The following is a 72,089-nucleotide window of genomic DNA, read 5'->3' on the forward strand; positions in this document are numbered from 1 at the left end:
GAGACATATAGTATGTAAGATTTTATTGAAGCATAACATAGTACCAAGTATAACCAATTAAAAAGTTCAGTTATTATCTAACGTCCATGTATGAGTGACTGACGCATGTATTTTTGTTTAGGTCCACACAGGTGTGCAGCACCACCAAGTGGCAGACCTACTGCTGACCCTGTACAGTGTGGTTAATGTTTAGTCACGCTCAAGCTCAAATCCTATTAGCTTTCTGGATCAGACTAGATGGCACCTGTTGTTTTGTGACTTTATTTGTGTACATGTACATGTACATGTACATGCACATGCATAGACAGTCATATTGTATTGATGTTTCTGTTTGTACAGGAGGTAAATGTGCTCATCTGACAGTGCGCAAATTATGCACCACTCACAACCACACCTGTCATTGCCTTTCAGGCTGAGTTTTGCCCTCCAAGTCTGTTACTGAGCTCAAAAATGAAGCTCCTGCTCAGTTTGGCTGTGTTGGTGGTGACTTTGGGTGTCCTCAATTCTACCCCTGACGCCGAACCCATCTCAGAGGACACCTTAACACGTAAGTTTACAGAGCTTAACTTTTTCCAAAGCAATCTATATCAGTGCTAGGGAAGAATCTGACTCAGTTCTTCTCCCTTATATCTCTCTCTTTACAATGAGTTTTATAAAATAGTTTACAGATACATTATTAGTGTTGATCTTTGTAATCCACTACTTTTTGTTGAAAGTGTGTTAAATGTTTGAGTTCCCTGCTTTGACTGTTGTTCTTAAGTTGTAATACAAGTGTATATAAATATCTCACCCAAGTGTCTGTCTCTCTCTCACAGAGTTGTCTCTGGATGGCGAGAAACTGGTGGACGAGGAGGTGAGGAGAGCTCTGTATGGGGTGAAACAGATGAAGGAGGTGATGTGGAGGAATGAGCAAAAGCATGAGCACCTCATGAAGTCCCTCCAGCATAGCAATGAAAAGAGAAAGGTGAATTTAACATCAACTTTTCTTTAAAAATAAATAAAGGTAGGATGAAAATATATTAAATGTGTGCCTCACTGCCACCAGGGGGCAGCCCAACTAGCTAAAGATGTGACAGAGAAGCTGGAGGAGGCAGAGGAGCAGTGTAAAGACTCCCTGCAGTCTGAGTGGGAGGAGTGCAGACCCTGTCTGGAGGATGCTTGTAAAACCTTCTACACCTCCACCTGCCGCAGGGGCTTTGCCACTTTCCGTGCCAAGGTATGAAAACTTCAAACTTTTCTAACAACATTGCCAAAAATAACAGAGCAGTGTGTTTGCCAGCTGAAACTTTACTTTTCTTGGAATTAAATCTCTTGCCTTGGCTGCTGCTTTAAGTTTTCATTAAAGCCAAAAACCAAATCAATGTTTCATGTTTTTGAATAAGAAATGTGTTAATCTTTAAAATCACCTGTACACATATGAATAAACATAATTGCACTACTCCCGATAAAAAACTCCAGAAAGTTCCACATTATTTCTGTTTGTTTTCTGCAGTGATGTATTGTCAAACAACAGACAATTACTTATATTATTTTAAACACTGTAGGTGGAGAACTTCTTCCACAGGGTGTCCACACGCTTTGGCCCCCGTGAACCTCGCACTGATGCAGGGGACATCTTGGTGAACCAGGGCTCCGACAACCCTGACACCGAGGTTGTCCGCATTGAGGACTCCTTCAACCGCCTGATCAGCAGGGTGGGCACACTCGTGAACCGCAGCATTGCCCTAGTGTCCAGGATGAGTGACAGGCTTGACAAGGTGCTCCAAAAGGCCTTCCTGAACGACACTGATGTCCTGATGGAAGAAATCAGCTCTGATCCTTTTTACCCAGCCCGCGACTCAGGTTTCCTGCAGGGTGTGGGCGTGGAAGAGGTGATGGACTCCTTCTTTGACTTTGGCAAGAGCGTGGTGGAGGAGTTTGGAGCTGTGGTGACCCAGGTGTTCGATGACCTCAATGAGGCAGTGGAGGAGGAGAAGAAGAAAGGTCAGTAGGGGGACTCATCACCAACTTAGACTTTTAAAAAAAAGTCATAAAAAAACACAGCTATTGATTTCTTTCGCTAGTCAGCAGAGAGTCAGCAGTTGCCAGGATTGGTAGGAAAATATGCAGATTCTTTGGCCTCAGTCGTACTTAGTGGAGAACAGCTGGGTTAGAGCAACTGCAATCTTTAAAACAGTTAAAAGCTAAAAGATACTGCACCAAAACATAGTTGAAAGTTGTAACTTTCCTATTTGACCAGTATTACAGATATATTTGTTTGCCATCTTTCTGTTTGGCGCAGAGAGAAGTTTCCCCCGTTTTCTGCAGAACAGGAAGCTGTGCAGAGACCTTCGCAAACAGACCTCAGAGTGCTGGCAGCTACAGAACCGGTGTGAGGCCTGTCAGGGAGCCCTGCTCACAGGTGAAGCCCCACCACCCTCATAGCATGTATTTCACTGATATTTGTACATATCTAACGTGACCACTCTTCTCCCCAACTCCAGAGTGCCCCAGTGTGCGTGAGCTGCATATGGAGCTGGATGAGGTTTCCCAGCTGCTGGATGTGTCCAAAGAGCAGTATGATGAGATCTTGTCTATTGTCCAACGCCACACTGATGAAACCATCAACTGGCTCAGCAATATGGCTACTGAGTTCAGCTGGGTGACTCAGACTGGGAGCAACAGCAGCACACCTGAAAACATCTTCCGTATCACCATGGTGAGCAGGAGCCGGGGTGAAGTCTGTATGCGACATCAGGAAGAAATTATTTACATGAGATATCTATTGATTAATCAACAAATTCAGCTTGAGTACTGTTACATTCTAGGATCAATATTAATCCTACAGTAGGGTTTGAATCCAGCCTTCTCAAAAAACAGTATCAGCTGCGAGTGGCCACAATCAGCCTTCCCATTTCATTAAAGAACTGCAGTAGAAGAGCTTCTTGAGCGGCAAATAAATCAATTTATCAAATATAGAGAAAGAAGACACAGTGGGGAAAAAACTAGTAGCAATGACCAATCAGAAGAAGAGGGGTAAAAGGCAAAAGGTTTTTCATATGAGCAAATTAGCCACTCGGGTGTATACACAGCCTGTATATATACCTGAATTTACACATACATGATGAATGTGTGTGTGTGTGCAAAGCGTCATGCTTTGCACACACACACACACACACACAACAATTCTTTGTACTGGTGGGGAAAAAAGAAGCAGCCACAGTGTGGTTAGTAAAAAAATAATTTCTACTCTCCACCAGGTGGCGCCAAAGAGCCATGAAGAGAATCTATCTGCCACTGAGACTAAGGTGCAGGTAAACATCCTCAACTCTCCTGCACTTATCCTCTCTGTTCCTGGGGAACTGGAGCTCCAGGACCCAGCCTTCATCCAGTATGTGGCCCAGGAAGCTCTGGACAAATACAAAGAGATGACCAGGTGAAAAGCTTTTATTTGTTTTATCAGTGACAAGTGTCATCCATCATCTCTTCCCTATTTCTTGTCCTTTTTGATTTTCTAGTAAGGAAAAAAGGATTTACATTTACCTGAATCTTATTTGATGATTTGTTCTAATATTTACTGTTCTATAACTTAACATTCTGTCATGCTTTCTCTGTTTCTTGACAGATATGAGGAGGATGAGTAAAACCATACCTTTTCCTTTTCGGAGCTTCAAACAGTTTTATTTGGGATCAGAACTAGATTGTGTTCCTGTGTAGCAGCAGAAATGTATACTGCTGATTCATGTTGAAATGTAAATACCCTATGATTGAACAATGTCAATTAGTGCCATTTATTAAATGTATAAATCACTTAAAATTCTTACCTGTTATCAAATTGTGTAAATAAATAAAAACACATAAAATACTAGTGTGACTCAGGTAAAATATGTGGGGGGGGGGGGTTCTTTATATTTCACCTTGCTTTTTTTTGCCAGTTGTCCAATGTTTGTACCACATCTTCAGTCTGAATCAGACCAAGAATGATTGTCGACAGTTGAATTAAACTTTTAAGTAAAACTTTTATTTTTTCTGTACAAAATCATATTAGTTCTCAGTAATTTCATTATCATCTCCCCACTAGTTCCAAGTCCCATCTTTAGGAACGATCACATATTAGGTTCTCGTGAGTGAAGCACAGAAAGAAACACAAAACAATTTTCACATCTTTGTCCATCCATACGTTTACTTACTTAATGACAACAAGAAGAAGGCTTTCCATCTTCTCAAATCTCCCATCATTCACTGCTGGACAGACAGCTGAAGTACCTCTAAGTAGTTGTTATTGGACTTTTAGATTCTGTCTATTTAAGTACAAAAGCCCTGATCTGACCACAGTGTGTGCAAGGTGTTTGTTCTGTCTGGTTCTAGTTACCTCGCTGCAGAAGTGAACCATCATCTCTACCACTGGGATGTGAAATAAATCTGCAAGGGGATGATTTCAGATTCTGTGTTCTGATCTATAAAACATCACAGAATGGCTTTTCATTGTTACATTTACAGTTTGAGTAAAATGACAGCATACGAAGGACATCGAAGGTTTATTTATCATATGTTGGTGGAATTTTACTGAGAAGAAGAGAAAGACACTACAGCCGCATGTATGATTTACATGATGATGTGAATTTAATAGATCTAACAGCACACTGTACCATATACAGTATGTCAGGTAACTCATCCGTTGCAAAGTTATGCTGTGTGTAAATGTGTGCAATATGAGAACAGTCTGATAACTGGAAATGTCCTTTTCAAAACATTTATAAAATGTTAAAACAGGAAAGATGTTTTAGCACTTCTGAATTATCAAAATACCTTTGTTTGATTTCAAGTCCCCATTTAAATGAAAAATGTAAAAGCGTTAGAAATCGACCTGATTTGCCATTCAGGTGACGGCTTTAAAAAGAATCATTCGAATCACTTCTCATAGTCCCATTTGTCCACCTGATCGCACCTGCTAAAAATACACTTTTTTTTCGCACATACTGTACATCTGCTTTGATCTCTCAGTACATTCTTACAGCCATTTTCATTTACATCACTTCACTCTTCTCCATCAAAGCTTTACAGTCACAGCACATACTCCACAATTCAACCAGTTATTGGTCATTTAAAAAAGATACTTATCAACCTACATATTCAAACCAAACTCATGTACATATAAAAGATTTTGAATCCAATATCAAAGAATTGTGTTGTAAAAGAAAATAAAAAGGGGAAGACTGGAGGGGAAGAGAGAGGGATATAATATAAAAGTAAAAAAAAAAACTGCATCTGCAAATAACCATTGATTTGAAATTAGGAGGAAATCCCTCTCCGTTTGATCACAGTGTTGTGGCCTGTCCACATGAATTATTCTGATTACCAGGGTTCCCAGAGCTTAATGTACCAGCACCAATCTGCACACTTGGACACTTCACCAAATTATTGGTCCCCAAGTACACAAGGGACAAATCTCTACTTCAGAAAAGATTTACTTCTTGCACTTGCAGATATGCCAGTGTGGTTGTGGACTCATTTGTAGCACTAAAACCTCTTTTTTTCTCCAGCAGTTCTCTGTTTTCCCAAGTTTTGCTCTCCTCTGGTGTATCTCTGTGTGATGCCACAGTTCCCCCAAAACTCCCACAAACTAGAGGTTGTCCCCCGGCTGGTACTGTGGCTCTGTGGCTGTGAAGTAGTCTTCCAAAAAGGACTGGATGTACTCGAATGTTGGCCTCTCGTCTGGCTCCTTTTTCCAGCAGTGCCTCATCATCTCATGGAGAGACTCAGGGCAGCCCTGCGGGCAAGGCATGCGGTATCCTCGTTCTACCTGCTCAAGTACCTCCCGGTTCACCATACCTGGAAAAACACACAAGAATACATGTAAATGATCTCCATGGTTGGTTTCATAGCTCATGGATGAAACTAACTTATTTCGAGTCCGCAGTTGTATGTGACACACAGTAATGAGCAGTCGCAATACATCAATGTAATAAAAGATGATAGGAAAAGGAACCAGTAAGGTCAGTCAGGCTGTATGGGGATCAGTGGATTTTAGGTTTACCTCCAGTCGAAAGTGGCAACACGATTGTTGTTTCTTTATGTCTTTCATATTTGCGTTTTCTTATTTTTCATTTTTATTTGTCAAGTTCGCTAAAGTTGTTTTTTTATAATGACATAATATGATGAAGGTCCAGTGGAAAAACAGGCCATCAGTTAAGGCTCCCCTTTATTTGACCTGAGCTACTTTTTGAGTGTAAAGTTTAATAAAAAGAACAGAGAGAGAAATGGTCTTGAATTTCACCACATGCCAGTGAAATGAAAAACTAGCCCAGAAAAAGGCCTTTGTGTTATGAAATAATCATGTCCGTATGACTACTCTCTTCTCAAGGTCAGTGTCATTTTTAAAATTTCCAACTAAAATCCTATTAAGATTTAGTAGCACCTAGCAGAATGGACTTGGCAAGAAATAGAGTATAATACTCATAAGAATGTTTAAATTAAATTAATAAAAATAAGATATTAATTTTTTTTTTTGTTGCACAAAAATGAGTCCTTTATACCTCCACTGGCAGGGAGTCCCCCTCCATGGAGCCCACCATGTTGCACTGCCATGTTTCTACAGTAGCCCAGAATGGACAAACCAAACCGTCTAGAGAGGGCCTTTCATGTTTTTTGCGAGTTTCACGGCTACCAAAGATGCTCCCAAACGCTTTGAAGGGAGGGGTATTACTTGGTTGCAATCTGCACCTTCACCACTAGATGCCACTAAATCTTACACACTGGTGCTGTGATGGGAACCTGTGAAAAGTGGACTGGTCAAGAAAAATGGTATTTACTTTTTTATGAGGAAACAACTCAGTATGCAGCCCGAAGCAGTAGAAAATGTTGGCATCATCTGCCAGTAGGAGATAATGTCCAACTCAATTGCTTAGGTGGAAGGTGACCACTTTCTGTAAGACTTGTGGTCAGTGACAGGGTTAAAAATGCAGAGCAATAACTTAGTTGGTCATTTGAAATAAAGTATGATTTAAGAAAAATCTAAACAGTGGCATTACAATTTTGGCCCCTTCCTTCCCTACTAGAGCACTAGACTCATGTTCTCCTTCCCAAGACAGGAAGACAGTGATCCTGAACCCTTTGACACAGCACAGAAAAAGCTCCATGGGGAGCCCACTGCAGCTAAAAGAGGTTATGACACAGAGTCAGTGGTATGGTCATAGCCGCATCCTGCCCTCCCGCCTCCATTCCTTCAACCCCCCACCATCTCCCTGTGGGAGAGTGGGGATCAGATTATCTCACACTCGGAGAGGAAAGGCCCAGAGCAACTGCTTTGACCATGATATGGCAGTGGCGGTATGTCGGATGCTGAGGTGTTAGTGTGATTTATGTCTTGCATCTGAAAACCTTAGCTCTAATGACATGCCTCTCATATATTAGAGTGCGTATAAGATATCTATAAATACACATGGACTAAAATAGAAGAAAAAATGATGTGTTCCCATATAAACGCTGCAGTCTTATTTACATCCTACTGCTTCTACACTTACCAAGCATGGGAATAGAAACAGAGCTCCCGAAAAGGACAGCGTGGCACAACAAGAGCCACAAATGCCCGTTGAGTCATTTCACAATTTTGAGAAGGGGGATGAGGGTTTCAGCCCCCAAAATTTGTAGCTCTGGGGTGAATTAATTAGAATGAAGGGTGTGCACTGAAACCAAGAAGGCCACAGGAGCCAGATGGCCCTCTACAAGAGATGGTGGTTTAGTCTGCCATATGGCACTCTCTGTAATCAGGGCCAGTTGCATGCTGTCAACACCAGACAGACTGCAGTACTGCTCTTGGACAGCAGGGGTCGGGAAGTGGTGGCAGACCATGAGGGGATCATGTATGGGAGGGTGAGGGGTACTTTCCCATGGACTGATAAGTGATTAGACATCTGCGTTGACTCATATATACTATATTACAGTTCTATTCTGATCTGCATGTGTGAGAAAATACTATTAAAAGCCTCAGATGACTGAGGATCAGAGGGGCATATGGGAATTATCCTGAAGCAAAAACGACTGAATTATTCCTGTTTTCCACATGGAAAACTTAAACGCTATAGTTTAAAAAAACATCGAATCAAGTATCTTGTATCTGTGTAACTCTTATCCTTACCTGGATATGGTACTCTGCCCTTGGTCACTAGTTCAGTCAGTAGTATACCAAACGACCAGACATCTGATTTGATAGTGAAGCGGCCGTAAAGAGCAGCTTCAGGGGCTGTCCACTTGATGGGGAATTTAGCACCTGGACAAAGATGATGATCAAAATTATCAAAAAAGTGAGACTGTAGCCTAAATAGACAGGACACTTAGACTATAATGATAAATATCTGTGTCTGCTTTTTCCATTTCTGTTCAAATGAGGATTAAATGTTAAATAATGAATGGATTGAAGGCTCAAGATAGACAACATGTGTTCAGAATAAATTAGTCTATTTATAGGTCCTCCCAAATGCAGACCTATAAGCATGTACACCTCTGTGGGCTAATCACATCCAACTCTTAACACACACGCACCTTGTCTGGCAGTGTACTCGTTGTCCTCGATGAGCCGAGCCAGGCCGAAGTCGGCTATTTTACACACCAGGTTATCAGCCACCAGAATGTTGGCAGCTCTCAGATCCCTGTGGATGTAGTTCATCCTCTCAATGAAGGCCATGCCGTCTGCAATCTGGGACAGGATGGGATAAAAAAGATGAGGACAGAAGAAGGGTCACCAAACAGTCACAAATTGTGAATAATACCAATCAAAAGCAGTCACAATGAATTGTCATTTCAAGAAAAATACATGTCATTGATATAGTATTTAATCCAGATTTTAATTCAGGCTGACAGATTATCTGCACTTGTGTCAGTGATAACAATTGGACAAATCTTCAAAACAACTATCTGACTGGCACTGGCAGCCAACTCCCTCAGAGGCATCTCGAGGTGTCAGCCTGCCTTGGTCTAATTCTCAAACACTTTTCCACTCTGCTGAGTGAGGAGAAGAGGGAGCCCGGGAGCATGGAGAGGCGAATTAAGAGCAGATCACAGTAGGCGACTGAACCAGCGAGTTTAAGTGGCCTCTGATGAGCAGTGTTTAAGTGCTACAAGCAGCTAAGTGGTGGAGGATGAGGGGAGGCACATACAGCAGGCAGGCGGAGGAGGAAGGGAGGGGAATGTAGAGATGTCAAGTTGGATATTCAATAAATATGACGGCCAGATGGAGAACAAACTAAAACCCTTCTGCACAGGGAATGATTATTTTATTCATACACACCTACACAGACAGCTTGTCCACATGGAGCTCTTTGTTTTACTGCTTTTACTCCTTCCTTCACACAGTGTTAAAAAAGCAGCTGGGCAGGTAAGAGACAAAGGATCTCCTGGGATTTTATTTTTATCCTACCTGTGCAGCCATATCCACCAGCTGAGGGAGCTTCAGATATTTCCCGTCTCCCTCCTTAAGGAAGTCCAGCAAACTCCCTGTCAAGAGTTTAGAAGATACAGTCAGCCACCATCAATGTGTCTCTATGCAAATGAGTTGAAAGTGGAGTTTTTATGCTAAAATAAACAAACTCTGAGGCATTATGAATTATGTTTAAAAAGTTCAGAGGATTTGCCCTTCTGCCTCACTAGACACTTATGAGTTAGAATCCAGTTCAACGCAGCTAATTTGTATTGATTAAGTTAATTTGTCATGAATTGTTTTTTCTGCATATTCGTCAATTCCCAAAGACTAGGTTGAAATGTCAAGAAATTACAAATAAATCCATTGCCTGAACAGCTAGTACATACTATATATTGTGTTATAACCATTCTTCATGTATGGAGGCTAAGAGAAGATTAAGGTTGGTAATATCCTCCAAATTAAATTTGAAATTTCTCATAAAGGCAGCCATTTAATACAGTGGTACTTGTTTGTTCAACATATTGGTATGGAAGATGGCAAAGCTTACACGCTGCAGTGGAAGAAAATGAACTGCAAAGTTCAGTTGCAGGTTTGCACTTTAATATGTCCCACTTCTCACAGCATTACACTGCACAGCCTTACTAGAATACTAGATTGACAAGACAATATCACAGCATTTTTGGGTCAGTGGACAGCCTGATCTACAGAGCTCTGCTAAGGGTTTAAATTTAGAGTCTCTGTCATTGTGCGCTGCTCTTACCTTTGCCCATGAACTCCGTGACGATGTAGATGGGCTCCTCAGACACCACAGCGTAGAGAGGTACCAGTTTGTCATGTCGGAGTTTCTTCATGATCTGAGCCTCCTGCAGGAAAGCCTCTGGGGACATGGTGCCTGGCTTCAGGGTCTTAATCGCCACCTTAGTAGTGCCATTCCATGTGCCTGAATAAAAACAAAATGTATAATGGTCTGTATAATGGTCACTGATGTCTGACATAAACCATAAACCTACAATGTTTGTGTAACCTACTGCAAGGTTTAACTGGGGAAGAAAACAAGTTATAATTCATTCATGAGCATACCTACGCACAAAATGAAACACTGAGGGCACGTTAAAGACTTTTTGATCCCTTTTAGGTGATTGGCACATCAATCCTAAAAATCAACCTTCAAGCCAGTGATCACTGGCTGTGTTCCCATGTGTCAAGAGCAGCCAGAGAGAGAAAGAACACGACAGCTTAAATAATCAGCCACTTCCTGGTTGAGAGCCACTTACTCACGCCCTGCTTACATACAATGAGCTGAGGCAGGAGAACTAGTGCTTCCGTCATAAGGCTGACCTTCATGAATGAATCATACTGAACAAACTCTACACACATACACACTCACAGAAACTCACACACATGCTGAAGGGCAAAGTAGGGCAATAATAATATTTGATAACATGAGGTGGTGAGAACATGAAAACACATGAAAAGCACATGAAAACATTTACATTTCAAAATGTTGGAGAAACGTATGAACGGGGAGAGACTTTTCAGTGAGTTGTAGCTGTCTGAGCAGAAAAACCATCAAGAGCTAAAACAGTACAGAGAGAGGCAGAAAGGGATTCCTGGGATTGCACAGTGGAGGCTGGCAGGTCGAGGCTTGCTGCAGGCCAGGCTTAATGAAAGAGTGAGTGATGAAAGAAAAGAGTCGTGTTTGCTGAAAGGCCCCCTTCTCACATGCAGGCCAGAGAACTGAAGCGTAGGAGGTGACCTGTGATTACTGAGCTGTGTATGTATGTGTGTGTGTGCGTGAGTGTGTATGTGTCAGTGTGAGAACAAACAGCAATCAGTAATCAGCATTTACATCAGAATGTGGGTCAGTGATGCAACAAGACGAGATCTTTACTTTATGGAAATAAGTAATGTAATGTAATATAAAACAGTGTTTCTCAAACTTCAAAAGGTCCCCCATCTGATAAGATTTTTGCTTTTAGATGTTTTATTAAAGAACGTGTTTAAAACCTATGACCAAATTAGTCATACATTATGTCATTGTGTTACTTATGGATGTGAATTTAGTGAAAATAAATGACTTTCCTTTTGAATGGGGACCGCGCTGGAACCTTCTCAAGGACCCCTAGATGTCCCCAGACCCCACCTTTAGATCTGTTTCTACAAAGTAACTCTGTTTATAGTGTTAACTGCTTCTGGATTCTTTTACATTAATTTTACATGAGATATAAATAATGTTAAGTGGATGCTTTGTTTCTCTGTGTGAGCCCTAATGGCTGTGTGAGTATACGTCCATGCAGTTGTTTGTATTCTTTACTTATTCATGATCAGTGTTAGCGTCAAACATCAATACTACAGTGTGCAGTGTATTTATGTAAGTGTGTTGTTGACATAGGAAGTGTGTATGCAGAGTGGATGTTGGAGGTCAATCTCCATGTTGTGTGGTAGGACATATCCTGGAGCCAGTCAGTGCCACTGAGCAAGGCACCTTTATGTAGCATAAATAGCCTGTTTTAATGGCAGCTTCAGTGTTTCCATATATTAGATTTGCTGGCAGGTTTCACAGAAATATGATTCAACCTGCTCATATTGGCTTGTTGGAGGGAATTTCACAGAAAAAAACCCTCTTTTTGTTTCTGTTTGTGTGGAATAAATAGAGGGACTCACTGACAGAAACCCAAACCTCTTTAAGGGCGCGGCTACACAAGTGTTTATATGAGCACGATTTCAGACTAACATCAAGCCGTTTCAATGAAATTGCCATGATCAGTGGATTCAGATGTTTTTTTCATTTGGCGTTCAACTTTATGACTAGCTGCAAACCATCTCAACAGTCCTGACCATAGAGATGGTGGAAACTGGTGAGAAATCTTATTAGCTGCGTTTCTCAATGCAATTTTATCTGATCTAACAAGGTTTACAATAAGTCATGACAGAGGAGTGAACGGTACAAATACGGTAGTTCCCCTTGGGTGTGCAAATATTGTCTAATTAAGATCCTTTCAGACACAACACAACAATATTATATGATTTACAAGCTGTCCCCTAACTGTTCTACAGTCCTGCTAGAACTTATGAAAGCTCTGCTTATTTTGCTCCTAGTCAGATGAGTGCCAAACTCAGTAGCAAGAGCAACTCATATCGCATTATGTCTGAAAGGGTCATTAGCGCCCAAGTGCATAAGTACTCCCTATGCCACCAAGCCTTCAACACCACTTATTTCTAATTTTGCAGCTCGAATTATGGTGAAACTACTGAAACAACATAGTTAAGATGTTCATTCAAAAAGCACAAGAGCATATTAATCAGTGCAAAACTCAGTTGACTCTTTGGAAACCTAATCAAAAGTATATAAATGTACATGTGCAGCATATGCATTAGTGCAGCAATAATGGTGACTTACCCATCCAGACTTCACCAAAGCAGCCCTGGCCCAGTTTGACCTCCAGTCGAAGGGACTCTCTGGGAATTTCCCAGGCATCCTTAGCTAGTCCCTGAGTCTGAGGCTTCACCGTGGGGCACACGGTCGTCAGCCTGTAGCACAGACCATCGGCATGTTCTGGACGGGAACAGACATGTAAAGACACACACAGGAAGAAAAATGACCGGTGAGTTGGGACTTGTTTGAATCAGTAATCAGTCTGCTCAATCACAGCACCAGCCTGTTAAACACAAACACTGTTTACACACATGCATAATCCTGGCAGTGATCACAGCCAGACTACAGTAAGTGGACTGTTTACATGTAATGAATAAATTATCACCATTTCTACATGACAGCTGCAACATACTACAAACCACAACAAAAAGCAAACACACACAAACACAAGAGTTTTCCCCTCAGAATTACATTTTTAATGCCCCCTCTAGAAATAATATTGTTCCTGGTATTTTCACTATTGTCATGTGACATTATCATGCAACACAACTTATTTTTGGTTTCCGTGAAAAGCAAAAAGAATCAGATGCAGTTTCTGTATAGAAGTCTCTATACAGAAACACATAGAGCAAATTCTACCCCCCGCCCCACTATATAAACACTAAGGCGCACATATTGATAGCATTTTTAGCATACTATTCTTAGCATTGCATAGTTTTACAAACTTTCATTGGCGGAAACTGGGATTCACTTCAGATTATCTGCTGTTACTGGTAAATGAGGCCATTTTCAGTCAATGTTGGTGCCTTCAGAGTCAGGGAGGCAAGTTCCATTTTTACTGTAACAAGTGCACATTTACGAGCAAAATATGTGCCGAATTAAACAGTGGCTCCTAATGTTACATTATTTATAAAATATGATCTACGTTGCTTTGCATTAAACCTACAAAACAAGGCTTATTTTCAAAATGTGTATTTTTATACAGGAGTTTGGTATGAGCGTCATTAACTCAGAGGCTGTTCAGTTGGACTGTATTTTCAGTACCTACAGCAGACTCACCCGCAGCTTTTCAGAGCAGAGAATACTGCTAATTTTTCCACAATTTTGAAACCTGATTTTTTATATTTAGCGACTTCTTTAAATCAGTCATATTTGGCTGGGTGGTTGATTACACATTTCCCTGTGGTGTTACAAACTCAAAAAAACATTTATTATTGCTTTACACAGACTTTAAAGAGACTTTAAACAGGCTTTTGTATTCTTCAATGAACAGTTTGCGTTTGCATCATCCAGACATCCTGCTCTCTTGCGACAGTCCACAGGGGATTTTTAGCAACAGCTGCCTGCTGATCAATACTGTGCAGATTACAGCAGGCTTAAGACTGTTTTTTATGAAACATTTTTTATATTCACGCCTATTTTGGCTTAAGTCTCACATGGTTTTGGTCGTGATTACTGAGCTGCGACTGTGTCAGTGAAAGCACTGCTTGAAACAGTTTTACAGTCACCACAGGAGAAAAAAAAGGGTATTCAATACGTATCCCAGCAGCAGATCTGCAGTTGAATAATACATTTTCCTTTGCAAGCATTGCATTCATTGGCTGAAATGTTAAATAAAACAACAGTGGGGACCACTTGTTCTTCAAAAAACCTTTAAAAAAAAAAGGATGGAGCGCCCTTGTAGCCCAGTGGTTACAGCGCATACCATATACCCGCAATGTCCTTGGTTCAAGTCCAGCAAGGAACCTTTGTTGCAGGTGGTACCCCTTTCTCTCTCCCCTTGTTTCATGTTTATTCAATAAAGGCAAAATAATATATATGTATATAAAAAAGACAACTAACCTCAACATGTTAATAAACCAGATCACACAATCAAAACATGAGTCTGAAGGGAAAAGTAACCAACTTGCTCTGAGCTCTCCAGCTATAAACAACAATTTGTCTAAATGCTACCTACGTGAGGATAAGATGCGGGTCATTTGGACAAACTGCATACCTGTGTAGTGTTTCACCAGCTTCTGTAGTGTCTCAAACTGGGCCCGAGTGGTGATGTAATAACCACCGTTATCCAGCTTACGGATTTTGTAGTGTTTGACGTTGTCTCCCTTTACCTCATCCCAGTCCCGGATAGACAGAGAGTAGGCCCCTTTAAATTCACAGAAATGAAGTTAGATTTTGCTTCACAGTAATTGAAAATCACAGGCTTTCATTTCACATACACAAATCCATTCACATATGACTATCATTAATCACGGCCCAGTCTTAAAAAGCACCAAAAAAACAAAAAACAAACCCACGTTCATCTAATGGTTGTATGTTAAACTGCAGTATTAACATTCCAGTCTTTTCATGTCAAAACCTAAATTTGCGTACCTTTGGTCGTCTCACTTTCTCGTGCCAAGAAAGTGCCCCGCTGGTTTCCTGGAAGCAATAAGAGACGCTCAGCATCTTTGCGGCCCATTTTACCAAAGTACCATCTGCCAAAAAGATAGAGAGTCAAATTCTTAGTCACATAAGAAGCTCAAGCAGGATTTTCTAAATTCATTTGAGGAAAACATGTTGATGGTGATGTGATATTTAGAGTTTGCAAACGTACAGTACCAATCAAAAGTATGGATATTTTTTCCCCTTGAAGGAAATGAGAAGGTGTGGCCAACCTTTTAATTTGGTACTGTATATGAATCATCTAGTCCTGTCTTTAATATGTGGCAAATTAAACATCAAAAGTTTAGGCAGTGGAACAGAAAAATTAAATATATTCAAAGTTAGTCAGCTGACATTAAACATAAGGAAATTTGAAGCGGTTCCTTTGTGGTTACCTTCAAAGTTAGACAGCTTGAAACCTCATTTAAGTCAAAATTATTTAGACCACATTCCTGTCATTATAGCTCATTATTAGCTTTGCTGCAGGCTGTAGGTCTTTAGCTTGTTCCATTACGTACAGAATGAGCTACATAAAAAAAAGTTTGCCCCTGTTTCTATGAATAATAAGTAAATTATTAGGTCATGACTGTATACAATCATAGAGTGTAGCTTTTCTTGTCTGTTTCAAAATGACAGTACAAGTCCAGTCATGTTAGAAACCAGATGAAATGTCTCACGTGTTTAGTTACACTTACTTCTCTCAAAAAGTCATTGAATTATTTTACCAAGTACTGTATATAGAAAATAGTTATAGTTACTAGGGAGAATAACTTTTGTGTTACTTTAAATACAAAAGTTTAACTTGTCCCAAAATCCCAGGGTTCAATCCACTCAGTAAAGAGTCCGTTTTGTCTCCATATCAACTCAAAAGTCTGCTACTGGTTTACTACAGATCAACTCAAACCAGTTCAGTCATGAGTTTTATTTACAATATGTATAATGTTATAAATCCAGAGACAAGGCTCATATTTTACCACAAGTTGGCTACAACACAGAATCCTGTCAATCATGTCTGTCCCCTTCATTGAGACACAGCACAGACTATTTGGCACCCTATGGGCAACGTTAACTGGCTGGTTTAGCAGGTGTTTTTTCCTCTGTAGCTCAAACTGAACCCTGGCCAAAACTGCATGGCAGCGACACAGTATGTGACATTTCTGTCACACCGGATGAACAGCCACAGGTTCTCAATTGTTCAAACTCTGCCATGTATAAATGATGGGTTAGTCACAAAGTCAGAGTTGAAATAAAGTGAAAGTAAAGACAGAAAGGTTAGAAAGGATGACTAGTTCTCACTCTTCAGCCTGTATGGAGTCAGCTGGGGCCACGTAGTTACTGGGGATGTAACCTTTCTGTCCGGTGTTAATGGAGCGAGCCTCCCACCAGTCGCCTTCCCTGAAGAGAAGAAAAGGAAAGAAGAAGTAAGACATAGAAAATACTGATAAAAACCATGTTGAGAAAATACTCCTTTTATGAAACCAAAGACTTCTGGTAGAAAACTATTCTAGAAATTAAAAACAAACAAACAAAAAATGATTTGAAGGTTTATAATCCATGTCAAGTTATTGTGGATTTATTGAAAACACCACATTTGTAGGTAGTCTCAGTTCCCATTTGAATTCAAAGACAAGGAGTTGAGGTGTAGGGAGAATCTGTCTACTGACATTTGGAGCAAGTCTATCCTCCTCCCATCTCTTCACTGAAAGCAGATGGCATGTTCATCTCTGTGAACGCAATGTGAACACAGACAGTTGTTGAGGACGTATTTGATAAATGAGGAAGGCAGAATTTTTGGAGTTTTGCCCATTTTCACACCTCCGCACATCTGGGCAGAAGATAATGGTGAGGTAATAGGGAGTAAGGAATGTGTAGTATGTCATTTTCTTATTTCTTATCATGTGTTGTTATTTCCTTTAATATTATTAAAACGGAGCATCACTCAAGTGCTAAAAAATGTATTTTAACACCAGTGTCACTAAGCAACAACTAAAATTCACTGTTAAAAGGCAAAAAAATGATGATTCGCAAATCAAACATGAACTTCTTTTGGGGGGTGGTCAAGTGGTTAGAGCGCATGCTACATACATAGCCAACCCCGGTTTGACTCCCGAACGGAGGTCCTTTGCTGCATGTCACCACCCCCTCTCTCTCTCCCATGTTTCCTGTCAGTCTACTGCTGAATAAAGGCGTCTATGCCGGAAAAAATCTTTAATAAAAAAAAACATGCCCTTATTTTATAATGAGCACAGCTTGTATTTTTCTGACTGATGTAAAAGTTATATGTTATACAAATGATCAGTGGCGGGAGAAAAGCGATGAGGACTAAACAGATGGCCCATTAGAGGAACCCATTAACCCAGACAGATTTCAGCCTTAATATCAGACCTCAATACAATGAGGGATTAAATACACACACACACACACACACACACACACACACACACACACACACACACACACACACACACACACACACACACACACACACACACACACACACACACACACACACACACACACACACACACACACACACACACACAGAGTGGATGTCACTTGCACAAATACAACCATCTATATACATGCATCCACAGAGTAGGAGTTGGTCAGTGTAAAAAGCAAGTGTACTCACGTGTTGTTGATAATCTGAAAGCGATCCCCTTTTTTAAACGACAGATCGTCTGACGTCCTCGCTTCGTAGTCATACAGCGCTACAAAAAATGTTACACCACCTAAAAGTGAGAAAAGCAGAGCGTTAAAAGGTGTGCATGACCTCAACTGCAAATTAGTCTCACACAGCTTAAATAAAACAGTTTGACTCATCAACAGCATATTTATACACAATAAAGCTGTCTCAGCAGGTATTACATCATCATCTATTATAGCTGCAATGAGATTTTTTAGTTGCGTGTGAGCGTCTTTAAAAGTAACCACATCATATTTCATGATCTTTGATGACGATCGACTGGCAACGCGATGAAAGAGCGGCTAATAGAAGCAGTCTTCAGCCTTCATATGAAAACAGGATGCTCATTTTGATATTTACTCTCCTTTGTTCCTTTTATTACACAGTTATCTAGAATATTTAGAAATACAAACAGCTCTCCTGACTCTCTTGATTCCTTTTTACGATCACATGAAGGAAACAGATTATACGTCCCGCCGTTCTAAAGTGTCACCTCGAGTCACTGAATCAAATTGATGTCACTTGATCTCTGGCTGTAATGAAAAGAGTTGATTCTTCCGACATAGCATGAAGTGACAGAGTGCTGAGAGACAACAGGGCTCTGATATGTTTATCTTGAGGAGGAAATTGAACGGGCAGGATTAGATCTGCAGCAACCCCTCAGGTCAGATTATCCTCCTTGAGAGAGCGAGATGGAATGAGACAGAGCTGCAGGATGGTGTGTGTGTGTTTGTGTGTGTGTGTGTGTGTATTTGCACTGTGGGAGAGGGTGTGTTACGCTTTGTGCATTTGTTGTGCACATTCATTGCATCATTTCTCTATTAAATTGATGTCGTATTAATCATTCGGAGTAACATGAGACTCCATTTCATCAAGAGTCATTTTCATCACAGACAAATTCACATTCAGAACAAGTAATCAAACCGTAGTTGGGGAATGAAACTTTAAATGTGCACAACTAAAGCTGATGAATTCGGTATAAGTCATTGTTTTCTTTGGCTCGTGACTTCCCATGTTGGCCTACTGCATTGCTCTCCATATTATAAAGCTATTTTGGGTTTCTGGTCGGCCTTGATGTTTTGGCTGAGTCGTTTCAAATGTCTAATTTGCATAACATCTGCTGCCCATAACGTCCTACGCATAATAAATGTTCAGCCGAGTTTATTCTGAAGTTGTATTATGTTTTGCACATAATGACAACAAAATGAAGAGGCAGCAAATGGCAAACTGTATAAGTATTAGGTTATATTTATGTTTGCAAATTAGAAAATGTAATTTTGGATTATAATAAAAAAAAGTTTCTCTTCTCTGAAGGAGACTTTGGGAGCTGATGAATATATTTGAATTTAAAACAGGACTTTTCATTCATGCTGAAAAACTTTCAAAGGCTTTTTCTTAAACATGCTCCTATGTGTGTGTGTGTGTCCCCCCCCCCCCCCCCCCCCGCCCCATCTGTAACCTTCAATCCTGTCTGATAACTGACCTGTGATGACGCCCGGGAAAGGACTGCTCACAGCCACTGAAGTGAAGGAGGTGGACGCCCCACCGAAGGGCGTCATGATTGAAGACGCCCCACCAAAAGGCGTGAGTGAGGCGGCATGGCTGTTGTAGCTGTTGTTGTGTGTCTTCATTGCTGGAGAATGACCCATCAGGGTGGGGTCAGGCCCGTAGTGGCCCAGGTGGGAGTTTACCGGTGTTGCATTCGGGTTATCGGGTCGGTACTTCAGCGCCGGGCTCTTGTCCTCTTTGCTCCTGACGCAACCCATTGTCCAGCCTGCAGGGAACACAGAGGAAGAGACACTGAACTGGCTGATACATACAGAAAATACAACTGCTAATGGTGCAAATCGGATACATTTTTTACCACATTAACTAGGGCTGGGCTGATATGCTCTTGTGCCGATTCGATTCTCTAACGATTTTTGGGTCCTGATTCGGTTTAAATTGCGATTCGATTTTACCAAGTATTGCGATTTTATATTTCAATTATTGTGATTTTCTTTCCTTAAACAAGAACAGGTTGAACCAAACACTTGATAATACATCATAAGTCATATCTACAAAAAACAATAATACACACATCACATCAGTTTGTGAGATTTATTTTTAAAACTGTGCACCTGTCCTCACAAAAAACATTCTTATCCACCAACTTACAATCTTACAATAAACTAAAATGCTACATTTAGCTGGTCTTTAGAAAAAAAAAAAAAAAACGTGATTAATGTAAAAATTGATTTTTTTGGCCCAGCCCTAACATTAACAACAAAGCATGAATGCAGTGTGGCTCCATGTTACATACAGGAGCAACAAACTCTGCTGGATTAATCAAATCAGAACAAACATGCCAATATAATGGGAAGCATACAGTTCAATGTGTGAATGTGTGAGATTTGTGAATTGGGAACAATCCAAACGATGTCCTCATTATGAGTATTGTTACAGCAACTGATGTCTCCTCTAATAATCAAGAGGGGAATTAGATTTTAGTTTTCTTCTAGGGATGAATTTTAATATAAAGATGTAATAATAAACCAGCTACATGAGATTTAGGAACAATGCGAGAGTATAATGCAGAAGATCCCAAAAGAGTTCCCTCTCTGAAAAGTTTATAAATGAGTCCTTTATTACCAGATGTGATCCAAACACTTGAAAATGAATAGAAATCAGAAACTTGTATAAATCAGTGGGCTGAGCTCTTACTTTGTCATGGAGGCTGAACCTGTGTCATAAATGGAGAGGAATAATTGTGATACTGCGCATACAACGCCTGGAGCTTTTGGAGAAGAGGAGGAGAGGGGGGTTGGGGGTGGGTCTTAACACAACCTTGCCATCCAGAAAACAAAGGCTGCAACCCGACCGATGACCTCACATGACTTCACAATTCCCAACAAAAGCATTTCAAGCCAGCAGAGTTACAAACTAGATCCTTTTGCAGCCTGTGGCCATATCAGCTCTCCCCTGTGATCACACTAGCACAGATTTAAGAGAAGAGCCCTTTGGTGTCAAGGGTTGGTACTCTCCCTTTCTTATTGATACATGAAAGTTCTGTTTGTGTGTGTGTGTGTGTGTGTGTGTGTGTGCGTGCGCTGTATTTGGAGCACTATAATTAATTACTTCACATAAACATCAAAGATAAAGAAATCCGTCTCAGAACTATTTTTGTCTCATATTGTTTGTCTTAGATTGTTTAATATTTTGATAAGACATTCGGATGTCCTCACAAGAAGAGAATCCAGTGGTAGATGAATGCATATCACTTTATATGTGTGTGTTATATAGGTTTGTTATAGTCCTGTTTTGTAGTCTTCTGCTAGCTTTAACCTCTTTGCCAAAGTATTGTTGGAGTGTTTTTTTGCGCCTGTGAGGGTGTGTGTGTGTGTGTGTGTGTGTGTGCGTGTGCGTGTGACAAGCTGCCACTCAACCGCTCAACTCCATGACAAGTCCATTGTCAGTGACACATATCCTGGCATTTGTAAAATGTTGCAACATGGTTACAAATACCGAGCAGTGACAGCTCTGGCATTTAGAGTTAATATAACACACAAGATCAAGTTTTATACTAGAGGACAGACAAACTTTGAAAAACACAAACTTCACCTCATTTTAAAAATTTTTTGGGTGTTTGATCACGACAAACATCATCAGGCAGCATCATATAATTTGAATGATCATCTGTGTGATATATTACAGGTATATGTAGTTTCGTTTGTAGAGACTAGAGACACACCTTCCCACTCCCTCTAAGTAGAAAGTGTTTCCAAACCTTTGGCTGATTCTCTATAAACTATATGAACATAACTCTTTATATTCACTTGAGTGTTCGTGTGTATTTAGTGTTTTCTGAACAAACAACTAAATCAGTTAATGGAGAAAAATAATCAACAGATTAAAAAAGGTTCAGCGTGTGAGAATTGGCCACCTGATCCAAACAAATAGTGGGCAGCACATTACCTCTCCCTTCCCTCCCTAAAGGCATCAATGACTCACAATGAATCTGTGCTATGGCATTGTCTAGATATAAAAATGCTACAGAGACATTAGAGGCAGTGGTAAATTACAAAAGAGCTGCACAGATCAGAAAGCGATTGCACCACAGAAATAAATTACAACATAGGTCTAAATCACAACTAGTTACACATACATCTCTAGGGTAGGTGTAAATCATACAATACCATAGAATTCTACTCACTAATGGTGAAACAGCAGCTTTCCAGTCACACTCACACTGCATCATTTTTTCATTAACTTGCCATTTTGCTACACAATAATCCAGTAGAGACCTCGTTTATTGATAATGCTACTTCAATAATGATCCGTCTTATTATGCTATGCTATGATGCTAAATAGGCCAGCTTTCATATGTTGAAATATTTCATCTGTGACCCACCCACCTAAGAATGAAACCAAAAAGCGAGATTACCACAAAAAAAAGACCCTTACGCTGCTCGAGGAATTGTAATGAATTTATTGATCTGAAAAAACTTTAGTTCCAATCAAACTGGAACTCCAAACAATTCATTTAATCTCTCCTCCTGGCCATGGCCGGTGAAGGGCAGCACAACAACTAAACCTAATCAGCATCAACAGCCAATGATTGGATCTACTTATTTCAGATGGATGGTGTATTGACTTTATTCCCCTCAAACAAACAGTATTGACAGGAAGCCAATGCTGACACTGCAGAAAAAAGACATCAGGATGAATGATGAGTGTGAGATGGATGGATAGAGATGAATTCTTACATAATGAAAATGGTGAAGAGGAAGAAGGACAATTTTAGATACTGCGCCCGCCGCCATCGTTTAAAAGTACGGACGCACTTCGCTGACTGTCTTCATTCTTTGAGAAGTTTTGATGAAGCTGAAGTGGATGAAGCTGAGATTACATTCAAAACTAATTCAACTACAATCACACCAAGACATTAAAAATTGAAAAAGTCCAACTCATGCACACTGTTGAGCAAACTAACTGGCCCCGACCGAACAAATTAGGGTGTTTTCAGAAGGCAGACATCCTTCACGGGTTTGCACAGAAAAGAAAACTAATAACAGCCGGTGGCGACAGCATGCAATCTGTGTGTGAGCACTGCAGCACCGCTTGTTCTGGCAATTTGTTACAACTGGTTAATATGCACAGCAACAAAAAAAACATGTCTGCAATTTGGAGGGAGAGACAATTACTTTGGTTTGCTGGTGAAAGTGATGAAGCTGGTATAAAATGACAATTCTGCAGTTACATACTACTTCTCTTGTTTTCTTGGATAAACTTTTCTTGTTATCTTGATTAAAAGAAGTGTATGAGAAGGGGGATAAAAAAGGCTCAGTCTGTGTTTTGTGGATGTGTCTGAGAGCCTGAGATACACATTTACAGATTTGAGGTTGTTAACAGGCACGGTTGTCATGCACAGATGTTCATACAGGTGTTGGAGAAGATACAGCACATACACATAAAATTACACTCGGCATAATGAAGTGTCCCACGCAAAGGAGACAAAGGAATAGCCTGGAATGTCATTAAATTGGACCATCTGTGCACTTTATATAGCACCAGTATTTGCAAATAATATTTAAATGTTCTTTTTAATTACCAAGTATGCAGATTATGGTTCCAATATAGTTCTGAGCTTACTGTTCACCACCTTATTATATCATGTCTCTATCTATGTAGGCTAAACTAAACCCTAAATTTGGCACATCTCATGTCATAATAGAAGCCACTGACATCAGAGTAAAGGCCAACATAAACATGGCTGCCACCTTTGACCTTGTCCTGTCACATGTCAACCATTACATGGTGCCATAAGCCCAACACACTTATTGTGTGACACTGAACCTAATGCCACAGCAAACTAACGTCTGACCTAAAAAGACAACACGGTGAAGGAGTGCCGGTGAAGTCTAAAGACTGAATTAACAGTTCAAATCCGATAGCTGTGTCCTGGAAACAAATGTGCTCCAGCTGATGTTAGTGTGTGAGTACGCAGATCATGTTTCAGGACACACTTTGATGTCTGTCGAGGTATCCGGAGCTCCAAAAGTTTACAAGCTGCCTGCTGTATAAAAAAAAAACTACCCTTGCCTTAATGACTGTTAACCTCTCCTATTTTCACCATTATGCTCCCAGATGATTCGCTCCTAAAATGGCCATGAATAGATCACAAGCCTGAGCGAGCCCACAGGGTTGGCGCATGATCTGGTGTGTCAAACTGGTCAACGCCCACAAGTTTCAGTTGGGATCCTCTTTGGCAACAAAATACAAATAGTGGCCTGGGGCAGATGTTATGCAGCGATATTACATATTAGGATCTATTAATAACTCAAAAACGATACCATTAATAAAAGGGCTTAAGAAAGGAGTCTTCAGGGCTGATTTATCTTACTGACATCAACCACCGTCTGTGGCTGATTTCACAAAATCTCAGGGTTACAAGGAAACTTTTTTTCACTTAAAACAGCCAAAAAATAATCTAGCAAATGCACTAGCCAGCTTTTCAACCATCCAAGGAGAACCGTGCTCTCAGAAAGAAAGAAAAGCTCACCTCTGCCTGTTCTGTGCAACAGAGAGAGGCTTTCACTTTCTTCTTTTGTCAGTCTCATCTACCTTTTGTTATGGACAAAGAGAAAGTACCTTGTGGTGCTCCCCCACAGTGCACAGCGGACTCACTATACACATGCTAACACTGAGCTGCACAAATGCTAATAAGGGCACACACTGTCCTTACAACGTTGGAGCCAAATAGTCTCCACAAATACTTTAAAAAAAAAAAAAACCAACAAAACAGATGTTTCCACAGATTGGATTTAGTATGGTGGTTTAAACTACTTTTGATATGTTAACCTATTGATCATTTCATTCAGATAGCACAGTCCTAAACTGACATGAAACACTGAGAATAAGTATGAGAAAATTCTTGGCGAAAAAAAAGAAAGAAGAAAAGACAAGACTACCAGCAGTGTTTTTTCTTCTTCTTGTGTGACAAATTTACCAAAACTAATGAGGGCTCAAATCGACTTCACAGCAAATCAAATTACGGGCAGATTATTGTATCCTCTCTCCGATGGTTTCCTAAATGAGATCGTTATGTACAACAATGAGATTAGCTCCAAGAAAATGTGCCATTCTTCTGGTAGCTCCGAGGGAATGGGAAGAGATAAAGCCTCCTGCTTGTACAGAGATGTGGGTCACAGATCTGACTTCAATATACTTTGTAAATTGCTTGTTAACCAACTAGAGCTTGTAAGACTGTCGCGATTAGCTAATCAGTTCAAAATGTATTAGAAATTTACATAAAGCTAAATTATACTCAAACTCCCTTCTTATCTAAAAAAAAAAAAAAAAAGAGATGAATCAGTTTTGGAAGTAAACAGAATATAAAGATACTTCCATCTTTACTGCCAGGCGTATGTGGTCAGCACACAAAAAGACACTGGTATGTATTCAAACAAAATGCTGGAGCCGGAGCCGGAGCCCATCCAAGGACATGTGACATGTGAGGCTATGTGCCAGACTGCCAGTGATGCCGTGTCAGATTAAGGAGACACAGGCTGCTGCTTCCCACAGGGCCAAATGAAACAATGCTGGAGAGCGGCGGGAGGGAAGCTTTTTCTGTAGCTGCCATTCAGGAGAAAAAAAAATCCCGACGCTGCATGTTTTCAGACCAAACTGTTAGCTCTACACCGAAGTAAACTTATATCAAAGAGTGGAAGAGCCAACTCACAGCTGTGCTAGAGTCACGTTTATTTATTTAACCTAGTTACAGTTACAGTGAGGGTCTCAAATAGCTCCACTGGCCAAAATGATGTCCAGAATGAAAGAAGAAAAATGGGTGTCACTACAAATCAACAAAAAACTGAAAAAAAATTAGTCTTTTGAAATACATGTACAGCTTTCATGCTATCCAAGCTTTGTGTTATGATCTGAGGTGATTTCTAAAAAGGAGTATCTGCTTGTGTGTAGTTGTGATGCTGATGGTGACGTTTGGTATGAATGGGGATCTTTTTGGCTGCCGTGATGTTTGCGTGATGCGCTTGGCAAAATCGAGCATGATGCAATTCTTAAGTCTCATAGTGACAAATCAGATAAGACGGAACAAGCGGAGAAGCTCTGGGAGAGGACTTTCAACCCTTGAGCTTCTGCCTTGTGCAACCTTTGCAGCCACCTGGGACAAACCTGTGACGCACACTGGGCTTTAACAGGGCGGATATTCACAAACTGTGAGGGTTTTAACTGTGACTGATAAGTAAATAGTGGTAGGTGTCAAACTTCATTGCTGTTTAATGTACAAACTAAAGAGCGTCTGAAGCATCGGTTCTCTAAAATTGATTCAAGAGCAGATAAATGGCTCTGAATGTGAGCTTAAACGATTAGTTGATTAATCAAACAGAAAATTAAATTGACTGTTTTAGTCATTCATCAAGATAAGATGCTGATCAGTAAACTTGGTAGTACTTGGTAGACACCTTCAGATTTTGGGTCATTGCTTGATGAAAACAAGCTATCTGAAGGCATTACCTTGGGTTTTAGAGACCTGTGACAGTGCTGGTTTACTACATTATGACATCTGATACACCGAATAGTTAATCATTGTTTGTTGCAGGTTTTTTCCTTTCATTCATTTAACCACAGTTCCTTTGTTTAGAAGTTAAGCATCTGAGAGCTTTGGCTTCTTTTGTCTGTGTTGAAACTGAATACTTTCAAACAATATCCAACCCTATTAGAGAAGCCTCTAAAAGCACATTATCATAGGCAATGATTTATAGATTCATCATTTAGACTTTAAAATAAAACAAACACAGATCCCAGATCCCGCTGTGATGACTTCAACATTTAAAACCCAACAGTTGTTCAACCCCACATTTGAGAAACTGAAATCAGTGAATATGTGGCATTTTGGCTTTGGATAAACTACTAAATAATGTATTGATCATTAAAGAGTTGTTCAGTTTCCCACTGATCAACTCAGCACTACAAGAAAGGTCATCAGGTTACTTTTGAGCTTCTTCACCACAGAAGAGTTTTTGATGTGGCTCTGGCAAAAAGCAGCACACAAAGTCTGCAACCAAGCCTCTCATGCTATAAAAGATAACTCTACTGCATGCCATGCCTGAAAGCTACATTGACAGACCTCCTCAGTAAACACTGGCCACAATCACAGAGAGATGAGAAGGTACCAGGGGCTGCAAACCATTACTGAAGCGTAACTCAGTAATTGCCCTGGCACACTCACTGAGACGCGGTACGGTCTTATCTTCAGGGCAGCCTGCCATCTCTGCCAATCATTGTGAGTGGAGGGTGGCGGCGGGGGAGGAGAGAGAGGAACTTCCTTCCGAATCCATTCAGGCCATTGAGGCCACCTGCTGTGCCTGTCAAAGGCTGGAGTGAGGCTCGGAGAGAGAAAGAGCCATCTTCAAGCTATAAAAAAGAAGAGGTCTTCTTGTTCTCTGTGCCCACACTGAAGGAGGACACCACATCGCTCAGTGAGAGGCCGAACATTTTCTTTTTGTCCTCACAAATCCAAACATTTGTTCGATTTGCCGACGTGCGAGCGAACAGTGTTTGTGCTTTGACCTCACCACTGTGGCACAGTTGCGTTGAAGCTCATCATCTTTTAATCAGTTAGGTTTAATGATACGCAGTCTGATCTGCGCCATGAGGACACTCAAGGATCCCTCATGTCTCCAGTTAAACTCAAGCCCCTGAAACTCAGCCAACACCACCTGTTAGTGTTCCTCACTCCTCTGCCAGCAGACCTCTCCATTCCAGCTGTGTGTGTGTGTGTGTCCATCCCCGTGATTGCGTGTGTGTATGTGTGTGTGTGAAGGAGACACGACTGTCCAGGGGCTGTACTAACAGAGGGATTACCACAGAGGAGGATTACTTACTGTGGCACCGGATAGTATAAGCACACCAACAGACACATGCACAGTCATGGACAGTGAAGATAGGGACACACACACACACACACACACACACACACACACACACACACACACACACACACACCAGCAGCATTCCTGCACTTTATCCCATCTTACACACTTATTTTCTGTAGTGGGCGGGTCAGAGAAGTACACCAGCACCACCTCAATAAGATCATAGAAGAAGTAAGTTGAGAATGACTGCATGAGGCTTAAATTATAGGTTTTTTCTTTGGTCATTTTGGAAAATCTGTTGTAATACAGTATGTCCTGCACTAAAGGCCTATTACAGCTGAGGCCTGCAGCAGCTGACTCTGTGTGTGTGTGTGTGTGTGTGTTTGTGTGTGTGTGAGAGAGAGAGAGGTTGGGTGAGGCAGAGAGAAAAGAGTAGGTGGTTAAACTTTGTTGTGTGAAAGATATCCACACTCAAACTACAAAAATAGTGATTTAGTTGGTGTTTGAGCTGTTTTTAAAGCTACACTAGTGCGATATAAAGTGTGTAGCCTTGTTCCAGGGCGGTTTGAGAGTCTTTTACTCGGCTTTTTACATCGAGCAATACAAGCAAAGACTCTCAAAGCTCCAGTCCTGGTTCAGACTTTTATTACAATGTAACACACAGAGGAAACTCTCATGATCCTTTCCCCGAACTTTCTGTGTCACAGCACTACACACACACACACACACACACACACATACACACACAAGGCCCTGCTCGCTCCTCTCCCAAAAGGCAAAATGTGACTTTTTCCTAGAGAGCATTTCTTACCTTAATAAAAAAGCGACCTTTGCAAGTGTTGTAGTTCGGCTACATGCGTCCTGTGATCTTTCTTTTTCCCCACCACACGTTTTTTTTCTTCTTTTTTCACGTCGACAATCCAAAGTGGAAACAGCCGACACAAGCAGTCTCTCTCCCTCTCTCTCTCTCTCCCTCTCTCTCTCTCTAACGTGGAATCTCAGTCTTCCGTCTGTCCCATACCGATTAACTACTTCACCAGCCCAAAGTCCTCCGCTATGGTCCCTGATATTCCTTTAAAACGAGCACATTCTGCCGGCTGACAAAGAAAGCTTAATATGGCGGAGAGAAAGCACCGCAAAACAGTTCAAATATCCAGAAATCACCGGCTGCTGATAGGTCAGGCTTGCCCTGAAAGACACACAACAATAGCCGGACTAGTGCCGAGGAGCCGACGAGGCCAAAGAAGGAATCATGGTGCGTTCAAATACTCATAATATACTCGTAAATTCGGCTTCCAATTTTTTCTTTCTTTTTTTCTTTCTTTTTAATTGTTTTTGGGTTAGGGTTAGGGTTTTATTTGTCTAAAAACGGTATTTAAGACAACCTTTTTTTTAATCTTTTGGTTTGTCAATCTTTGTTTGGATGGTTTATGAAATGCCTGAAAATGGACCCCTGCTTCACACCTATAAACCTTTGTAAAAAAAAAAAAAAAAAAGTCTTCTCTCTATTGCTCTCCCTTTCATTTTACATTTTCATTTTAGCTGAAGTCATTGAACATTTGATCAAACAATGTCACACATGTGCATTAATCTATGATAATACATTGAATATCGTTAGGTTATGAACTATGAATTTGGGACAAAACAAGACATTTTAAGTTGCGTCATGGGCTTTGGGAAACAGCGGTTGATATTGTATAGAAAAAAACAACTAATTGGATAAAAAAATAACCAACAGATTAATTGAATTGATAATGAAAATAATTATTACCTAGTTGTTGTAAATATGTTGCTTCCTTGTTCATGTAGCCTATGCCTGTGACCAGATGTAATAACCTGCCTCTTGGGGCTGTTGCTCAATTGTATAAATAAATCTATACTTTGTATAGAGTGAAGAAAACAGTATATTCACCTTTTTGTGTATGCTTCGATGCAGTTACAGTATTAGTCTCAATTACTTCTAGGTTCATACAGGGAATTTGCTTTTTTGCATTTTTCCGATAGCCCCTGAATGTCGCATCAGCTGCTATTGAATGGTTTTCCCGTGCGCCCAATATGGCCGACATCAATGACTGAAGACAAAGTCCACCATCTGGCTCCGTACCAAATGCATAAACGTTTACTCTTTTATGAATCAAGCCTAGAGAATAAAAACACTTTATGAACATAATTCAGTGTTGTCGTACCGCGCAGTTTAACCTTTGAACCTTACACACAATGTGCAGACATCTGGCGCCCTCTATTGTTAAAGGTTGAATGGGATTTTACGTCACATTAAGTAGCCTATAGTTGTGTTTATTGATTAGTGTGTTAACGTTGAGTCAGCTGCAGGACTTCATGTGCATATAGAAAGTTAATTCACTGGACAGGCTGAATATTTCTCAGTTTATTGATTTTGTTTAAAGAAGTTTTCCTCTTAAATTCCGTGCATACTGCGACATGGCCTAGCCTATTTATGAGTGTGTGTGTGTGTGTGTGTGTGTGTGTGTGTGTGTGTGTGTGTGTGTGTGTGTGTGTGTGTGTGTGTTTTGATATTTTAATTAGCTGATGGATGCGCCAAATACACGTTTTCCACTTTTATGGACAGTAAAGTTTTGTACAGTTCTACTTTACTGAGTCTTTCAGCTGCACGGACTGTAAAAACGCTCTGCAGTTCACACATGTTGAAAGCCTTTATAATAATAATAATTATAAGATAAAGAAGTATAGAATAGGGGGAAGATAATGCCAAGGTTTCATCTGTAACACGTCAGAAAAAATCATGACGACAAGTATGACACTGCAGGTACAACATGTACTATATATGAGACCTCATGCTGAGATTTTCTGAAGTGATTAAAAGTGATTTGCTGACCCCTAGTGACGCACTGTACGCAGGTGACACTGCCACGTTTTTCTCTGAGGGTTGTCACTTGAAAAAACGACTCATGTAGTAAACAATATGTATTAAACAACCACACACATTTTTTAATGGTATCACTGATTTGTGGTATATTCTTTTCAAAGCCACTTCTTAAATTAAATGATGACTCACGTGCGTTTTCCCCAGAGCTTTCCATCATATGTCACGATCTCCTTCAGTGTACTGAGCTTGCGCAGGTTTCATAGATATGTGTTTCCAATGACGAACATGTCAAGTCAAGTGAAGTTTATTGAGTACACTGAAAAACAATTAGAGTTCACTAAAGTGATGTATAAATTACACTGAAATGCACCACAGTGTTAGAAGTATATGCACCAATGAAACTTAAAACAATACGAAATCGTAAGATACATTTATGAATAAAGAAAATATTATTTTAAAACTAATAAAGCTATTGTGAGCATCCAAAGGTCATTTAAAAATGTATGTCTTGAGTTTTGTCTTAAAAGTGTCAGTAAGGGGGAGCACTTGATGTAAGACTAATAGAATGTTTTGGGGTAGTTACTAAAAAGACGTGATCTCCTTTACCAACTGGCCTCAATCATGGAACAGTTCAGTGTTTCAATAAAACTGTGCCTGTAAAGTTATTAAAGCTTTGGAGTTAACATTTTTTACATTTCCACAATTAAATATGTCTAATGCTGCAGTTGAAAGTTATGGTTGTATAATGTTTGTACTCTAGACTGTTTCAGAGGAAATGACAGGTAGAGGAAGTGGACATGAGAGCTGTAGATTATATTAGTGGCTCCAATCTGAGGCATTGCAAAATGATTAATGAGACAATTCCACACAAATTTAGCTGTTTGTTTCCAGTCTTTTCTCTCATTTTAGTGAAATATGGATAGTTTACAGTTTAAATAGCAATCTGAGAAGCTAAAAGGAGGGAAATTGCATTTTGGAGAAAATGTTGACAACTCTTAAGACATATGATACACGTAGCAAAGGGTCAGGTATAGATACATCATTTTTAAGGAGGCCAATGGCAAAATGAATTGTAGTTGAGTTGAGCTGAGCCTGCCCTTTTGTTTATCTTCTTCTCTGGGGTAGTTCTCAGGGATAACTGTTAAAGTGCAGGAAAGAAGGAATCACACACAGAACAAAATAGTTCAGGCTGGAGTCAGGATTGGAAATATTCTTATTCATTGATTCATTTTAAAGCTGTGCAGACAGTTTAGACATTTCAGACTGTATTAGACTTTCCTTTGCTGCATTTTTTCAATGTCTGTACAGCTCCAAAATGAACAAATGAAGAAAAATATTCAAAATCCAGACTCCAGTCTGAACTCTTTGTTGACCTCTGTGTGCTAGTCTTTCCTTGCTGCATGTAAACAATGCATTGCAGCCCTGCGCATTTTAACAAAAAATGTTGCCAGGATTGTTTAATTTTTGGGTATATGGATAATCAAAAAAGTACTACTTGCCTACTCACATACATCTTTCACATAGTGTCTTTAAGTCGTGGTATTTATGAAGAAATATGCGTGAGGATGAGAGGAAAGCATGCATTTGTTCTGCAGTGAAAACACATGTTCTTATTTACCTCGTGACAACCAGATGTAGGTTTGTTCATCTCTTCTTTTTCTGTGATCCCTGCGTGTTTCTCTTTTTGTCCTCATGATGGCGCCGTTTCCTCAGACTTCTGAGCTGCGTCTGCACCTGCTGCAACAGGCCTCACATTAGTAGTCTGTTCCAGCTAAAACGTATAGGGGTTTAAGTTGCGCTCTTCTTAGGAATCACGCCCCGCCATGAAGAAGTTGTGGATAGGTCCCCTCTAGCAGTGACTGGCTCTGTTCGTCACGTTGCGTCAGAGTAAACAAAACGCTGACGTGAATCTCTCCCTCTTTGGCAAACTCTTCAATAGGTCGCTGAGCTATAGATCTGATTCAGTGCTACAGTGATGAATCAAAAAGGTGCAGTGACTGTAATGAGGCCCCATATAGGCCCGAGGCATGAATCAGAGTTTCAGACATGGATCCACCATCCACATTAATAACTGTAATGAATTGTCATTTTATGGCTGTACTGGATGAATGTGCAGGTATTTCTACGTTGATGTATGCTTGTAGGCTAGATTTGTCTGTCTAATATCGAGTGTGACAGAGACTATGTAAATGGTTTTGCATGTAAATTAATGTATGTTGATTGTTCTGTGTGAACAGGAACTGCAGATGGGAATTAAACAACAGTTAAATCCGGAATAAATCATCTCTTCTAATATTTTTTTTCATTTTTTTGTGTGTGCATGGTCCTTTTTTTAAATAAAGAGGAAATAATAAAATAATAATGATTAAAAGTCTACTCGCTACTTACATCCATTTGATACCCGACACACTCTGGTGTAGCCTAATCCATCTATTTTATGTAATGAATATTAATGCCAAGTTTACATTTCACGCAATTTTATTAGCAAATAATAAGCAGCATATTACAGAGAAGCAGCAAGCATACTGATAAACTCAAATTATTACCGAAAAAGTACAAAACGAGGCTCCATCAGTTTAGAATTAGGCCCAACTGCTTCTTGGTAAATTGCCAAATATGCAACAGAGTAACTACAAGGCCTTTCCTGTTTTTTCGTTAAAACACATCAATCAGCGCATTACAGTGATACAGATCATTTGAAAACAATGTTGGGAAAATGTGCGAATCGTTTCTAAAGCCACATAAACTGATGGATCTCTGAACCGGAATCATGCGTCAACAACCCCCCCCCCCCCTACCCACCACCACCACCACCACTCCATCCTCTACTCCTCGATATCCAATGAGCAATTATTGGAAATGATTAGAGAAGTGACTGTAATGTCAGAAAGCCGCAATTTGAGAGGATTCATTTCAGCACCGGACAGCTCCTGGCTCCCTGGAGGCCTTGAACTTGGTCAGCGGAAGCCCGATCCCCACCCTCCATCAAAACCCCGTGCAGTCACATGAAACCGCCACCACCAGCAAAGATGATCATTTCCCAGCTCAGACATAATCATAAAAAGCCTAATTGGACTTATTGACGATGACGCGTTGGGGTGGGGGGGAGGGGGCGCGCAAAAAAACAAAACAGAAAGCTGTTGCGGTCGAGCTGAGGGAGAAATTGATTGGAATGGATAATCACATTGTCCTGTTAAAAGTTCATGAATTCATGTATGCATTCACTACCATTTCTGGGTTGTTGTTTTTTTAAGAAGAAGAAAGTTTGGAAGTAAACTTCAATCTTAAGAGGGAGGGGGGGTGAAGCTGACGGATGCATCGATGAGGAAGGAACTGTACTATTATATTCCGGGAGGAAGACTTGATGACGTCTATAGCATCCTTAATGTGACTTATTGGAGGGAGGGGGTGAGGGGGGCAAGGCTTACGATACATGGATAAAAATCCAAGGCAATCACAGCAGAGGACAAAAGTTTAGAGCAACGATATGTAGAAGAACATACGGCGCACTTTCCCAGAGTTTTTGTTTGCCTGTGCGACGGGTTGACTCCTATTAATTGTGTATAAAAGTGAGATAGGCTGTACTGAGGGGAACATAAGGAGACGACGGAGGCGCTTCAGCCAGGAAAGAAGTGCCGTGAGAAAGATACCGTCTCTCTCTCACACACACCACGACAGCCGCGCCCGGATCACATCCTACAGCACAGCGCTCTCCCTGCCTCCCTGCTATAGGTATGTGCTTTAGCTGCGGATACTACTTAAAACTCGGAAAAAATTTCAATTCTGAAGAGCGAGATAAAGTAATGGAAATGTTTTTTTGTTTTTTTCCCATCACTGCACTGCATGGAGATCTACTGTTTTTTTTTAATTACTTTGGTGCTGCATGCAAAGGATTTACTCTTAAACTTTTAAGAAATGGGATGAATCAAACAGGCAGAAATCTTTTTGGTTTGAGCAAACGGACGCTGTGTTCATCCAGTTAATTAAAAACAGGTTTATAAGATCCAGCTTTTTAGTTAGAAGTGAAAGAGAAGTAGCGCAGACTGATAGAACAAAGAAAGCGAGCATGTTGTTTCTATAGGAGCGACTAACCTGTTTCATGTTAATGTCTGTTTTTCCATTTTTCTAACAGCATGGCCAGTTCGAGTAAAGCGACTTTAATCTTGCTCATCTACGGAATCTTAATGCACTACAGCGTCTTCTGCACACCTATCGGACTAAGTTACCCTAAGATTAGGTAGGTGAATGCGCTTATGCATCTTTACAACCTGATTATGATTGTGTTTTTTTATTAATCCATGTTAAATGCTTCTGAACATCTAGTTCTTTAATGATGGTGCAGCTTTGTGATCAATGATTAAGTCGTATTTAAGAATTTGGATTTGTGCACTCAAATAAGTGTGCGCAATTACGCGCAACCTGTGAACAATCACAGAATCAAGAGAGACAACGAAAGAAAATGCAGCAATTTTAACAAACATAAATGCAAGTCTTGTGTGGAAAATGGTTATGGAAATTGCATAAAGGTATCTGTCCGGTGGGACGGTTCACAGAACTCCCCTTATTGAAAATGAGAGTGCAGTGGATAGCCTTGGGGATGACGGTGGACTGGCGTCACCAAGGAGAGGCGAGGCAAAACGAATAGGAAAGCTCTGTCCATTTAAGATTTATTCTTTTTCCCCCCTGTGAAAAGTATCCATAATTTGGGCGTGGTTCTTATGTATTCTAATTTTCCACACATAATTGCAGCATTCTTTAATATATTTATTGGCTGCACGCCTACATTGAGTGCGATCATTTTCACGGCCATTGTTTCGATTCTTAAATAATTAATGAGTCAGTGTTAAGAGCAGCAAGATCAAGTACGAATTAAAAACAGATTTTCCCGATTAAAAAATGTTTTTAAAGAAAGAAAGAAAAAGAAAAAACACACCTGTATATATTTTACACATTTTAAGTTTATATTTGTCAGAATTTAAATAATTCGTTTTCTGCTTTTATTTTCAAATCCCCTCAGATATTGGATTATTTTTCGTTTTCTTCCTTTATCTTGAATTCATATAACCTCCCACTGATTTTTGGAGGCAGATTCAGACATTTTGGCATTTTTTCTAGTCCATGCGTCCCACTTGCGCACAAATCAAATTTGTGATGAATGCTTCTCTCTTCCCTTTTTTTTTTTTTTTTTTTTTTTTTTGCAGACTTGAAAACGACGCCTTCGATGAGGATGGGAATTCATTATCCGACATGGGTTTTGATAGCGACCAAATTGCTATACGAAGCCCGCCATCCTTAAACGACGACGCGTACACTCTTTACTACCCACCAGAGAAGAGGTAAATGCGCTTTCATGTCATAAATCTAAAGCCTGGACGTGGATTCCATTTCTTTAATGACTTGTTTGCTGTTTTGCGATAATGTTTGCTTGCTTTGTTTTTATTGTTATTTGTTCAGTGTTATTTTCATGCGGAGTAGCCTAAAATGTGGATTGAAATACTGTTAATAATGGCAGATAGGGGAGGATAGCCGGTGTGTAAAAGGCTGATGTGATACTGGTGGGTGGGTGGGTGGGTGGGGACATTTTAGGCTACTTTTGATCATTTTGTCTGCGCTTTTTTTTAAGTCACTGATGATCTATGTGTTTTGGCGTTTTATCATCTCAGACCAGAAAGGCATGCTGAGGAAGAATTAGATAGAGCCTTGAGGGAGATCCTGGGTCAGTTAACAGCGAGACATTATCTGCATTCTCTGATGACAATTCGTGCAGGGTAAGGGCATTTCTTATAAGCGTTTACCTGCAGTCATCATTTTGATTTTCCTGTTTTCTCTCCGCTGCTTAAGTTCAGGCTGCTGCATCACTGTCTCTTCTCATTTCATTGTTTTAAATATCTATCTATAGAAATAACGTCTAGACATTTTCATTCCATCTTTTTTTGTTTTGTTATTGTTGTTGTTGTTGTGGCGTGCTGCGTTCACTTAACAATGAGGGTTAGTTTTTTCTGACACTATAAAAAACACTGCGATATATTCGTGATTAATCCATAAATTGATTTTTTATGTTGCACCAGCACAAATGAAAAAAAAACATGCGTCAGAATATGTAATGGGCTGCAAATGAATAATTTATTCCGTTTTCCAAAACGCTTAAATCATTGTTTCTTTTATACTGGCTTGCTTGCCGCCCTCATTAAAAAAAAGAAACAGAGAGAAAAAAAAGAAGAAAAAGATAAAATGGCCCTAATATGCTTTATAAATGATTGCAGGCAACTTTGCATCATGGCAAGATAAAGACACTGTCAGTGCTAAGATGTAAAATCAAAAAGGAGCGTGAATCTGTTTGGAAGTACCAAGCTGCAGCTTAAACTAACGTGTTTTGTTATTTTTCTCCTCCACAGTGATGACAGCAGCATGGAGGAAGAGTCAGAGCCCTTATCCAAAAGACATTCAGATGGGATCTTCACCGACAGCTACAGTCGCTATAGAAAGCAGATGGCCGTGCAGAAATACCTGGCAGCGGTTCTTGGAAGAAGGTACAGACAGAGAGTTAGGAACAAAGGACGCCGACTTGCCTATTTGTAGCGTTGTAAAGCGCACAAACTGCCCTCCTGTGTATATACATCCAGTCGTTAAAGTCATTCAGATATATCTGCCCAACCAGTGGATTGCGCCTGTGTTCTTTCAACATGTATTTATGTATGAAGTAAAGCCATTAAAATGAATATTTTAATAATAATATGTTTTTTTTTCTTTTTGTACAAAAGCACTTGATACCGCACAGTTATACTTTGTGGACCAATATTTTATTTTCATGTTAAGATGTTGAAAACAACAAAATGACAAAAAAAATTAGAAAAAAAAAAGATAATTGTGCACCTTCAACGTTATGCGCTTGAAATCTTTAAAGGTCATCTACATATGCAGAAAATAAATAGATTTTAAAAAGACAATCAAAGTATTGAATGTTATACTTATTTTTGTAACCAACGTTCTATTTTTTTAGTGTTGTTTGTTTTTCCAAACAGGCCCAAAGAAGCAGTGAGCATGCTATGTGAGGCATATCCGGCTTATCCTAAATGATAGATGTTGCCCTTGTCCATCCTTCTCCTTGCTCCCTCAGTGGGAGATCTGTGGGTTTGTATAGCTTGCAGCCCCTTCAGGGGAATTTAAGATGGCTTTAGTTGTACAGCCTCTCATTGGATGGATTGACTTACATGGTCATTCTTGTAACTGGTGGTAAAAATCCAACCCATCTTTAACACAAGAGAAAAAAAAAGAAAACAGAAATTCCATTACAGGCTTTAGCAAGGGCATGATCACCTTAACCAATGACAAAAAGAAGTGCTCAAGTTTCTGTCCACACTATGTGGCAAACACTGCTTGCTCACTTGCCTCAAAGTCATTCACTGTAGGAGCTCAATCATGACAGATAGGACTGTGTAAAGAATGTCCCATATGTGTGTGTGTATGTGTGTATGTGTGTGTGTGTGTGTTATGTACAGTATAGAAACTACACAGTGCACATATCCATCTCAATGTTGTCAGAATTATCTGGAAGAATGTGCTTCAACTTGTTGATTGTATTTGGGCAGCACTACAAATATCTAGAATGGAACCAGAACGCGTGAAAAGCAGGAAGTGAAGCATTTTTGTGGATTGGAGAGGAAAAGGTAGCATCTGAAGTTACAGGGAATATTTAACTTATTTATTGGTGCATGTGGAAGCTTTGCTTAGAGACTGCATGCCATTGTGCTTTTTTTTCAATAGTGCTATTAGGGAGGTGGGCTGTGCTAAGTCAATTTCAGCACCACTCCCCCTTCTCCTCCCCTGTCAGATGTGTTGGAAATGTGAACAAGGAGGGCTAGAAGTGGTGGAAACTGGTACTGCACTGACTTGTTGAATTTTTATTTCTTTTTTTTTTTTACCTCCACTGCTGCTGTCACTGTGGATATCATAGGAGAAGACACTGGACCCCCTTTTTGCTGATTGCCTTGTCCTGGTAGCAGTTATTTTAAAAAAAAAACATTTTTTTGCTTCTAGATCGCCGTGTGAAAAAAGTGTTGATTTGATAGTGCTGTGGTTCATTGTTCAGATAAAGCTGATCTGTTTTAGGTGTCTGCTTGGGTATGTGCAGTGATGATGTGAGAAAGAGACAAGGAGAGTGTTTATGTGAGAAAGAGAGGTGACAAAGAGAGACAGTGTGTGTGTGTGTGTGTGTGTGTGAGATAGAGAGAGAGAGAGACACAGAGAGAAAGACAGAGAGAGAAAGCAAAGTAGGCTGTTACACAAGAGACACAGTGGGGTTGTCGAACCTGAATACAGAAACAAACAAGAGGCAAGACTGCTGCTGCCTGACATCACCTGACAAAGTGAGGTCAGGGTCAGTGAGTCTGATAGAAAATATCATGTTGAATTACCTTCACGTGGGTTTCAACAAAGGGATTATCAGTATGCGAGAGAAGCTGGGCGAGGCCATTCTGAGTTTCCCCTCTGTAAAGCACTAGAATGGGGGTTCAGCCCTCCAGCAGAGGGATCTTCCCACCGACTTTTATTAGAGAGATATCTTCTGTATTTATTCAATATTATGCAAATGCAGCTTTATGCACCCCTGCAATCCAACCAGTGGCCTGTGTTCCCCCCATAGAAACTATCAATACTCTCTTTCTTCAATTTGACTTTATCCTACAGGCTTTGGGTGAATGTGTGTGCGCGAATGTGTGTGCGCAAATGTTTATCTCTGTGTGAGTGTGTGTTTGTTTGTGTGACTGACTGACTGACTGACTGACTGAACGCGCATGTGGTGGTGGAAAACAGCTTTTGGCTTTGGTGCCTTGCTTCGACGTGAGAAAAAAAAAAAAATTCGCCACAAGTGACAGATGGCAATTTTAGTGGCCCTACAATGCTGCAGTCCATTAGCTTACATTGAAACTTCCTTTTACTCTGTTTAATCGCTCGGCTTGGTCTGCCCCAAGAGTAGTAGAATTAGGCGTTTATTTTAAAGCATGGCCAATGAGTTATTGAGTTTTAAAAAAGAAATAAAAAAAAGAATAGAATGTATATGTTGATGGAGCAGGCAATGTGTGTGTGTTTGTGTGTTTGTGTGTGTGTGTATGTGTGTGCGTGCATGAGTTTGGGGTGTTCAGTGTCTATGAGAGTTGTGAACAATGACCAGTGTTTTGTTAATGTTGATTATGAGGTGTTGTTGATTATTTTGATATTGGTCAGTAATTGATTAATCGGAAACTAGCCCTAGCCCTAACCCTAACCCGATCTATTCTTTACACCTATGTGCATCACTATATAGAATAAAAGGGTTTCAGAAAATGACAAGAGATGTTCAGATCATAGAAAATGCCTGTTGTTGATATTTCTGAAAGCGCCAAACGCCTTACTTCAATGTTTAATCTCTTATCTATCTGAAAAAACAATGTGTTTTAAAAGTGAACCTTAGTACAAGTGACATCATTATACACACAGGAGTCCTCATATGGGGTTTTACGTTTCTCAATGTTATGAAAGTGTTGTAAGATTTGTATGAATAAATTTTTGTAAACAACAAAATTTTTCTAATCGATGTCTAATCTTTGAAATACGTCATTTTGAAGGTGATGGGTAATACATGTGTTATGAAGCGAGCAGCAGAAAATGCAGCAAAGACAGTTGAACTAGTTGAGCCTTGTTTTGTGAATGACATCAGAATTTGGATGAAATCCTCCTCAAAAGTTGAGTTTACATGATCGCCAGGGGCCACATATTTGTCTGAGTGCAGATCTGTTCCTGAAACTCTCTCTCTCTCTCACACACACACACACACACACACACACACACACAAACTCACACAGACACACACAAATCTCAAGCCATATTACAGAAAATAAAATGAAACATCCTCCAAGCATCAAAGCATCAACTCTGCAGTTCTCTAGAGTGTTATTTCGACCTGAAGTCCTATCTTGTTAAATTTATCTTTCGAAGGAAAGAGCTCAACAGAAATGAAACAGCAAAGCAATGGGCGTTGTGCAGAATTGGTCCAACCATTAAGAAAGAGACACTGCATCATGAGCAAAAAGCAAAGTGAAGTGTATTTGGTGTCCTATATTGGTCAGTCCTCATCACATAATGACACTCCCAGGTGGTTTTAAATTTTCAAGTAGCACTTAATAAAATGAAAACAGAGCTTTGAATACACCTGAATGAATGCACCTGCAATTCAAGCATCTAACATCTCCACTGAGCTTGTCAAGAAACACTACAACCCTGGACTGAGCAGCCGAGCTCTCACAGATCCTCTCCTCCTGGAGCTGAGTCTTTCTCCCCGCTCCATCCTTGGCCTTGGAAGTGCAGCTGTGTCCCGTGGGAGAGGAGGATGGGTGTGGCAAAAGGAGTGTGTGTGTGCACACGCATGCACCAGAGCTCAACTAACCCAATCAGAGAAATGTTGCATGGCAACGGTCCACAAAGGGACACGGTTATGTATACGCATGTGTCAAACGTGTTCATGTTTGTATGTGTGGAAGAGTAGTAAGATAAAGAGATTGTGTGTGTGTGCGTGCCTTTTGCATACATGTCTGTGAGTGTGTTTCTCTATTTGAGCGCTCCACCCAGCCTTTGCACTGAAACCAGGTTCTATGTTACACCTTACATTTGTGCACACACAGTGACTGTGCAGCAGAGAGGAAGCGTGGACACACTATGTGCCTCACAGATATTGTAACAACAGCAGCAGTCACCAGCTCAGATGAACACAGGCGGTAAATATGATTAATGAAATTCAACCAAAATGAATTAGCCACAAAAACCTGCCACAAACTCACATTCTGAGACATACATCTTTCTTTCTTCCCCAAGGATGTTGATTCATTGGATCTGCCCTGTTGCTATGAAAGGCTGACAGATTGTGGATTGTCAAGGTTTCAGCTACCTGTGTGATATATAGGATGTCTCCATTCTTTATTTATCCATCCCTCCCTTCCCCCTTTTTTCCCTTCTCTTCAACTGTCAAGACAAAAAGCAGGCTTAGTCTTCTTGACAAGCAGAGATTCCTTGATTTCTCCTATGACATATTTTCACTTCTTCGGCATGCAGCAGTGCAAATGAACAAATGGTGACATGAACAAAATAAATGTAGGCCTATTCATAAACAAATTGGATTTGATATGCACGCCCTAATATGCCCACAAGTGTATATTTAGACAAATTCTCCAATTTGTCATTTGTCTGTGTAGCAATAAGCTTTCGTGAGAGGGGCCACTGTGAACCAATATGTACATAATGTACATTAATGCCTGAATCGATAAAATTTCCTCCTCCTTCCTCACAGCCCAGCATCATCACTCCTGTGTGGCATTCATCACTCCACTTCTTAGCTCTCCATTAGCGTCCACAAGCTGTTTTACAATTGCTCTTAATATTCCAAGAGAGTTGGCTTGTTTTGTTGCCAGTTTCTTGGAGGGAAAATGGGAAGAGATCCTAAAATTAGAATTGTAAAAAAACAAAAACAAAAAAAAACCCAGCCTGGCTCTCACTATGCAGATTTTGGAATCGTACACAGCTTTTAATAATATTCCTTCTGTTCTACAGTGCCTCTAGACATGTCTTAATCATGTATAAAGTGTTAGAGGGGGGGTGGGGGAGGTTGTGTTCTGGGCTTTTCCAGTGGGGATACCCATACTGCCCCCCCCACCCCATCTCCCACAACCACACCCATTTTTCTTTGTCGCCATGTGTCTGATGAGCGTGTGGAGCCAGAAGTGTGTATGCATGTGTAATGCTGATTTATTGCTCATACAATTAACATTCATGCCTTTCCTTCCCTGTGTGTTTATTGCCTTATAACACAAACACTGCCCCACACACACACACACACACACACACACACACACACGCACACACACGCACACACACGCACACACACACACACACACACACACACACACACACACACACACACACACACACACACACACACACACACACACACCCCAACCCCCCCCACCCCACATCTCTCTTGTGTGTCAGGGTTAAGAATACAGCGCTCACAAGAGAGGCCCAGATAGCAATGATGCAATCATACACACACCTCACCCCCTACCTTGCATTTCACCTCTTGAATCATTCAGTGGTCAGGTTTTTTTTTTTTTTCGGGGGTTGTGGGGTGGAGGAGTCATGCCTGCAATGAAACCCGTGACTGAGGCAGCACCAAAGCCCCTCTCCCTTAAATCCCATCTTGTGGTGAGTTCTGTCACATCTACCATTAAGCAGGAGGCACTGTGCGGTGAACAGCAGCCCCTCTGGGAGCAGCGATACAGAGAGAGACTGCGAGGAGACATGGAGGAGGAGAAAAGGAGATGTGGGCGAGGGTTTGTAGACATGGACCACTGATCAAGAGTTGCTTCTGGCTTAGAGTGAAACACTTTACCTGTACTGCTTGAGTAATCATGGGTAACCAGCACTATCAATCATTTATTATGAGGTTGTACAGCCAGGAAGGAAAATGAAATGGAATGATGAAATATTATTTTCTCAGCTACTGAATGTTTGTTTCTCAAAGCTAAGTTTGAATACGGTGTGTACCTTTAAAAACAACATCCTGAGATGTTAGCTGTGTACAGTACATCCTGTGGATATCATCTGCTATGTTTTCATTTCAACAATTGACAATGTGATAAGATAAGGGCATAACATACACAACATAGCATATATATATATATATATATATATACGTGCATACACAAAGTATAATAAGTAAAGAATGGTAAATAAAATAAAGGGAGGTATGCAACGCTTGACTGGAAATATATAGGGTACCTGTTACCATGTTAAAAACAATGAATAAACTATTTGAAAACTGTGCATCGTATGTTACTATGCTACATATTGTCACAAATTACATGCATATAAATGTTATGTATGAATGGTAACAGGGAGAGAAGAATGTCAAAAGAACAAATATATGACACTTTATGTCACATTCACACTTTTTAAAGAATAAAGAATGGATAAATGAAAATATGTTTTCATCCAAGTAAAATTTAAACCTGTATTGATTTATATTTTAGACCACTTAGGGCAATGTAGCAAGCTATAAGACATGACATTGGTCTCCTGAAGTAAATATTTGGCTCTTTAGCCATTTAATTCTGCCTAAATTGTCTGCCTTCTGTTTGGTGTTTGATTCTGTTTGGTGCTGGGCTTACCTATATCCTGCTCGTCTGCGTTTCCCTATACTTGATGTGAGTATGACATCAGCGTGTTGTCAGATTGGTGGGTAGTCTACTATCACTGTTTGAATGAATGGAGAAAAATCAACATTCATTTCTTTGCCATTATAATAATATGATTATGGCATGACTTTATCTTCAGGTAACATTGCTCTCCTGTCCTCTAATATCCTCTCTCATCCTCTCTGAAAATACTTTTTTATGATATATAACATTTTCATGAGTTTTTCCCAGTTTACTTTTTATAAACGTCATCAGACCTTATTTCAAATACAAACTTGGTCTCCTCCTCTCCCTATGAGATATTGGCTCATTTTTCCTTCTTTCCAGTTCTGACAATAACTTGCTGGAACTTCCTGTAATTGATCCAAAGTCCAAACCACCCAAAACTGTTTTCACACAAGAAACCATGGTTCAGTTTGATCTGGACTGAGACTACCTCTTTTTCATTGGACCAAGGCTCAGCTGTTCGGTCCGGACTGTGATCCATGGGAGATTTCCTGTCATATTGGTTTGGATCAAACTATAAAGTCTGAAAGTCTGGACCAAACAAAGTGGGTGGGGAAGGGCCCTAAAATGCTCCATAGAGGTGAGGGGAACGGCAGATTGCATTCTAATTCGTGTTTGTCAATAGGGATCCTTTTCACATTATACATCATTTCATCCATCGTTAATATAAAAATATTGATTAGAACGGCTTTAATTAGTTTGTACAGTCGGAAGTTTCCTCTCTGGATGCTTTAAAGTTTCATTCAGTTGCTTTTTTAATACTTGGATGTATTAATGTAGGTGCAGGTTTGCTTTCTAGGAAATGAAATTCAAGATCCTCTGAATTGTTCTGTGGTGGCAAATCCTATCCATCCAAGTGCAAGCTCCAACATCAGCATTAGGAACAGTTTGCAAATATGACCCTCTGTTAAATAGCATTTGCAGGATTTTTCTCCCATGTAAGTCCATTATGGTGCAAACCCTAATATGTTAGCACAGATTTTTAACAGGCTTATCCTCAGAAGTTCTGTTCAACATGCTCAGTGGCACTTAACAAGAAAAGTCCCCCGAGCTTGTGGCTCTGTGTTATTTTACATCAAACAAATTTCTTTTAAGTGCCATCTTTTCCCAGCGTGGTTCTCCAAAAGTCAAGAACAAAGATCTATTGCATCCCTTCAAAATTTCTGTCGATAACAATGGCAGAAGTGTGCCACAGCAGGTGGACCAGCTGGCTTTTGAACTTACTGGAGTATGGTGACTTGACTTTACTAGGAAGTTATTGTTATGTTGTTGTATGAATCTCAAAGGTCGTGTTTGGCTGCTGAAGCCATTGATGCATTTCCACAACAAAATTTCACACATGCTGACCTCCAGAGTTCAGTGTAAGGTGAACAAGCAGACACCTTGCAGCTTTACCTGTTTTTTTTTCCTGTGGTCTTTTAGTTTGCCTGTGGCTCATAGACTCACACAATTCATTGTGGATTGGGCGAGGCTGTGCAAACACTGAATAATGCATAATTGCTGGAGCAGTTAGGTGTGAAAACTCAGTGTGAGATTAGTGAGAAGAAATAATGTTCATGCTCTCTTTATTCCCTTTTCCCATCTCTCTCGCTTTCCCCTCCAAATGAAGGAGAAAAGACACCCTATTACTACGTCCCCCTGCAGATATCCACTGTTGCATCCCTTTCCACATCATTCACCCTCACTTCTCTAAAGTTGTGAGATTTCCTGAATGAGATGAGTGTTAATGAATGGTGTACAGCCTAGTGGTAGAAAGAAAGACGCTTGTCAGGTTCAGGCGTCATGGGCTATGTGCTCATGAGAATCAAATTTACACGCTGACACACAGCTTGTGGTTATGTTACCTTTCTTCTTTCGTTTTAATGAACTCAATAGGAGCATGTGTGATGTGTGTGCGTCTGTGTAGGTGTGTGTATGTGTGGTTTGAGGAGCGCTTTATGTGTCGATAAAATATTAGCAATGACTATATATAGCATGGGGATGTAATAGTATTGTTTCTAGAGTACAAAACTTTAGATGGAAGTTCCGTGGACGATAAAGCATCATTAAAGCAAGAAAAAGTTATTGCAGAATAGAAAAACTGCAAAGTCCCATTTCTCTGATTTACATCTTAAAAGAAAATCTTTACCTCAGCACCTTTTGTTCATAATCGGAACAGTTTCTTGTTTTAACATTCTTGTATCACCTTTGTAAAATGCATCTTCTCCACTCTTATAAACTTCTCATGCTTTCAAGTGTTCACATGCTGAGATCCTAGAGATTGATTTATGCCATACCTCGCATGCACGCCAAAAGGGTAAGCATTCACTTTGAGAGGAGGCGGCACAAAGCAGACACAGGCTTTTTCCGTCCTTTCACACATATTCAAAACAAGAGGCACTGCCTGTCACAGAGTAACACGTAACTTTGGGAATTGTCTGTGGCAGGTCTATGAAAAGTGAAGCAGTGTGATAAGGAGAGATGTGTGAGTAGGAAATATAGGGAGGCTAGGCAGCCAACCAGGCTCTTCATTCACACCTGTGAGCGACATCCTGCGCTCCCTGGGGTACAGCATCCGGATGGCGTAGTAGAGAAGCAGGCTCTGCCCCCCCCCCCCCCCCCCATTCTTCCCCATTCTTCCCATCAGGGATCTTTTGTTACATTGATTGACACAATATGGAAACAATTATGCTCCAAAGCAGGAATCCATGAATTTTAAATTTTATGATTTCATACTCTCTGTAACTAATATAATACTATAGTGATTCAACTGAAATGTATAAGAACTGCATGGGATGACCCAAATGTCTGTTTATCTTTATCTTCAGTCAAACACAGAATCTTTGCATGTTCTCTGTAATGTAGGATTTCTCCTCTTTTTGTGTATATATTTTTAAAAGCTACAGCCTACTGCAACCCCACCATTACCTCAGTGTCACAACTGAGTACAATTTCACTGACAGCACAGGTGAATCACATGCTGGATTGATAATGGTTGGAAGGTAGCTTGTAAGGATGTTACTGGTCAGAAACTGGTTATGACATGTTGGTTTGGTTTGACCTCAACAGGATAGAAAAGTGCTGTTATGTCTCATCAATCAACAAACTTGAAATACATTATCTTTCATCTTTCATTGTAATCAGATTAAATGCAGAATGTAATAAAAATCTAACTGTAGAAGTGTGAAATTCTCTTTTTTGAAATCAAGAATCCCATGTGGAGAGTCTGGTTTCAGAGGGGAGCCTGAAGGCATCATAAAGGTAAAATATAACACATGGAGGTTTACTGGAGAAGCGTGGTTGGTTCTGCGTCCTATTTAAAAAAAAGAATAGAAAGATATGTTCTTTTAACTTTAAGGTGAAGTTTGATGTCGAGACAGCAGTGAACTTATAATAATGACATTTTATTAACTATATTTCAACCTGTCCCAGAAATACTTCTTGCCAAAAGTTATTAATAAAAGTTCAGCTGTACCATTGCACAGGTGATAATGCAATATAACACTCCTCCATTGCTTTGGTTTGGTTTGGTATGTACACAGTTTTTACCTTGAACATGCAGAAGTGTCCATTGTTTATGGACTGGTACCTTCTACTATTAGTCACAGTCAAGACTAACTACATTTATCATAATAGATCAGCATCTGCAACGGGGTATTTGCCCACTATGAACTGTAATAGGAAAGTAAAAATAATGTAGTGACACATTTCTCATATGATTTCATAAAACATGCATGAAAATGGTTTTCAGATATTCTGGTCTCTTCGGGTACGGTCACTGAGGCAGTGTGTTCATTTCTGCCGTCCTGCCATTTGTAGTCTCAGTAGACCAGCTCATGCCTGTTTGTTTGGGGGTTTGGCAGCTGCTGTCAGTCCAGTGACATCATAGTACTGGCACAGAAACACAGTGAGAACAACACAGCAATGACTGCTTAGTTAGCAGCAAAGATGGTCCAAATAAAAACAAACACACTTGAAATTTTATGGATGCATGTTAAACTAAGTGGAGACACAAATGATGAAGATGAGGTACCTAAATACTGCTTAAGTACAATAGACTACACACTTTTTCTACCTATATATTCTTCAGGAGAAATGTAGAGGAGGAAATTTGGGTGAGGACGGTGTAAATCTAGTGTAAAATAAGGTCAGCAACCCAGTTAACTTTCAGTCAGCAACTTAATTCTGAATTTGCTGGTTTCAAAGTGTATGGCCTTTTTTTAAATAAAGAAGATAGAGAAGAATAATTCAAACAAATCCAAAAAACACTTAAAAATATGTCATAAAAAAACCAACTTATTTCTGTGCTTATCAGTGTTTAAATTCATTCCCAAGATTTACACATTTTCTCTCTCTGTAACTGTCAAACATCATCATGCTACATCAGCAGATTATTTCCTCTGGGTCTTTTTTCTGACTTGATAAATTATTTATGGTCACAAAGAGCAATATTAGATGATTGACACAAGCCCGAAAAACTTTCAAATGGTTAGGAGGTGATGGTTTGTAACTCTATTTTCTCTAGGGGGAAAATAAAATATATGAATTAGGAAAAGGAGCTGTGAATATCAAACATGTGTGAATTTTCTCTGGCTGACTTAATTTAAGGCTTTTCCCTGCGTGTGGTTGTGGGCGTAAATGATGTACAATGGTCCTGGTGTTATTATTTGCAGGTGAGACACCTACTAGACAGCTTTCATTACAAATAAACCCCACTTTTAACACTTTGACAGAATTTGACAGAAATCAGGTGCCTTACATTTGTAGTTATGGCTACAAATTGTGATCAGACTGCTTTGAAATATCTTGTATGACCTTTGAGAAATAATTATATAAATCTTGTTTATTTTTAGTGGTTTTATCTTCAGTATGAAGCTCTTTTTTCTTACATGAAACGGTAGCTTTCATATCCATAATAGATAACATGTTTTTAACAGATGGCACATGATCCAGTAGTTTAAAACAGTCTTTATATGTAGATTCTGATCATGTCATTATCATTTAAAGATCTCCTCCAGACACTTAATAGTTCAATTAACTTATAACAAATTACTTCTACTCCTTCTTCCTCATTGAAAAATCAAGAATATATTAATATCCAAATATGTTTCACTTTAAAAGGTTAACTTCTTGATGCAACAGTCCTTTCAGTGTAAGTATATGTGCACTGGAGGTTTTTAAGTTTCCACATCACATCACAGTTGGCTCCACACTAGTTGTGGTGTCACAAATCTTGCTCGTAGGTACACGTGTTAAACTCTGATGTAAGGTGAGAGAAACTTTCGACTTTCAACAGATGAATGTGAAAACTTCTTTTAGTGTCAAACTCTGCACACACGTCATTCTGCTATGTGAAGGTCAAACATCTGACTGAAGGAACTAGAAGAAAAACAAATTTTTGAGTGGAGGGGGGAACTTTAATGATGAACACCCTATAGTGCATGTTGATTACATATCTGTGATCAAGGTTTTCTTGCCAATCCTCCTGCCAGTTCACCCGCTAGGTCATTTCCCTGATCTGTTGCCGATAGCACAGTAACTGGACACACACTGAGAAACAGCTGTCACTCAGTTGAGTCTCAGAGGTGTCCATCACAATGGCTCGTGTATCCAGAATATTCACCATCTGCTGCTGTTTTGCTGGACGTGTAGCGTAGGCCCATCTCACTTCCACTGATTGGTGTGGGAGGTATCTAGTCAGTGACTGACAGCAGCTTGTGAGCATGTTCAGAGCCATATGGGGAAAGATTGACTACCACATGTTGGCATGAGGAAAAATCATTGGTGTTTAACTCAGAGTGTAAATCTCAGCACTAATCCAGACAGATGCCACTATCTGTTTATCTGACCTTAATATATGATCAATTTGAACAGTCACTGTAGACACAAATCAGAACCGCCATTTGTCCAATGTATAAATGTGCTTTTCACATGTGTAAGGAGTGCAGAATGACTCACTGTTAGAACTGAATAACTTGTTCTTGTCTGTTGCCAGACATGATTGTTGGAACGATAATTCTGCAAAACCCAGAAGTACTATCAATGCCAACGTTTTTTTTATATTCAGTGACAAAATTCTACAATATCTGTGAATGGTAACTAAGATATAAAAGATAAAGGGTGAAGGAAAGACTGTGATTACAGTCAATAAAAAGCTGAATGTTAATTAAAGGTCTGTAATGGGGCAAAAACACACCCATGACCCCAACCTTCAGACCCTTAGTCTGCGTTCAGTAGTGTCAATGCTGGTATTTTATTGTGGACGCACTGGTATATTTACTGTTTACCTTGCAATAATAGCAACAAAAGACAAAATGATGTCTTTCAAAAGAAATGATGCCAACATGATAATTTTCCACAGTTGTATAAGCCTGACTTAGTGTGTTATAAACTGCTGTGCTGTGTTTTGGCCTCCGAGAAGCCTTCAGATCCAGAGATCTGTTACTCAAACTGCACATCCTGGAGTGTATTTCATGCCTCACTGGTGCCTAAAGCAACCCAAAGCAGCTAAAAATATGAATATACAGAAAGCAGTGAGCAGGACTGTCAACTAAACAACATAGAGCTGAAATGATCAGCTGATTTATCGATGAGACGATCGACAAAACATACATTTTCAGCTGTACTGATTGATTAACAATTTAACAAAAAATTTGAAGCAAATTGCTGAACATTTGCCGGTTCTAGCAACTCAAATGCGAGGATTGTCTGCTTTTCTTTGTCACATAACAGTGAATGGAGTGAGAAATCAGGCAGTTTTTTTTTTTTACTGTTGTTTGACATTTCATAGAAGAATAAGAATTCCATTAAAAGAGAAATTAGCAGGTTAATAGATAATGAAAATATTTATTTCATGTAGCTCTATTGGAAACATTAAAAACTAAAGTTATGAAGTAAAATCCTGAGTGACTTTAGCCTCCACTTGTATAATTCCCATATAAGCTGACTCTGCAGGCACTACAGTCTTTCATAAGTAAACTTTGTTAGAGTTAAAACCACCGTCTCTTAAGTCTGGGTACGGCTAGACAGGAACAGGGAAAATAAAATGCACCGCTCAGAAAAATGTGTTACGTTTAAAGCAGGGGGGCGAGTGAGAGTGTATCGATCTTTGGTCGCAACAACTTCCTCTGTCAGCAAAATTCTATTTCTGGATCCATGGTATCTCAGGAAGTCAACGAGACCTGATTTGCGGTGAATTACCTTGTCTCTCCTCCAGTCCCAGTGATCTATTTCTATCCCAGCACTCTAAACCATATTGTCATTTAAGTTAAATTTAGGTAAGACAGAGACACTGAAGAAGGCAACCCCTCCCCCGTGTCATATTGTTGTGGAGGCTGCTCTGCATGCCAGTTAATTGCCTCACCCCTTGGGTAAATTCCCACTTCAAGCAGTCTTATCAACACATGTGACACATCACCTAGCGTGAAACCTGAAGGTAATGAGCAATACTTTTCCTCACGTCAGCAGACATTCATGAGCAGTCTGATAAAGCGGAAACTGGATCTACACACCGAGACAATTTGGACTGCTCTCACAAACAAAACTACTTGAGGGAAGTGTCAAAACCTTCTGATGGTGCAGTGGTTTCTTCTATCAAGCAGGATCGGAGAGTCTTTGGGGGAGGGGGGGGGGTTGTGCACAGTGACAGGTAAGTCTCATGAGAGAAAGGGTCTCATGTTCATGCACTTGGATCCCCTTGTGTGCACTTGGAGACGAGATCATTTGGGCAGCAAAACAAACAAGTCCCGCTTTACTGCTTTAACAAAGATGCTCTAAGTGTAAACAGATCTACCTAACAGACATTGAGTTATTCTTTTTACTCAGCCAACAAAAACCCTCTCAGGAGAAAAAGCTCAGGACAATCAATGAATTCTGATTAAATCGACAATGGCAACGCTGAGGTGCACTGCAAATGAGACGGTCCCGGTCTGCAAGTGATGCGGTCTGATTCATGACAATCTCGAGAGTCATTCATCCCCCATCAGGCAGTCATAGTCCCCAAACCTCTGGGTCAGCCCCGTAATAAATATAGATGTTGACACACAGATTCTACCAGTCACAGGAGCAGACAATTCATGTTGTGGGTGGACTGAATCTGGCCCTGTGTCCGCACCTGACACCCTCCAATTATATGTGACAGATGCTTGGCGCGTGCACACGCACATTAATACTCTGCAGCACGGAATGAAATCTCCATATCTGACACTGGGCTTTTCTCCCCCCTTCCGCCTCTCTCTTTTGTTCTCTGGGTGTATGTGACCAGATGTGGCCCTACTACAAATTTAATAAAGATGCGACAGTGTGTGTCGCCTGTATATGTTTGTGTGTGTTTGTGTGTGTTTGTGTGTGTGAAATAGACTTTAAGATTCTGCTTGAGTGCAGCCAATCTGGTATGCATATACATAAACTGTATGAGTGTTTATACAGCTCTGTGTGTGTGTGTGTGTGTGTGTGTGTATGTATGGTGTGTGTTACATGTCCATATTCTGATCCTATGGATAGATAGACAGATAGATAGATAGATCGTCACACTGCCCTATTAGCAGGCTCCATGTGTCAGTGGTTAATCCCTTGGTCTCTCAAGGGACGTCCCCCCTCCTTTCCCCCCTGTCCTCCTGTCACCCCCTCATCACCACCTCCACAGATGGGTCCTTTTATTTCCCCACAGAATACTAATAATGGCCATTGAAGGATTCCAAAGGGGCCGGTTTACCCCCTTAACACCAGCACTGGGGCTGAATGGTGTAATGATGCAAGCGGTGGCTGAGGGAGGGAAAAGGGAGGATCCTACGAGCAAACAGTCAACAGCTAAAGCAAATAGAGGTTTTCTTCATGGGATGTTTAAGTGCTTCCTTTAGAATTCATCAAGTGCTCCTATGTTCACTGTGGAAGTTTGTACTCACCAAAACATGGATGGATTTCGTGAGGGGAAAGCTTCTCATAAACTGTGAACAGGAGTTGAGCAACGCACTATTCACCTCTCTCTCGGAATCAGGAGGGAAATTATTTTGCTGTAATAAAACAAAGGTTATTATAGAGTTTACTTATATGACAGGTAGCCATATGGTGGTAAAATATAGCTCCTATCATCAAATCATGAAACCAGGGACACAGCCAACAGCAACCAGAGAGGAATGAAGAGGGGAAATGAGTGTGCTACTACAGCTTCTAATTATAGAAAAACATTATTGAACATCACAGTGATGCTGCAGTGTATAGCAAACACAGCCTGGAGTCAAGTCGCTTTGTCTGTGAGGTAGAGAGAGAGGAGGAGAAGACAGGCAGATAGAGAGCTTTTAAACAGTCTAGGTGTCCCGCTGCCAAATCGACTGCTACTAACTCTCAATTGGACAAAGCTATTTTTCATGATTCCTGTAACAGCCTACAACACCAGCCAACATTAAATATATAAAAAACTGCCTCAGAAGAGCATAACAGAAAGTAATGAAAGCTCCAATGAGTAACTTTGCACGCTGTCTGCTCCAGCTGGCAGGGGTGATGTTCAATACCAAAAGGGTGGCAATAGCTGTATGGAGGAATGCCGATTTTTTCTCCACAAATCAGAAAGGTACAGAAGGAAACAACCAATGTACAGTACCTGTCAAACACTTTCTCGGAGCATCCAAACTTTTGACTGGTACTGTATGCACAAACAAAAATCTGCCATTTGTGTGTTTCTCAAGTGGTTAAAATTGAAAGCAGTCCTGAGGGACATTCCAGAAAGGAAGCTAAGAGATGCTATATTTGAGCCAAAGCTACACTCGTGCGTCACAGTGTATGGTGGTCCTACCATAGCTGCCACTGGTGCACAAATTGATTTATAGTTCAGCGTCATATTTCTCCCAATGATAGTGTGCCAAACGGATGTGTCATACATTATCAGGCTGTATTTCTGCCTTCATATACACCAGAGTCACTGATTGCACTTCTTGAGCCAAATGGTTGTTGGATGCTGTTCTTTAAATATCACTGAGATCCTGTTATTGTGACACGTGACTGTTCCCAGAGATTCAATGTAGAGGTCCATTTTTCTGCAAACTTGGAGGATGGAGTTTGTCTCATTTCTTACTGTATGCTCATAGGTCTAACAATGTAATGTAATGAAGATTCTTCACATTGATGGAGTCTGTTGCTATTTCAATAAATAGTGTTTTACATTACATTATCTCTCCTTTTTGGGATTAAAATATTATGTATTTAAAAAATAACAATGCAATAGCAACGGCAGGGTCTAACCCTGTGTTTTAATTTCTATATTAGTATGATCTGTGTTCATATCTTGATGAATAAGGTGTGATGTCACCCATTGGTTTGTATCGGAAAAAGTTTGAAGCCCAGAGTTGCAGCTAATGGTTGATGTTTGAACCAGGACCTTACACCAAAGTGAACACTGGCTTACTGGGAACAATGAGCTGTGCACACTTTAGCTACTTTAGCTAAATTATGCTAACAGGGAAGGTATCTTAATCAAGTTACATATACTGAAACATTGCAATTGTAGACTCATCAAAACATCAAAACCTACTTTAACATTTAAAATCTTATTAAGAGAGCAATAATTTCCCAAATGACCACTAGCACACTTATTAAAGTGTCTGAATTTAGTGATAGAGACCATAATGACATGATTATTGACTTGGAGATCATGCCTTCAAAGCAATTACTACAAGATTGTGTTGTTGTAGAATTATGTAAAGGACAAATGAAACAAAATACAATGTACTGTAATACTTTGTCTGGAGGAGGAAATTAAGCATTTCTGGCAGCCAAAATACCCCTGTGAGCTCAAACTGAGGATACAGAATACTTAGTTCAAAGCACACATCCTGACTTACAGTATGTTGTGATCATAAAAGAATCATAAAACAACATGATAAAAAATGAAAAGACTGTGTAACTGTGAAGATGGCTGCAATACTAACACAGTCATGGTGGACAATTTATGTCAAGGTTTCTTTCTACATTTGATGCTTCTTTGTGTTAACAACAGTGACCTTAATGTAGTGCTTCAACTGATGAATGAAATATTATACTTAATTAAAATCATCACTAATAAGAAATAGGGGAAAACATTTACAGCAAACAGTGGTATCCAAAGGTGTCAAGTCATCATCCATGCAGCTTTAGCGTCATTGCACTGGTTGCCAGGTACCCAAGTATATCAGTGAATAGCCTTTATCTATTCCAGAGTCCAGGTTAAAGTCAAGAGGTAATCAAGCTTTTCCTGTACTGGCGCCTCGGCTTTGGAACAGTCTGGTCTGCTAGCACTTCCAAATTAAGTTTACTTCACAGTTTTACTTGTCAGTCTTTAAACACATTTGTATATTGTCCTTTGTGACTCTGGAGGAGAAAATAACCCTGATGATATCACAGTGAAGTCAAGGCTGACTACAATTTAAAAAAATAACTTTTCATTACAAAATGGGGATGTCTTTGAGACCCTCCTCCCAATAAGCCCACTCTGTTCTGATTGTTTAGCTTCCAGAAGATGCCCCTCAGTGTTAGAGATTTTAATTATGTAGCCCATATGTCACTGGAGAGAGTAGACAGGAGTCCAGGATGTCTTGCATTAAAAAAGGTTTCTTTACTTGTACAAGGAGAAATTAATGAATGATCAGTACACGTTATGTTCTGATGCTCCCTTCAATTCTGAAGTTTCTGTCCTCTGGGGATAGACTTTATACCACACAGATAATGCCACAGGTTGAGCCATGCCCAAATATGGGCAGATCTACAATATACAGAATTGAGTTTACTTCTACTGGTCTATAGACAAAACAGCTTAGACGACACTCAGGACCTTTGTCCTCCATCTGACACTATACCTAACCTCTGACTCCAGTTACATTTACCCCGTTCAGGGAAAACAGTCAAACACATATCTGACCTTGGCTGCTATAGCAACACTATCAGAATGCCTCCTGTCTTCCCCAAAAGGAGCAGACTCACTGCTTACCACTATCTCAAGGGGAGACAGTGTCTAAACCATAGACTGTATATAAGAAATGGACGTAACATCCGTGACGTCACCCATTGGTTTGTGGACTGCTGCTCGGAAGCCAATAGTATCGAATCTAGGCAGCGCCATCTTGAAAATTTCTGGTGCATGCCGGGAAAAAAAGAACACGGATTCTACATATATGGGCATGAGGCGGAGTCATGGACAGACATATGGGCGGGACCAACGGCGGAGCGGGGAGGCTGTGATTGGATTGATTGGCTGCGATTGGTTGGGAGGGCTGGATCTCAAGGACATTGGTCAATCAACCTGTCAATCACGACCCCAATGCATACCCTGCTTTATCGTCAAATATAAAATCAGGGAGGCCAAAATTTCACAAATGAACATCATACTGCATTGAAGAAGGCTTTAAACTAGCGATTGAGGCCATAAATACATTTTGAAAACGTTTACTGAGGTTAGAAATCAAGTGAGAAATTGGTGAATTTTCCATTGACTTGTATAGAGCCAGAAGTCTTTTTGAACACAAAACGGTCGCCCCCTGGTGGCCTTTTGATAGAATACAGCTCTAAGTTACTTCCGCATTGGCTTCTTTTCAGAGGATCGGAATTCCCCGCCTGGTCTAAACCCAACATTTGGTGTGTCCTTGCTATGACCGCAAAGCCTAGTTTGACCCAGTGCATATTAATGATGGAAAATCCCCTAACACTCAGCAGGCTTCATAAACAAACACTAGCAGCAGAAGGATTTAACTTTTGACCTTCAGGAAGCATTTTTAAAAATATTTTTTTTACCATATGTTCACCTTGAGTTTTGGAACTTTTACCATGATTAGACATGGACATCTGACATCATACAGTATGAAAACAGAAAAAAACAAAAAGCACAAATATTCAAATTTAACAGACTCGCCTTGTCTGACTGCTAGAGTTATTTGTTCATATATACAGCTGCCATGCTCCCACCTGATGCTTCTTGTTATTCTGATTGATCTTTGTTTATATGCCAAATGATTTGGGTGCTTGTTTGTTTGTTTTCTTACTTTATCATTGATTTTATGTGTCTTTTTAGTCAATATTCAGTACATTTAAAATACATCCTGTAGCCATATTCACAAGATCTTTGCAATGAAATCTGCTTGAAGGTCAAGGACTTGAAGTAAATAAAATATATCAGTACAACCAAACCTACAAAGAAAAACTGCAACAATAATTTCAACATCTTTGTCTTTTGTCTCCCCAGGTCCCTAAGCTCATGCTCTCGAACATCTACCCCAAAACTATCTTATCAGAATCCTCCATTTCCCTGATTGAGAAAAACATGTCTATATACAGCTATGATTTAAATGGAGAGCCTAACATTTTATTTTCTATCTTCAGGCATATATGTGGCTCTAGGGAGTAATCTTAAACTGGGTGCTCATTATGTATCCACTATTGAAAGTTTAAATTAACTGCTTCCAACATGTTGTGTGTGTGTGTGTGTGTGTGTGTGTGTGTGTGTGTGTGTGTGTGTGTGTGTGTGTGTGTGTTCATACTGTTCTCCTAGGCAGACGTTGTCACTGGCTGAACTCTAATTGATACTCTGTCTTAGTGAATCCCCACTTGACTCCTCTAGTCCACCGTGTCAGAGGAAGTATGTGGCATCCTCTCAGTCCTCTAAGGGCCTGAATAGAATAGAATGAGACATTTGTCTGTATGAATATTACATTTTCTCCTTCAGTCCAATGGTAAATTATTGAACAGAATGCACTCTGGAAAACAGTCTTTGTGAGATGCTTCATAGATACAGCAAATTCAATACTTTTGGGTTCTTTTTCCCTCTCCCGGCGTAAAAAAGTCAGCATGGGCTTAAAAGATGGAAAGCGTGGTGGAATTCCTCCCTGCTGGCTACAGCAAAGGCCGACTCGTATGTCTGCAGAAGCAACAGATGGCCATGGTCTAGGGTTGCTAGGAAACTGGTAATCAAATACTTTAATTCAGATTGATTTGGGAATCTGAGGTTTATTAAAAGCAGGGTGAAGTCTTTTGTTATTCAGATGGCAAGATGTCCAATTTCTCCTTCTTATTTTGGTTGGTAAATATTTGATTGCCCTCAGAGTTGAATATAGACTTGGCATTGAGCATCAGACATGCTGTGGTTGTATGTGCACAAGGCTGTGAATGCAAATTATTGACAATATCTGACTAATGGCCATGTAGCGTAGAGTATGAGTATGTCTGCAGATATTCTTCTGTCTAAGGTCTTCTAGGCTAGTAAGCCACTGGCACCATTTTTCTGTTTTATTTTTTGGCTTTTTTGGCTTTATTTTGAAAGTGGGTGGCATAGAGGCCAGCAGGAAACAGGGAGAGAGGGGAATGACCTGCAGCAAAGGTCTGTTGCCGCAATCAAAGCAGGGTCACTGCCTTTTTTTATGTGCATGCCATGCCTTTGTGTGAGTATGCATGTTTCATATTGGAGGATAATATGCATTGCAATAAAGTCTTTCAACGCAGTGCAAAATATAATAAATTCAATGTTAAAATGAGATGAAAGCACCAAACTCAGTTTTCCTTACAAGTTAACTTTATCCATTGTTAATCCCTGCAGTGCTGAAAGGTCTTCAAGAAAAATGTTATTAGTTGTTGACGGCTTTGGGTAATTGTGCTCTGTTTTTATTCAGGCTTTTCAAAACATGGAGAATTCATAAGATAGCAAAGTTTAATACTGGCCTTGATTTACTTGCTTGATGTAAAACAAAATATAGGAAGAAATAACACAATCTTCCTCTTACAATTGAGAAGTTTTATTCAAAGTTTTTTGCTGTTGCAGCCTGACTTGCTCTGGTATGAACACTAGCTTGTGGTGGCTGATCATTGTGAGCTTATGCTAGCAACATGTGGTATTTAAGAGAACTTTATTGTCAACCTATCCATAAACAAACATGCAGTATGGATGAAATGTTGAGGTTTTGAGGTTTATTGCTGTATAACTGATGATACTGGTTACTTCTGAGGCACTTTATGATGGGATTGAATCAAAAAGATGAAACATGAAGTAAACACAGTACCTTTCCAAAATGTGTTTGCTTTTGCCTGCTTGTTGTAGCATTCTTCTTGTGCTCAGTCAGGTTGACTGTTGGTAAATGAAGGGAAAACTAATGCACTATGATTCTGTAATGCACACTTGTGGCCACAGTGGTGCTACAAACAAAGTTAAAAAACTCTCACCTGAAAATACAAATCTGTTAATAAGGCATAACCTGCAGGAGCTGTGCAATGAATCAATAATGTCTCAGCAAACACAGGCCTTATAGCAAGTGCATTACAAACACTATAAGTGATTATGAATTAGATCTTATTAGTAAAGCAAATCTAGCTCAGTATCTCCGCCTTGACAGCTGTAATGATACACAGCAATAAACATGAGAGAACCAGAGTCTGGAATGCCATAATATTGGCAAGCACAGTGGTCTCCAGATGTTAACAGCTTTGCACTAGAGTTTTTAATCAGATAGCAGGTTTGTTGATTTGGCCATCACTGGTGTAGGAACAGTTAAAGCTCCTGTGATGCTGCAGTGCTGCAGCAGGTTCCCTCAGTTAGTGGGACAGATCAGAGCTGATATAACATTTCCCTGGTGAGTTCATAAATAGATCCAAACACAAGACAGACAAATCTTGTGGAAAAATAGAGCAGTTGATTGTTGGTGTAGATGCTGATTGTTCAGAAAGGCACATTTGATGTCTGTTTTTTCTCTTTCATCTAAAAATAAAAGTAAGATGGTATTCCTCAACCCTCTTTTCTCTTTTTATTTCCTGTTAGTATGACAAACAGATGAGTCTGTGGGGGAAGGGAAGAGAGGAGATGCGTGTGAACACAAGTGTAGTTGCATATTCAAATGCATGTCTGTATATATATATATATATATATATATATATATATATATATATATATATTCCTCAATGTACAGATATAATTAACACACACACACACACACACACACATATATATATATATACATATATACATATATACAGTATACACACACACAGTATATACTGTATAAACACATCTATATGCACACATACACACACACACACACATACACACTCTCTGTATCATGATGCCATGTGCAGAAAAGGAACTGATTTTCCTTCAGCCCAACAAAACTGCCCCATGATCAGAACAATGAAAACAATCTGATGTTACAGCTCCAACGTAGGTAAAAATTAAATACTGAGCAGAGTGATCATACACTGTAAATCATCAAGTCTTTAGTGCATTCTGCCACAGCTAGCTGGAGCTTGCAGTAAAACAAGAAGTGCTTTAAATCAAAGTGAATGAGGGACATAGAGACCACAGAGCAGTGTTTCCCCCAGGATTTTTTTCCCAGCAGTGGTGCTGTTGTATGTGCAGAGCCTGCATTGCAAGGACTCATATTTTCACACACCAGCAGTGAAATAACTTAAAAGCACTTTGAATTTCTTCACCGAACCGTGTGTGTGTTCATTTACAAGTGCTTTTGACACCAGAAGAACAGAAGGCCCAGATAGCTACAGTTGTAATAAATGTCAGAGAATGAAATGCCTCAAAACAGTAGGGGGTCTTAGGGTTTCTCTCCCAAGAAAATGGTGATGTTTTTGGACTAAAAACTACACATTTTCACGTCATTTTGGACCAGACGTTAGCAAAAAGAAAAGTGAAATAAATATGCTCACTGAAGATAAAGTAAGCACTGCGTCCTGAAGTTAATTCTGAATAGGATTAGAATTGATTTATATTGTGAATATAACTTAATGCCTTTTTCCCAGATCACTAAATCAACTCAATATCTCACTGGAAACAAAAACAACATGTCAATAAAGTAAGTAATATTTCTGAAATGAAAATACTGAGTGAAGTTTAGAAACAATGCAGACAACAAGACATCAGTCACGATCAGTCTTTCCTCCTTTCCTCTGTCCTCCTCCTTCTGCTGCTGGTGTGATTCACTGCCTGCAGGTAATGCTGGTAGAGAGAGGGGCTGGTATGGAGGTATGCCATCTCATCCATTAACTAAGTTCACAAGACAAAGGCAAATTTTAAAATATTTTGCAAACTAAGGTAAACAGCTATATACACACAGCGTTGGTACCAAGGTTATTATAGTTTTGAAATTTCCGTCAGTTTTTATTTTTATTTAGTTTTTCAGTTTGCTTTTTTTTCAGTGCTTTATTTCAGTTTAGTTTTAGTTAGTTCAACAAGTGATTTAGTAGTTTTAGTTTAGTTTTTATTTTGAGGAACTGACTAGTTTCAGTTTAGTTTTTATTTAGTTTTAGTCTTAGTTTTTCAGGTATTAAGAGAAAGCCTTGACTTGTAGAAGCTGAAAAGGATTTATCAAGTCCTTTTATTATTCTTATCTATCAGTAGGTCGTACTCCAAGTAGTCCCATATTGGGCTGTGGCGTTTTCGTCCTGCAACTTTAGCTATTTCTAGCAAATCCTAAAATGCCCGCTAAGCACCTTCTTCTTGCAGTATGCGGCAGATGATATCCGCTATGCTGCCCCCTTCTGGAGGGTTTGGGGGTAGCAGCATAGCGGCTGCTGCAGGACAGAGAGAAAACGAAACAACAACAAAAACGAAGCTGAATTTATCTGCAATTCAGTTTAGTTTTAGTTAATTTAGTAAATTGTAGTTTTTATTTTAATTTCAGTTTACTAAATTATCTTTTCATTGCTAGTTTTAGTTTTAGTCTTAGTTTTCGTTAACTACAATAACCCTGTTTGGTACAACTCGTTATTAGCTTAACCATTGCACTGTGGTTGTGTAAAACATACCAGCGGTGTATGAGAGATCTTGTGTTTGTGTGTGTTTGTGTGTGCGCGTGTGTAGCAGCATGTGTGTCTGCACATGCATTACAGATACAAATTAGATTTACAGTATCGCCTGAAAAAACACGAGAAGTTAAGCTCCTCAGAAGCCAGAAAACCTCATCTGAGCAGATTCAGTTGGCCCTCTCCCCAAAAGTCACTTATTCAAGAGTAAAGGTCAATCTTTCCTAATCCCCAACACAATTTGACAGGTACAGCACAGACGTACATGATTTTCTTGACTATAATGGCATGCAAATGAATTATCCATTGTGTCATTAACATATTCAGACTTATGTTTGGCAGTATTGCCCTTTAGGGCGTGTTTAGTCTGAACAACTTGATCCATGACACACGGGTATGCAGTGCTGAGAGAAGGTTAATGCAAAGGCTTCCTCCTTTGCAAGGAAGAAAAATAACACTTGATGTCTGAGGCACATCTATATGTTAGAGGGTTGGACAGCTGGGTCTGCTTAATGGGCTTTGTCACTTAAGTGTGCACTATATTTCTGAGAGATCTGAATGTTTTAAAGGAGAAAAGAAAGGACTGAGTGTGGCACACTCATAGTGAGAAAGGCTGCCCTATTAGGTTCTGTGTAACCTTATCCTCTGTTTCAAATTTCCCATTGATTGGTTGGAAACTCTTCAAAACTACAAGAAGTAGGGAGTTCCCATCAGAGGCCAGCAATAGAAACTATGTTACAGACATGCAATGAGACAGCCCACTACATTTATTGTTACCATAGCCTCCAGTAGAAACTATTTTCTGTTCACCACAAATAATATCTTTGCATCTGGCTCAAACCAGGATACTCTGATTTATTTCACATTTTCGGAGTATTATTTGCAAAGAAATACTTACATCTTTACGTGTCTTAACCAGCACTTTCACACACACACACATTTTCAGACATAATAATTCAGTCTGGCATTTTCTTATAATATAATTATTTTGGCCTTTTGTCTAAATTTGACAGTTCACAGTAGTGACAGGCTACAGTGGCTCTCTGTATATCCATGTCTGAGTCAAATCAGGGAGGTTGCAATTAAATGGCAACAGTATTAGACAAATATAGGCCACAGGGACACCCCCCCTGTGGGAAATGTTACTGCTTGTTGTTTTTATCTATAACCTGGATGGTCAGATTACTTTACTTTTTAAAATGAAAGATCTACAACCGTAAAAAGATGGTATGGTCAAAATAGCAGCATTTAAACTAAGCTCTAATGGTTAACAATTCTATTAATACACAGTATTTTTAAGTGAGGAAGAAATCAAAATGACTCAGGCATATTTGAGACTTCCTTTAAAATGAAAATGCACTTGAGCTTTAATAATTTCTGACATTTTTGTTTGAGATAGATCTTGGATCTATTACTTATTTTCATTTATCCTCTCCAAAGAATAGATATTTTTAAAAAGTTTTGTCTTAGGGTGATTTTATTCTCATCAAAAAGCCATTAGACAGTCTAAAAACTACGTCAGATGTTTGTGTCTTCAGAGATATCTCACAGTGGCAGCACGTCACCAACCTGGTGACACATCCGGTCCCAATCCACTCTGTTTATGGACCAGTAATCCATGAGGCAGAGTTTCAAACCACACTGCAACTTTGGAACGAAACATGTCCTACAGATAAAAACAGCCAGAGAGACTCTTTGTAAACAGGGGACAAGATCTATTTCTTCAAAATCTGTTTTCAAGCCCAGGATACTCTTTATAAATCTCAGAGTTATGAGCCATGGAGTAAACTTTAAAAAAAAACAACGAGATTTTCAAATATGATGCACTTTTTGTGAAGCTCACTGGTGTCTCCCAGTGTCTCAAGCCCTATATTAAAGAGCAATCTAATAAAAAAATACCCAGCGAGATGCAGAGGCAGAGAAGCCACACTGCTGCAGGCGCCTCATGGTGGCTGGTACAAAGCGATGCTGACTGAGAGGAGTATAGTATATAAATACAGTCTCACATAGGGGAATATCATCAAGTTGTGTCATGTAAGTGTGGGTGGCCATGATTCTTTAGAGAAAAGACTTATTGTTGTCATGTGGTATAGGCTATAGTAAAAGAGTAAAGTAGTTGCTGTCAGAATATCAGCTTTAAAGGATAAGATGTACAAATTGCAATGCTAAAGCTATTTTCTATTACTTATGAATACATTAGGATATATTGTATAAGATCAATATCTGAGTACAGGCTATTGTAGTCACATTTTTAAATCTAAAAATATATTAAAGTTATTTCTACTGTTAAGGCTTCAGTACAAAAAGGCACATTTGCTGTGTTTTAGAAGTTTCTCAAGATCTTGTTAATGTGAGACATTTGTACCTCTGTTGTATAAGTTTTGGGCAGAGTTTCAAGTTACAATGTGGGCTGGAGTGCCTAACCTTGCTGTTTCTCTCTTCCTAAGTAGTTTGTTGTCGACTAATTGTCTGCCAAGTGCAAATAAAATCTCACATTCTTTCCGCATTCAGATGATTGTTATGTTCACTTTCAGCATGGATAGGTTTGTTAAATTGGTCTCGCTGTTTACCCAGACAGATTTTGTAATACTGCTGAATAGGAAGGAAGTGCCAGACAACAAATCATAATTGTAATTCTATTCGTATTTGTCTCCAGTCTTCAGAGAGGCAGAAAGAAAGTGAAGGCAGAAATAAACTCAAACTGGCCACAGCATTAAGAAAGTCTGTATGGAGAGGGAGAACTGACTGGATTGCTTGGAAATTGATCCTGAACAACAAAGACATACATACATGCATATACTGTCGTGAGGGTAACAGGTGAGGCAAATGATACAGCTGATGAGTCAAGGCAAACTATTGACGGCTGACTTCATTTGGTGAATGACAATGAGTCCCGGGACAGCTTCAGAATCAGCACTCTGGACAGCGGTCATGACAGATTTATGGTCAGACACTTTATTTTACACACTCTTTCTTATTCAGGGCTGAACTTTAAACTTTTAACAGATGTACAAATAAATTACTTTACAAGAGCTATGGATCAAATTACTATGTATAATGTGATAACTGTTGCTTGTACTGATGAGCACACAAAATAATTATTATCTTAATCTGCAGTTCCTCTCAGCACTGTGGAGCATTTTAACATTATTGTTTTGGTTTTACAAGACTGCAACTTCATTCTCACGGACTTCACTTCCAGTCAAAGCCTGCAGCTGTTATATAAACCCAATTTCCCAGCATTCAATGACAGCTAAGAGACGAAGTTAACTGGTTAGACTAGCTAGACTAGCTGGATTATTGAACATAGTGGATCATATAGTAGCTAAGGAGCTAAAGAGATATTCTTCTCAGAGGTTGATGGAGACTGAGAGGAAAAGGAGAGTAAATACTGGACTTTCATTTGATTATGAATACTAATGTTTCTCTGTGTCTGCTGGTTAGCCATATCAATTTTATAAGACAATAATAATATCAAGTTTGTGTGTGAGTGTTATGAAGTTCGTCCCCCAACTGGGAATAAATGATTAATTCAGCTTTAAAAGCATGCATAGCTGACCTGTCATGCTAGTTTACATTAAACATGAAGTTCCTTGTGTTTCTGACACCATGCAGACTACATTTCCCTGGTTTGATTACAACCTTAATGCATGCTCTCCCTAAGAATCATCCTCTAACACAGGGACACAAAGACACAGTACAAGCAAATCCTGCCTCATTTGAAATTTAGAGACAGGCTGATCTAAAACATACCAATGAACCGTCCCTGTAATGTCACATTTACACTATTTCTTAAAACATGTTTGAAGAAACCAACAAGTCATGGCTTACATCGTTTTTTAAAAGTCTCTGTAATCAGATTACAGTTTTTGTCAGTAACTAACACGATGTCCGCTGGGATGGGCTGTCAGCTTGATTATGCACACTCTATTAATTTGGACCCTCAGCTGTTTCATCTGCCCATCTGTTTCAGCTGGCACTGTACTACTGACAATGCTATGCTGTGCTGTTTGAGTCTGATTCATTGTTCTCTCTATTAATCGTGGGACCTGCCGTCAGCTCTCGTCAGCCAAGTTGTGATTGCCTGAACGCATCCGGCGCTGGAGAGTAAACTTCTGGGATTTATACGTGTCCTCTGTCATTTTAATCTTTAAAGTGTGCAGCCATAGAGTTCCAAATCTAACAGGTTATTGAAGATACAGATGACTGAACAGTAGTAGAGCTGTAAAAGACTGACAACCTGTCAATGGATGTGAATCAATGTATCTTTGTACTGTGCCAGCGGGTGTCCAAATAACAACAGATGGGGAGACATGCATACCTCTTCAAAGCCGGATGACCAGTGGGAACAGCATGAGGCTCACTGGGTTCTGCATAACACTGATTCACTATCGCATTAGTCATCTCAGTGGAAAGAAAGAATAGCAAGTATCCCTCTTTACCTGATGAGGAGATGGAAGAAATGATTTTGACCAAGGAGCTTTGTTAACACTTTTGCAAGTCTGGTGTTTTTGTTTTATAACAAAACCAAAAGTGTATTGCAAAGTGAACAACAGGGTTCATGGTAGGAATTATAAACTTTTTAGGTGGGAGAGTTTCTTCTTTTGCCACAAAAAGTAACAGCCCCAGAGCTTCTGATTAATTGCATTGTTATCAGTATGTCAGACCATGAAGAAAGAGAGTGGACACGATAACAAGGTCTGTGCTACTGAGAACCATGGTGATGATGATGTTAGGGGATGAATAGCAGTGAGAAAAGTCATTATAAAGCAGCAAGATTTAGATTTTGCCTCATTTAACAAAACTCAAATGCAGGAAAAACAGGGATTTGTGGTGTTAGTGACTTCATGTAGATGTGTGATGTATTTATAGTTCAGCGCTTTGTTTGTTCTCATGTATTCCCATCTTCAGTGTGTGCTTTTGTCCATGCATTTCCGTCTGCACATTGTCCATATGTGTAGGTGTGTTAAGTCCCTGTATATTATTAACAGGAATCCAAGGGAGCGGGTCAATAAAGCTGCTGCCCACCAGTGTCCCCCTGAAGTCCTACACACCATCTCCCGGCTTTGGCCTCCTATAGTTATCTATGGTAATCACCGGGATCACTTCACAGCACATCCTTAATCATGCTGGGGGCGGTTCTGGGAAGCCGAATACGCATTCAGTGAACCACTGACCTCCACGGACTTCTTTCATCTTGGAGCGACAGTTTGTACTTTCTCTTCCCCCAAAAGTCTCATTTAGAACACATCGTCCACGTCACAGCATCACAGAAATGAGTGAATTTCAAAGAGCTGATGTGAACGTGGATCCATGAGGCAAACTTTAAAGCTAACATAAATCCTGTTCTTTTGTTAGATGTAGTCGACTAGATTTCATGTCCACAATGTGCCAGTTTGTTTATGTTTGTTTGTGTATCTGCAGCTGTATTGACTGACTCCAAGTGTGTCCTTTCTGAGAGACGAACATCTGTGCAGATGCGGAGATCCCGTTAAGCTTCAATAAGCCTAGTGATATGTGGTCAACAAACCACCTCTCCTACTTAAGCCTTTGAGCTAGAAATCCAGAGAACCAAGTGTCTGACTCTTTTCACTCACAAAAAAAACCCCACATAATTTGATTTCCAATACAGACAGGAGAGTGACAGCAAAATAAGAAAGCCAAATATTGAGTTGACTCATCTGCTACACGTAGGCAATATAATCAGCACCAAACTGTGAGCACCCTCACGCAGGAAAATGTGAAATGAAGGTGATTGCAACCAATAACAGCTCCCTGCTCCTGATGTATGCAAAATACAGAGATAGAAGATAATGAAAGATTAATGAGTAAATCTCTACCCATGAATATTTGAGGAGGGGAAGTCTGTTTAATACATGATCACCCTGTGAAAGGCTTCCTGTACATGCCACTGCCTCATACGCCGATTCAGAGTGGATGCTTATTAGATTTTCAGGCGGATGGCATTTTCATTGCCCTACTCTTCAATGAGCCTCTTTTATAAATCATTTGATATCACTTTATATTTGTTTTTTATGCCCAGATGCGATATACACAGAAGGGTAAAAAAAAAAAAAAAAAAAACAGTTTTCAGACAGAGGGATGATAAATGGTGTTTTCTAGTGGTATTTCATGGCTTTGTTACTCCGGGTTCTGTCATAGGTAATTAATAAAAATGTGCCTTAGTCATACATGTTATTCACAATGTAATTAAAAGACTCAAACATAATTACAAAAGCATCTATTTCATCTTCTTCTGTGCGCCCACACACATACACAGAACTATCATTTGACTATTTCCATCCCAAATTATTTTCACACTATTGACTCCTGAGCTTCAAGGGGCCACACTTGACATAGCATAGCTCTGTAGCTCTATAGCTCTAACTGCTTTTGTGACTGACACACGGAGAAGGATCAATGGATTAGTTTCCATGAGATGGGTGTTCTTGGGGACCGCAAACGTGCCTGTACATGCTAAGAGTGGGATTACCGAGACGCAGGATGGACAGGAGCTCTCCGGTCCGACGGGTGCCTGTAGAACAATCTTGCAGCTCAAGATGGCGACAAATGGTGAACGCTGCCAGCAGAGTGCACTCAAATCTCCAACTCAATCACACTGAGTCAACACAAGAACTCACACCGTCAATCAGGTTCGCCCCATTTATGCAAACATGCACAAATAGGCTAGCATCAGCATTACACATTCACAGTCACTTGCATATTTTTTACATCAGGGTTTCACACATGCCTTCATACCTTGGTCATTAGGAGTGTAATACTGGGATTCTATCGACTTTAGACTGGCACAAAAATCTCTATGATGGAAGATCAACCACATTCCTTACAGCCGCCATCTCTATTAAACCTAAGCGATAGCCAGACTTTGAGAACTATGATGTACGATGGACACAGGTTTTCATTTTTTCATCACATCCGTTACCTTGTCAGAATGTTCAGATTATGTGATTATCCAATAATGTACAGGCGTATTTCATCCAAGCTGGTGGTTAGATTTGTCTCTGACAAAGCCTTAGGAGGGTGTTTCACCATGAAAGATATTTATAGGGCTGTGTTTTTTTTGTTGCCTCTACAAGGGAAACCTAAAGCTAGGAGAATGATGAATGGTTTTAATGAACGTATTGCATAAATGCAATACCAGAGGGACAACTATATTAAAATAACATTAGGCAAAATGTAATCTTCCGCACACATGTGAATGGGAGATTTAGCTCACACATACATGCACGATTTCATGCGCACACATGTAAGCACCCATTTACCCACACAAATCTCAATGCTACAGCCCCTCCGCACACTTGTACAGTCTCATTTGTGATTCCTGTGTTCAACTTGATGATCACAGCAGCTGGAAAAGCACTGGTGACAGCAGATGTAAGCGGTGCAGAGAGTCTTTCCCCCCCTTCTTTGCATGTCTTCAAAGTGGTGGTCGGGACTTCCGATTCCCCCGTCTCCATAGCAGAGTATGAATAATGCAGCAGTGCGGGGTTGCCTGCCTGACAGAATGACTTGATATAAACAGCTGGGAGAGACCGTGGGAGACGTCACTGCATCGAAAAAGGACTGCAACAGCTAAATATATGTGCTGCAAAAGTCCCAGAAGCTTCTTACCTTCAGAAAGAGACAGGCAGAGAAAAAGACACAAAAAGAAAGTATGTGTGTTTATGTTCTTGTGTGGTCCAGGTAACTATATTTGAGAGTGTATGCATGTGTGTGTTTGTGTAGACAGACTGTTCTACACCTCTGTGCCAATGCACACACACAGCATGTTCTGCAGGATGTGTATAGAAGTGCCAGAAGCAGGTACGGGGCACCTGGCAGCTTATTCATGATGCTCTTTATAATGTAGGCAAAGAGGGGCAGGGGAAAAAAACAATTATTTTTAACTATTTAAAAGTTATTAAATTGATGTATGTGACATTGTGATTCATTGCTGACATTGGCAACTTGAAGATCAGGGGTGGGAATCTTTGCGAAGCTGATGATTCTCAGTGCTACGACTCCATTTACAATTTATTCTCCATTAAAACCCTATTCTTGATTCAATGAATGGTGAAGGAGCACTATTTCACTTCAATGCACTGTGCACCAAATAATTCACTCGTATTTTTAACCCACTGAATTGGTTAAATGTTCATGTTGCAATTTAGTTCATGTTGCAGCTTTTAGTTTTTATGCTCTGGAGGATATCTGTTTAACCATCATGAGAGCAGCTAAAAGTGCCGATATCTTTACCTCTTTGGCCTGACTTAAGATTGGAATAATTTATGGCTATTATATATTTTATTTACTAATTTATTGTATTATATATATTTAAAAATATATTCCCTCTTACCTATTTTATTTGTCAGTGTCTTTTATCAAATGTATCTATTTCTCATGGTAGTTTAAATATATTTCATTAGTTTTAGTACATTTTATCACTCCATTTAGATCTTTTTAGTTTTTCAAGAAACGCCTTAAAACTTTTACACTCGTTAGCCTTTAACTGTCCCACACATTAATACTTGAGTTATTTCTGTGGAAGTCTTTGTACATCCGTTTTCTGTATATTCTCACTATTGTTTAATTTTTACTTTTCTCTTTACCTCTATTGTGTTTTTGTGTTTGATTGGAGTAATGGGAAAAAGTGCTCTACTGTGGGTGCTGCACTGTGCCCTTGTGGTTGAATTGTAACTTACAAAAATAGATTCATGTAAATTAGATTTTTCTGTGAATTAATTCATGATTGTAGATGGTAGGACTCCCAATTCCTGAGAGACTTTTCCTTCATCGTGGTCACATCAGCTTCTTTCTCATACCATCAGTTCTGTTCAAAGCTCTACTGTATATGTATGTATCATTCATGGAGTGCATCAGTACTGTATGTCTTGTGGCAACTGTAGTCTTTGAGAAATTCATAAGAACAACAAGAGAAACTCCTCTTCTCACCTCTAGAAAAACACCAGGAACTGAGCTGGAGTTTTAATGAGAAGTCTTATTGTATTACTGCCGGCCTGATAAACACTGGCTTGTTATCCATCGGTAAATGGCAAACTCGCTGTCAGCTCATACATTATGTCCTGTGGCAGTATTAAAGTTGCATTGTTTTTATGAAAGGTGGAACCCCCAAGAAAAAAAAGCTGAATTCATCTTACAATAATTCATCTTATTATTTATTTATCTATCAACTTTGGACCAATTTAGAAGTGCACATGTTTCTCTACACAGAGTAATCTTTGACTATTTGGTGTTTAATTTCACTTTCATCATTTTTTGCTCTGAAAATAAATCATTTAGGCATTTCACAGTGAATCATGCTCACATTTTCTGTCGAGTACACACTGTACAGTTCAAAACTATTATCCAGTTTACTTTAAGACACCAAGTAAATCTATCTAAGTTGTAATTATGTCTTTTGCAACATTCTCAACTGTGGGTATAATGACATTAGTTGTGATAAACAGGAGCGACATTTCCCCTGATGGATGGATGGATGGATGTTGGTCAGGTTCATTGCTTTGGGGCGTGATGAGACAACTTGCTCTTAATGAACCTTTTCCGAATGCAAGCCAGTGGAAATTGGTAAGAGACACTCTTTAAAACGCCAGGAGCAAATTGTTTTCACTTAAGTCTGACTTCTTTTCACTGACATCATTCTGTTGGTCTATTAGTCACTCTGTTATCAGTAGTAGAGTCTGTGAGGAGCTTTAGAGCTGATAATACACCACCTGCAGCTTCGTCAACAGGCGATGGTAAAGAACTGACTACAGAGCAGCCGTGCACATGGGCAGTGTTTACATGAATTACATTCTTAAAGGAAAGATATGATTGAATGATGATCATAATTAACTAATGTATATATGCTGGGAATCAGTTTCATGTGTAATGTGATAGGGTACCTCGCAGTGCCAAACATCAAACATGTTCTGGTTTTCCTGCTTGTACATTTACTTTACAGATCAGTTTCATGACTCTCACCATTGTCCCTGAAGGCTGTCATAAGCTCAGAGAAGCCAGGTTAAGCTACGTGCCCGGCATCAAACAACTCAGAGACAAAGTGAACCAATAAACCAAAAAAAAAAAAGTTCAATGATTATCGTGCTTCATAATCTGAACATAGACAGCCTCAGTCTTGCCTAAGGTCCGGACTACCTTTACTTTAGCATCTGTAACTCAGAGAGATTCTTTCATTGGCCTAAAAAAAAGATGAAAAGTGCTTCTGGGTTTTAAAGATAATATTCTAAGCCGAATGGGTTACTGAACAGTACAATTTGAACACTTCAACATGAAGAAAGTACCAGGGGTAATTTAACAAAAGCGTCCCATGGACTTTGCCCATTGGCATGCTTTCAAATCCTTTTCTCTCTTACAAGTGATTTCAAGCTGCAAGATGGAGGCTTGCCAGATAAAACACTTATTATTGAAAAGAAAACTACACTGCATTACCATCACAGTGATTGATACATGCCAGTTGCACATGTCATAGCTTCAAATGTTAGTCATTTATTACTAATTTGGGTTCAT

General features: G+C 39.8%; 3 protein-coding genes across 4 annotated transcripts; 2 read left to right on the plus strand and 1 right to left on the minus strand.

Moving 5' to 3' along the window:
• Positions 1–450: 450 nt before the first annotated feature.
• Positions 451–3,441, plus strand: clul1 (clusterin-like 1 (retinal)). The gene is made up of 7 exons (XM_053330748.1): positions 451–547; positions 816–964; positions 1,046–1,216; positions 1,545–1,983; positions 2,282–2,401; positions 2,484–2,698; positions 3,240–3,441. The coding sequence occupies exons 1-7, from the start codon at positions 451–453 to the stop codon at positions 3,417–3,419; spliced, it is 1,371 nt and encodes a 456-aa protein (XP_053186723.1). The 3' UTR covers positions 3,420–3,441.
• Positions 3,442–3,986: 545 nt separating this feature from the next.
• On the minus strand, positions 3,987–28,957 carry yes1 (YES proto-oncogene 1, Src family tyrosine kinase). The gene is made up of 12 exons (XM_053329448.1): positions 28,570–28,957; positions 19,367–19,657; positions 17,830–17,929; positions 16,494–16,592; positions 15,147–15,250; positions 14,770–14,919; positions 12,798–12,953; positions 10,158–10,337; positions 9,395–9,471; positions 8,521–8,674; positions 8,117–8,248; positions 3,987–5,811 (listed from the first exon to the last, which is right to left on the minus strand). The coding sequence occupies exons 2-12, from the start codon at positions 19,647–19,649 to the stop codon at positions 5,603–5,605; spliced, it is 1,644 nt and encodes a 547-aa protein (XP_053185423.1). The 5' UTR covers positions 19,650–19,657; positions 28,570–28,957; the 3' UTR covers positions 3,987–5,602.
• Positions 28,958–34,736: 5,779 nt separating this feature from the next.
• Positions 34,737–37,182, plus strand: adcyap1b (adenylate cyclase activating polypeptide 1b). Of its 2 annotated transcripts, XM_053329811.1 has the most exons (4): positions 34,737–34,840; positions 35,805–35,939; positions 36,267–36,371; positions 36,999–37,182. In XM_053329811.1, exons 1-4 carry the CDS (start codon positions 34,737–34,739, stop codon positions 37,180–37,182), a joined length of 528 nt encoding a protein of 175 aa, XP_053185786.1. The 2 variants fall into 2 exon arrangements, with proteins under 2 accessions (XP_053185786.1, XP_053185787.1); XM_053329812.1 differs by lacking the exon at positions 36,267–36,371.
• Positions 37,183–72,089: the final 34,907 nt, after the last annotated feature.

This window comes from Scomber japonicus, chromosome 12 (assembly GCF_027409825.1).
Source record: "Scomber japonicus isolate fScoJap1 chromosome 12, fScoJap1.pri, whole genome shotgun sequence".
In the NCBI taxonomy this organism is placed as follows: domain Eukaryota; kingdom Metazoa; phylum Chordata; class Actinopteri; order Scombriformes; family Scombridae; genus Scomber; species Scomber japonicus.

Excerpts from the sequence above, each read along its gene's own strand:
- clul1 (XM_053330748.1), top strand. The coding sequence starts at position 451 with ATGAAGCTCCTGCTCAGTTTGGCTGTGTTGGTGGTGACTTTGGGTGTC. Across the intron at positions 965-1,045 it reads ATAGCAATGAAAAGAGAAAG|GGGGCAGCCCAACTAGCTAA; the intron begins GTGAATTTAACA and ends CACTGCCACCAG. Across the intron at positions 1,984-2,281 it reads GGAGGAGGAGAAGAAGAAAG|AGAGAAGTTTCCCCCGTTTT; the intron begins GTCAGTAGGGGG and ends TGTTTGGCGCAG.
- yes1 (XM_053329448.1), bottom strand. The coding sequence starts at position 19,649 with ATGGGTTGCGTCAGGAGCAAAGAGGACAAGAGCCCGGCGCTGAAGTAC. Across the intron at positions 15,251-16,493 it reads GACTCCATACAGGCTGAAGA|ATGGTACTTTGGTAAAATGG; the intron begins GTGAGAACTAGT and ends TCTTTTTGGCAG. Across the intron at positions 8,249-8,520 it reads CGAGTACACTGCCAGACAAG|GTGCTAAATTCCCCATCAAG; the intron begins GTGCGTGTGTGT and ends ATCTTTGTCCAG.
- adcyap1b (XM_053329811.1), top strand. The coding sequence starts at position 34,737 with ATGGCCAGTTCGAGTAAAGCGACTTTAATCTTGCTCATCTACGGAATC. Across the intron at positions 34,841-35,804 it reads CTAAGTTACCCTAAGATTAG|ACTTGAAAACGACGCCTTCG; the intron begins GTAGGTGAATGC and ends TTTTTTTTGCAG. Across the intron at positions 35,940-36,266 it reads TACTACCCACCAGAGAAGAG|ACCAGAAAGGCATGCTGAGG; the intron begins GTAAATGCGCTT and ends TTATCATCTCAG.